General features: G+C 35.5%; 3 protein-coding genes and 1 pseudogene across 6 annotated transcripts; 2 read left to right on the forward strand and 2 right to left on the reverse strand.

Annotated features, from left to right (window-relative positions):
• The first annotated feature begins 16,114 nt into the window (after positions 1 to 16,114).
• LOC129904377 (trimethyltridecatetraene synthase-like) lies at positions 16,115 to 18,068 on the forward strand. Its single transcript, XM_055979944.1, has 2 exons — positions 16,115 to 17,167; positions 17,241 to 18,068. The coding sequence occupies exons 1-2, from the start codon at positions 16,289 to 16,291 to the stop codon at positions 17,874 to 17,876; spliced, it is 1,515 nt and encodes a 504-aa protein (XP_055835919.1). The 5' UTR covers positions 16,115 to 16,288; the 3' UTR covers positions 17,877 to 18,068.
• A 342-nt stretch (positions 18,069 to 18,410) lies between these two features.
• Positions 18,411 to 29,615, reverse strand: LOC129904378 (2-alkenal reductase (NADP(+)-dependent)-like). The gene is made up of 5 exons (XM_055979945.1): positions 29,291 to 29,615; positions 28,840 to 29,017; positions 28,389 to 28,555; positions 28,238 to 28,320; positions 18,411 to 19,030 (listed from the first exon to the last, which is right to left on the reverse strand). Exons 1-5 carry the CDS (start codon positions 29,549 to 29,551, stop codon positions 18,652 to 18,654), a joined length of 1,068 nt encoding a protein of 355 aa, XP_055835920.1. The 5' UTR covers positions 29,552 to 29,615; the 3' UTR covers positions 18,411 to 18,651.
• Positions 29,616 to 33,909: 4,294 nt separating this feature from the next.
• On the reverse strand, positions 33,910 to 43,213 carry LOC129902193 (uncharacterized). 4 transcript variants are annotated; one of them, XM_055977278.1, is made up of 3 exons: positions 42,582 to 43,213; positions 35,772 to 35,914; positions 33,910 to 34,818 (listed from the first exon to the last, which is right to left on the reverse strand). In XM_055977278.1, the coding sequence occupies exons 1-3, from the start codon at positions 42,811 to 42,813 to the stop codon at positions 34,141 to 34,143; spliced, it is 1,053 nt and encodes a 350-aa protein (XP_055833253.1). In that variant the 5' UTR covers positions 42,814 to 43,213; the 3' UTR covers positions 33,910 to 34,140. The 4 variants fall into 4 exon arrangements, with proteins under 4 accessions (XP_055833253.1, XP_055833255.1, XP_055833252.1 ...); XM_055977280.1 differs by having other exon boundaries at positions 35,778 to 35,914; positions 42,582 to 43,212; XM_055977277.1 differs by having other exon boundaries at positions 33,910 to 34,821; positions 42,582 to 43,212.
• A 24,819-nt stretch (positions 43,214 to 68,032) lies between these two features.
• Positions 68,033 to 68,154, forward strand: LOC129904793 (5S ribosomal RNA; annotated as a pseudogene).
• The last annotated feature ends 3,935 nt before the right edge of the window (positions 68,155 to 72,089 follow it).

Below are 72,089 nucleotides of genomic sequence, written 5' to 3' on the forward strand. Positions count from 1 at the left end.
GGATCCTCACCTCAACCTTCCTCCCACTGGTTATACCTCATGTTCGCCATATCTTTGATTGATAGTAAACCAACTCAACCCCCTCAACTTTAGTAGCATTCATTGCCTTCAGTATCTTCCATATCTCGTCAATAAAATTTCAGGGTCCTCCTCAGCCTTAGAACCCGTGAAAATTGGTGGGTTCATCCTCAAGAAGTCTCAGGTCCTCATCGAAGTTGATGGCTCTTGGGAGATAGAGCTGGGAGCTGATGTACTCTAGTTTTCTCTCGGGACAGCTACTACCTAAGTGAGCAGGGCGATAGCACCTCTGAATTCAGCTTCCGGAGTAAGAGATGGATGAGTACTAGGATATTAGGGTGCCTCAGTAGACCTTGAAGGTCGGCCCCTAGTTCTCACTCTAGATAGTGAGGGCATCTTAGTCTATAAGACCTCGGTATTAGCAGCGTTCCTCTAGATATTAGTGTATTTAGGAGGTATTATCTTCAACATGTAAACGCACAAATTAGTAAGGAACTTTTAGAGTTGAACTTTTTAGTACAAACTCAGAGTGTGAAGAACTAAACCAATTTCCTAATATCCTTATCACGACCCAAGCCTAGGGCCTAGTCATAACACACGATAGAAACCCCGAAGGGCTCCGATCAAGCCTCTTAACATATTATAAGCATACAAAAGGTAAAATAAAGAGGAACATAGCATAAGAAAGAGTCTAACATTAATCATAAAAGAGATCATAAACTTGAGTACAAAATAGACTCTATGTGGTTTGTCCAACAATTGCCTATACTAATGAAAACGGGCGGGGGCTAAGACATGTCGCTAGCTCACCCTCAAATTGGAACATAACAAAGTCTTTTAAAGTAAGAAACAACAACTCATAACTAGCTCTCGATATATGAGGACTCACCACAACTCCATCGATGAGACAACTCAATTAGCCACGTGTATGAATATGATCCTCAACCCTTATATTATGAGATAATGTAGGCAAAATGTGCATTAGTACATTTGAATGTACTAAGTATGTGGGTATGACATGCAATATAAATCATAGATAAAATGATCAAATAACGTTCATAATAAAAGGATAAGTAAAGTCATGAGAAGACCATAGTAATCAAAGCATCTTGGAGTCATAGTTGAAAACGAAAAACACATAAGAATAGTATACATATATGGGATAGGAACCATAACCGTCAATAAGACCATGTGAGCTATAATATGGAATCCCGTTGTCTCTCCATACAATAAAGAAAAGGGGGAATCTACTTGCCAAGGTAGACTCTACCCTGCTAGGCAGGTCATGTATATACGTTATATGTGGATCCACTAGCTAAGCCATGAAGGCAACCTATGGTGGTACATAGTTTAAGGGACTAGAGGCTGCTACTAAGGCTTTTGGTAGGGCCCCCACCTCAAGTCCACTCAGTGTTAAGTCAAATCATACAGAATACATAACATAGTAATCATACTTAACATATATCATAAACTTCATAATTAATAGAATAGCTCATTTTCCATAACATAATTACAATGTGAGTACTGGTCTTTCAACATTACAATATCATACTTGCATAATTCATATCATTAGGTTCCTAGGTGATGACATAGGGCCCTAAGTCACCTTTCTTCATAACTTGCATGAAAATTATAACTTGAACATACTTGTAATCCATGATCATAATTCATACTTGAATTTAGAGTGAAAATCATATACATAATCGATTTAGATAAAAATCATGAGAATACTTGAAATCATTGAAATTCATGATCATACTTTATAATATCATCATTAAAAATAGCTTCATGCATGGGCAATCGTAATTCAACTTGAAATCATGTAATTTATGTAGAAACATACTCATAATGATAATTTATAATGATTAAAACATAATTGAAACAGCCTAATACAATTAATCAAACTAGGTTACAAACCCAATTGAAATTCATAAGATTTTAACTTGAAACCTTGGGACTCCATGGGTGAAAGGAACCCATGGGATCAATTCCCACAAGCCTTGATTGAAATTGAACTTTGAAATTGAGAAACAAGGCTTGATCTTGAAGAAAACCTAACCAAAGCTTGATGAAGATGATGATGAAATCTTGAGGAACCTTAGGAGAGAAGTCTTAAACTTGTTTGGGAATAATGAGGAAATAAAAAGGGCTTAGGAGTATTGAAAACCAATTATGTAATCAATCTAGTCCTAAAAATGTCCACATACATTAATAGATTATAGGAAAAGGATGAAACTACCCCTCATTAAAACCTGAGTCGGACAGCCCTACGAGGGAACTCTATGATTTGTAGAAGAAGTGCGGAGTTGTAGGAACGACTCATCCTGCAGGCCCTACAAAAGACCTAAAAATTGAGTCTCTGAACTTTCTATGTGATTTGTGTCTACGACTCGTTCTTAAGGCTATAAGTCGTAGACTTCATTCGTCCTGCAGGGTGTGAAATCCTGCAAAATACTAGCCTCTAAAGTTTGTGTATGACTCATTTTGATGAGTCGTCAACTCCTCTAGGACTCGTCCTGCTGAGTCGTAGAGTGGGTTCTAAGGTTGGGCACCTGCAGGTCATCAGACCTTGCAATGATGACTCGTTTCTATGAGTCGTTATTTTCTCTATGAGTCATCATTGGACTTGTTAAGTTCCTTCCTGCCTTGGCCAATTTCCCACCTTAACCCAACTTCTACAAGTCATCTTTATGACTTGCAATTGTCTCTATGAGTCACAGACTAACTCGTAGTCCTGTGGTCAGTCCAATTCATCTAAAATTTTCCCTTCATTCGACTTTTAATCTTAAGGGGTCTTACGTTCCTATACCCTCCTGATTATAAGTGTGGGGTATGATACATCCATAAATAAGACTCTACTAGACACGACTTTATAGACACTTTAGGACTCTTGAACTCTATGCTCTGATACCAAGTTTGTTACGCCCCTAGGAGTGGACGACACCTAGAGACTACTACTAGTACCTGAGAGAAAACCTTGGCTCATTCACACATTCATTCAATCAATATTCTGTCAGCGGAAGACTTTAACAATCTAGCAAAATCAAATCAACAACACAAGTATGAATAAAACTAACCAAAAGACAGTATCGATCAACATCAACAATCTAGTCTATGAAGCCTCTAACAACTGTATAATTGGTGCCAATGACAAGTTCATGGCTACCTCAAATCAAAATAGAAGGACTAGTCTCAAAGCAAGAATAAAACATATGGATCCTCCAAATGTTGGGGAGGACTAGTCTCAAAGCAAGAATAAAACATATGGATCCTCCAAATACTGGGGAGGACTCACCAATTAGCTGGAAAGCAAACAAATCTTCAACGGTGTGCTTGTTGATCTCTAGAACCTGTCTTTGCATCATAAAATAATGTAGATATAAATAGACGATAGCACATGAAATGTACGAGTATGTAATATAGCAGAATGAAACATACATCAAGGTAGAATTATATCAATTCAGAGATCTCAAATTGGGAAGGTGAACAACTCAAACAAGATGTCCTAAGTCTAAATAAGAATAAGATTTAGACAGAGTCCAATCATATACAATCTAATCCAATCCAATTCGACTACTCTCAAGACCTATATGGGAGTTTCTCTTATCCGACAACCATCAATTATAAGCCAGTGATAGTACAACAAGCTGACGTTGTTGTCACATACGTTCAATACCTTACCAGGGTAAGAATGAATCAAACAATCATAGATCCCAAACTAATCGATTGTTAAACAATCATGGATCCCTAGCTTCTTTCTCTTCTCCAATCCTTGCTCTCAAATAAACTAAGTGTTAATGAGAGTCTAGGCGTTCAGGTACTGATAAGGGACTCAAAATAGTCCAAAAATAATAGAGTTTTAGTTTGGGAAGAATAGGAAAAGACCAATCTACCCTTTATTAAATATTGAGTCTGGCCATCTACAAGTCGTTCTACGACTTATAGAAACTTCTACAGGTGGTAGAATTGGGTTGGTAAAGGTTTGGGGTATACAACTTAGGTCTATGAGTCAAAAACTTCTTGATGATTCATATAAATGACTCATCCTGCAGGTCATTGAAACCATGAGATTTTGGGGTTTCTAAAGTTTCTCTACGAGTCGTGTTGATGAGTTTTCATTTCATCTACGACTCATCTTATTGAGTCATAGAGAGGGTTCTGAGACTTGTGATCTACAAGATATCAGACCCTACAGTGACGATTTAAACACTAGAGGATATGTTAAGGGCTTATGTGTTGGAGTTTAAAGGAAATTGGGATGATCATCTACCGCTCATCGAGTTTACCTGTAATAATAGTTACCACTCAAGTATTGAGATGGCGTCGTTTGAGGCTTTGTATAAGAGACAATGTAGATCACCGGTTAGTTAGTCTGAAGAAGGCGAGATGACCTTATTGGTCCCTGATTTGGTACTTGATTCTTTACAGAAGGTGAAGATAATTAGAGAAAGGTTGAAGATGGCTCAAAGTCGTCAAAAGTCCTATTCTGACACTAGAAGAAGGAATCTTAAGTTTAATGTGGACGATTGGGTGTATCTGAAGGTTTCACCCATGAAAGGTGTGGTTCGATTTGGTAAGAAGGGGAAATTGAGCCCTAGGTATGTAGAGCCTTATAGAATTGTGAGACGTGTTGGTAAGATTGCATATGAGTTGGAATTACCATTAGAACTGGCCATGGTTCATCTGGTGTTTCACGTGTCTATGTTGAAAAAAGGTGTGGGTGATCCTAGTTCCATTGTACCTATGGGAGTAGTGAATATTGAAGAAAACTTGACCTATGAAGAAGTTCCTGTGGAAATTTTAGACCGGCAAGTTAAGAGATTGAGGAACAAAGAAGTTGCATCTCTTAAAGTCCTTTGGAGGAATCAACAAATAGAAAGTGCAACATGGGAAGCGGAAGCGGATATGATTAAGAGATACCCTCATCTTTTCCCCTTTACCCAAACCTAAGATATTAAGTTGTCCTTGCTCAATTACTTGAAATCTTTGCATCTCAACTTTTCTTGTCATATGCTTGCAAAATTATAAAATATGTTTAAAACGATGTTTTAAATTACACTATTGCATTAATGATGGGTTGTTGGTTTACACACTACTCTACTCAAGCTAAGTCTTTCCTCATTCGAGGATGAATGTTCCCAAGGGGAGATAATGTAACATCCCCTAAAAACGTTGTATACGATGTTTCAATTCTCGCCTAAAAATGATACAGCCTCTGTATTTTGGGCATAACGTTTCATAGGATTGTCCAAATTGGGTGATTAACATTTCTGAATAACTACAAGATTATTACCTACAACTTTTGAGAGACCATATTCTAAGTTTCGGAGGTTAAGTAGGTCAAATAAATTAATTATTATAAGACAAGATGTTGTGACGGAATGGAGTATTTATAGAAGTAAAATTAGATCTCACTATAGGTTTATCCAAATTGGTTGATTCTTGAACGATATGAAACTAGAATTCCATATCTATAATTTTTATGAAGACACCAAATCCTAATAAGGAATTTATCTTATTCAAATGCAACTCTGAAAAAGAGTATTCTGTTAAAAAGAACGCATCTCACCTACCATGAAAATATCTAGATACATTTGACATCACTCATGACATCAATTGTCCTACATTTAACATCACCCATGACATCACAATTTTCCATTAAATTTTCAGATTTTTTCTTTATAATTATTTTATTTATTGTTAGGTCCCTCCTCCACACCTATAAATACTTATCTTATTTCCTCATTTTATTCATCAAGCTTTCTCAAGCAACTCTTCTCTCTATACACTTCTTTACTCATTCTCAAATATAGTTTTAGTTCTTAGTAGTGAAAAAATACTATTCCGGTGATTCATATACTCTGGGTAGTACACAAAACGTTCAGGCGAGGAGAAAAGCTAGGACTCAAGAGTGTTCATTAAGTCCTTCGGTTCTGACTAAAGCTTCGGATTCCAGGTATATAAGGCTTCAATGAGAGTATTCCTTCCACTCTCATGCCTAAATTATTTTGATTATATGATAAATTATATTTATTTTCTTTAAGATTTACTCTAAGTTATGTGGATGTTTATCAATGGGTTCTTCCACTCATGTAGTCCAAAAACCCTTTCAATTAAGTCTCTTGATTTCAAGTAATATTTTCTTATGGTAATTCTTATTTTTACTTAATAGTATGAATTATTTTTAAACTAATGATTATTGGTCTATTTAGATGCAACATAATTTCATATGTATGAATTGATGGTTTGCAAGTAATTCCTCTATTTATCTATTTAAAGGTTCTTGAAATTCATGATGGGTTGTTTAAAGCATAATTTTTAATTAATGGATTTTAAAGTATTTATGTATATTTATTTACATGCATGTTTGCAAGTTGAAGTGATTTGAACCCACCTAGTTTTACTATGTTTTCAATAAAGTTTGACTTGAAAGTCTTGACTCCAAATGAATGTTTATGAAAGCAATATTTATGATCAAAAGAGAGTCTTATGAAATGAAAGAATGATGAAATGATATGAATGATGGATTCTTTATGCAATAAGGACAATTCTTGCATATTTGAATTACCAAATGTTTTAATGAGCTATTCTACCGAATATGATATTTTGAATTCTCAAGCTATATGTTATGACTATTTTGAAGTATTAAACTATTCCATAGGATTGACTTACAACCAAATGGGTCATTGAGGTGGGATTCGATAAGGGAATCCTAGTAGCAACCCCTTGTCTCATTAACTATGTGTCAACATAAGAGCCCTTGTAGGCCTAGGCTAATGGATCCATAAATAACCCTTAAAGTTAAAGTTAAAGAAATGAATGAAGTTGACGGAGTTCTACCTGGCAAGTAGTCTCCCCGGCCAATGTAGGGGGTTATGTTGGATTCCATTTAATAGCTCGCATGGTCTTAAATGTCGGTTATGGTTATTTTCCCATAAAATGAATGTTTTAAAGGATATCTATATCATTTATTATGCATGCATTATATTATGTTCCATATTACATAAATGTTTTAATGTTTCCTCAATGTTCATGCATCCTTACATACTTAGTACATTCAAAGTACTAACATATACTATTTTGCCTACATGATATCACCATGTAGGGACCAGTGCTCCTCCTCGTTCTCCTCCACGTGGCTAGTTGAGATTCCGTTAAAGACTATTTTTGGTGAGTTCCCATGTTCCAGGAACAATAATCCTTTATCTTTCTAGCTTATGATATGTTGAGATATTTTACTATGGCATTTCTTCTATTATGATTGAGGGTGAGCTAGGGACTTGTCTTAACCCCGTTAAATCTAAAAGTTAGAGGTATTATTGGATCTATGTAAGATAAAGATTTACTATTATGATTTCCGCTAGTTTATTTATCATCATTACCTATGAAAGGCTGAAAGAATGTTAAGAGGCTTGTTTGAGGTATTTTTGGGTTCCTCATTCGTCATGTCACGTCTAGGCCCTAGGCTTGGATCGTGACAAACTTGGTATCAGAGCGCGAGGTTTTGAATGGTCCTTGGAGTCCAATATACCGCATCGAATAGGGTCTTGTTCATAGTTGTGAAGCGCACCACAATTATGAAGAGGAGACTATGAGGCATTTAGGAAAATTTTCACTTCTTTCAAATTCATGTCATGCCTTAGAGTGTCCTAAGCTTTCCTTTAACTAATGACCCGTTTCGTGTTCTCTAGATAATGACTTGTGGAAGAGCACCTCGAAGAACAAGGGTTGACGATGAGGACCAAAATCCTCTGGTTCCCAATGCCCAACATCATGAGAACGGGGTAACCCATGCTGAGTTTCGCAGTGTTATTACTTTGTTAGCTCAAGTCGTAGCCAACCAAGGGAATCTAGGTGTTCCTCCTCCCCAAATGCAAAATCCAGCCTTTAGGATTCGAGATTTCCAAAGGATGAATCCGCCCGAGTTTGATGGTTCTAAACTAGATGAGGACCCTATGTAGTTCATTAATGAGGTGTATTGGATTGTGGTTATCATGGGGTTCCACCAAATGAGAAGGCTGAGCTAGTGGCCTATCAACTCAAAGGTGTGGATCGAGTGTGGTACGAATATTGGCTTGTTGATAGGGATGATGAAATAGGGCTGATAGGATGGGAAGAGCTCAAAGGTGCCTTCCTGCACCGCTTATTCCCATTAAAGCTAAGGGAGGCCAAAATCCAAGAGTTCATCAACCTCCGTCAAGGGAGTATGAGCGTGAGGGAGTATGCTCTCAAATTCACTAAGTTGTCAAAGTATGCTCCCTTCATAGTCTCCGACCCAAGAGCTAGGATGAGCAAGTTTATTTTCGGTGTTTCAAGCTTGGTGTACAAGGAGTGCAAAATGGCCATGTTGGTCAAGGAGATGGACATCTCTCGGTTAATGACTTACGCTGAACAAATTGAAGAAGAGAAGCTTAGAGAGAGATCAAGGGGGTTCAAAAAGGCTAGAGTAGATGGTGGAGGGTTTAACCTTCAAAGGTCCAATTATGGAAACAATGGCAAAGGCCAAGGTGGGCAAAGATTTGTGGGACAAGGTTCCACCAATACTCCCCATCCAAGGTTCAACAAGGACAAGGGTGGTAAACCAACGGTACCAAGAGAGAATGTTGCTACTCAAACGTTTCCCGCTTGCAAGAAGTGTGGAAGGACTCACAAAGGAGAATGCTTAGCCAGTTCCAATGCATGCTTTAAGTGTGGCAAGCTGGGCCACCATGCTAAGGATTGTAGAGATGGTGGTGGTAGGCCTCAAGGCCAAATTGCTCATGGTCAACAAGTCCAAGGATGTGTCCAACGTACCAACCATTTTTACTCCTTGCATGGGAAACAAGAGGTTGAGGATGCACCCTATGTCATTACCGGTATGTTAAAGGTCTTTTCTTTTGATTTGTATGCACTATTAGATCCGGGTGCAAATTTATCTTTTGTTACTCCATTCCTTGCTAATAGATTTGATGTTTTACCTGAAATGTTATTAGAGCCTTATTTGGTGTCTACCCCTATTGGTGAGTCAGTTATTGTTAGAAAGGTATATAGGGGTTGCCTTGTGTTTATCTTGCATAAAGTTATTCCTTGTGATCTCATTGAGCTTGACATGATAGATTTCGATGTCATTCTTGGGATAGATTGGTTACACGCATCTTATGCTTCCATAGATTGTAGGAATCTTCGAGTCAAGTTCCAATTTCAAAATGAGCCTATTATTGAATGGCAGGGTCGTGATTCGGTGGTAAAGGGTCAGTTTATTTCTTATCTTAAGGCCCGTAAAATAATTTCTAAGGGATGTATTTACCATATTGTGAGGGTTAGGGATGGCAACTCCAAAAGTCCTCCTCTTGAGTCGGTTCCTGTAGTCAATGAATTCCTCGATGTCTTTCTCGATGACCTTATCGGTGTCCCTCCCAAAAGGGAAGTTGATTTTGATATCGATCTCCTCCCTAATACCCAACCTATCTCTATTCCTCCTTACCGTATGGCTCTGACAGAATTGAAAGAGTTGAAGGAATAATTAAAGAACTTATTAGAGAAGGGGTTCATAAGACCAAGTATTTCGTCATGGGGTGCTCCCGTTCTATTTGTAAGAAAGAAGGATGGGTCACTTCGGATGTTCATAGACTACCGACAATTAAATAACATGACCATTAAGAACAAGTACCCACTCTCTAGAATAGATGACTTGTTTGATCAATTGCCAGGGGAAAGTCATTTCTCCAAGATCGGCCTTCAGTCCGGCTATCACCAACTACGGGTGAGGGAGTGTCACATTCCCAAAACGGCCTACCAAACAAGGTATGGTCACTTTGAGTTTTTGGTGATGAGTTTTGGGTTGACGAATGCATCGGCGGTGACGTGATGAATAGGGTGTTCAAACCTTACCTTGATACCTTTATGGTGGTCTTCATTGATGATATTTAGATTTACTCTCGGGGTGAGGAAGAACATAAAAATCACTTGAGAGTTGTGCTTTAAACGTTGAGGGATAGACAATTGTTTATAAAATTTAGTAAGTGTGAATTTTGGTTAAATGAGGTGGCATTTCTTGGTCACATAGTGTCCGGTGATGGGATCAAGGTTGATTCTAAGAAAACAGAGGCAGTCAAAAATTTGCTTAGACCATTATCTCCTTTAGACATTAAGAGCTTATTGGGTCTAGCCAAGTACTATAGAAGGTTCGTCAAAGGTTTTTCTTCTATCTCATCTCCTATGACAAAATTGACCCAAAAGAAATCCAAACTCATATGGACAGATGAGTGTGAGAAGAGTTTCCAGACTTTAAAAGATCGACTTACCTCCGCTCCTATTTTGACTCTCCCAAAAGGAGTGGAAGGGTTTGTAGTTTATTGTGATGCTTCAAAAATTGGTTTAGGTTGTGTCTTAATGCAAAACGGCAAGGTCATAGCCTATGCTTCTAAGCAATTAAAGGTGCATGAGCGTAACTACCCTACCCATGACCTTGAATTAGCGGCCGTTGTTTTTGCTCTAAAGATTTGGAGGCATTACCTCTATGGGGTGCATGTGGATGTGTATACTGATCATAAAAGTCTTCAATATGTGTTCACTCAAAAGGACCTTAATCTAAGGTAAAGGAGGTGGCTAGAACTCCTTAAGGACTATGACATGAGTGTGCACTATCATCCAGGTAAAGCCAATTTGGTTGCTGATGCACTTAGTAGAGTGACTATGGGGAGTGTGGCCCATGTGGATGAAAGGAAGAGGGAGTTGGTGAAAGATGTTCATCGGTTGGCTAGATTAGGGGTGAAGTTGTGTGGTACTAATGATGGTGGTATGGTTGTTCAAAATAGGTCTGAATCCTCTTTGTGGTGGATGTTAAATCAAAGCAAGATCTTGACCCAACGTTTATCGAGTTAAAGAAGTTGGTAAAGGAAAAAAAGGATAGAGGTCTTTTTTCCAAGGGGGAGATGGGGTGCTATACTATCAAGGACGGATATGTGTTCCAGATGTTGATGGCCTAAGGAGTTTGATCTTGATGGAGGCTCATAATTCTACATACTCCATTCATCCCAGTTCAATAAAAATCTACCGAGACTTAAAGGAGTTGTATTGGTGGGGTGGCATGAAAAAGGACATAGCAAGGTTTGTGTCCGAATGTACGAATTGCCAACAAGTGAAGGCCGAACATCAAAGGCCAGGTGGCCTAACACAAGACATTGAAATCCCTACTTGGAAGTGGGAAGATGTGAATATGGATTTTGTAGTGGGTTTGCCTAATACCTGGAAGCGTCATGACTCGATTTGGGTAATTATTGATAGAATGACTAAGTCAGCTCACTTTCTACCGGTTAAGACTTCCTATAGTACTGAAGACTATGCCAAGTTGTATATTCGAGAGTTGGTAAGGTTGCATGGTGTTCCATTATCCATTATTTTAGATTGTGGTACCCAATTCACTTTTCACTTCTGGAGATCATTTCAGAAAGGCCTCGGTACTAAGGTAAAGTTGAGCACAGCATTCCATCCTCAAACGGATGGGCAATCCAAAAGGACGATTCAAATACTAGAGGATATGTTAAGGGCTTTTGTGTTGGAATTTAAAGGAAATTGAGATGATCATCTATCGCTCATCGAGTTTGCCTATAATAATAGTTACTACTCAAGTATTGAGATGGCGCCGTTTGAGGCTTTGTATGGGAGACGATGTAGATCACCAGTTGGTTGGTTCGAAGTAGGCGAGATAACCTTGTTAGGCCCTGATTTGGTACTTGATGCTTTAGAGAAGGTGAAGATAATTAGAGAAAGGTTGAAGATGGCTCAAAGTCGTCAAAAGTCCTATTCTGACACTAGAAGAAGGGATCCTGAGTTTAATGTGGACGATTGGTGTATTTGAAGGTTTCACCCATGAAAGGTGTGGTTCGATTTGGTAAGAAAGGGAAATTGAGCCCTAGGTATGTAGGGCCTTATAGAATCGTGATACGTGTTGGTAAGGTTGCATATGAGTTGGAATTACCATTAGAAATGGCCATGGTTCATCCGGTGTAAGTGTGGGTGATCCTAGTTCCATTGTACCTATGGGAGTAGTGAATATTGAAGAAAACTTGACCTATGAAGAAGTTCCTGTGGAAATTTTAGAACGGCAAGTTAAGAGATTGAGGAACAAACAAGTTGCATCTGTTAAAGTCTTTTGGAGGAATCAACAAATAGAAAGTGCAACATGGGAAGCGGAAGCGGATATGATTAAGAGATACCCTCATCTTTTCCCCTCTACCCAAACCTAAGGTATTAAGTTGTCCTTGCTCAATAACTTGAAATCTTTGCATCTCAACTTTTCTTGTCATATGCTTGCAAAATTATAAAATATGTTTAAAACGATGTTTTAAATTACACTATTTCATTAATGATGGGTTGTTGGTTTACACTACTCTACTCAAGCTAAGTCTTTCCTCATTCGAGGACGAATGTTCCCAAGGGGGAGATAATGTAACATCCCCTAAAAACATTGTATACGATGTTTCAATTCTCGCCTAAAAATGATACAGCCTCTGTATTTTGGGCATAACGTTTCATAGGATTGTCCAAATTGAGTGATTCAAATTTCTGAATAACCACAAGATTATTACCTACAACTTTTGAGCGACCATATTTTAAATTTCGGAGGTTAAGTAGGTCAAATAAATTAATTATTATAAGACAAAATGCTGTGACGGAATGGAGTATTTATAGAAGTAAAATTATATCTCACTGTAGGTTTATCCAAATTGGTTGATTCTTGAACGATATGAAACTAGAATTCCATATCTATAATTTTTATGAAGACACCAAATCCTAATAAGGAATTTATCTTATTCAAATGCAGCTCTAAAAAAGAGTATTCTGTTAAAAAGAACGCATCTCACCTACCATGAAAATATCTAGATACATTTGACATCACTCATGACATCAATTGTCCTACATTTAACATCACCCATGACATCACAATTTTCCATTAAATTTTCAGATTTTTTCTTTATAATTATTTTATTTATTGTTAGGTCCCTCCTCCACACCTATAAATACTTATCTTATTTCCTCATTTTATTCATCAAGCTTTCTCAAGCAACTCTTCTCTCTATACACTTCTTTACTCATTCTCAAATATAGTTTTAGTTCTTAGTAGTGAAAAAATACTATTCCGGTGATTCATATACTCTGGGTAGTACACAAAACGTTCAGGCGAGGAGAAAAGCTAGGACTCAAGAGTGTTCATTAAGTCCTTCGGTTCTGACTAAAGCTTCGGATTCCAGGTATATAAGGCTTCAATGAGAGTATTCCTTCTACTCTCATGCCTAAATTATTTTGATTATATGATAAATTATATTTATTTTCTTTAAGATTTACTCTAAGTTATGTGGATGTTTATCAATGGGTTCTTCCACTCATGTAGTCCAAAAACCCTTTCAATTAAGTCTCTTGATTTCAAGTAATATTTTCTTATGGTAATTCTTATTTTTACTTAATAGTATGAATCATTTTTAAACTAATGATTATTGGTCTATTTAGATGCAACATAATTTCATATGTATGAATTGATGGTTTGCAAGTAATTCCTCTATTTATCTATTTAAAGGTTCTTGAAATTCATGATGGGTTGTTTAAAGCATAATTTTTAATTAATGGATTTTAAAGTATTTATGTATATTTATTTACATGCATGTTTGCAAGTTGAAGTGATTTGAACCCACCTAGTTTTACTATGTTTTCAATAAAGTTTGACTTGAAAGTCTTGACTCCAAATGAATGTTTATGAAAGCAATATTTATGATCAAAAGAGAGTCTTATGAAATGAAAGAATGATGAAATGATATGAATGATGGATTCTTTATGCAATAAGGACAATTCTTGCATATTTGAATTACCAAATGTTTTAATGAGCTATTCTACCGAATATGATATTTTGAATTCTCAAGCTATATGTTATGACTATTTTGAAGTATTAAACTATTCCATAGGATTGACTTACAACCAAATGGGTCATTGAGGTGGGATTCGATAAGGGAATCCTAGTAGCAACCCCTTGTCTCATTAACTATGTGTCAACATAAGAGCCCTTGTAGGCCTAGGCTAATGGATCCATAAATAACCCTTAAAGTTAAAGTTAAAGAAATGAATGAAGTTGACGGAGTTCTACCTGGCAAGTAGTCTCCCCGGCCAATGTAGGGGGTTATGTTGGATTCCATTTAATAGCTCGCATGGTCTTAAATGTCGGTTATGGTTATTTTCCCATAAAATGAATGTTTTAAAGGATATCTATATCATTTATTATGCATGCATTATATTATGTTCCATATTACATAAATGTTTTAATGTTTCCTCAATGTTCATGCATCCTTACATACTTAGTACATTCAAAGTACTAACATATACTATTTTGCCTACATGATATCACCATGTAGGGACCAGTGCTCCTCCTCGTTCTCCTCCACGTGGCTAGTTGAGATTCCGTTAAAGACTATTTTTGGTGAGTTCCCATGTTCCAGGAACAATAATCCTTTATCTTTCTAGCTTATGATATGTTGAGATATTTTACTATGGCATTTCTTCTATTATGATTGAGGGTGAGCTAGGGACTTGTCTTAACCCCGTTAAATCTAAAAGTTAGAGGTATTGTTAGATCTATGTAAGTTGAAGATTTACTATTATGATTTCCGCTTGTTTATTTAATCATCATTACCTATGAAAGGCTGAAAGAATGTTAAGAGGCTTGTTTGAGGTATTTTCGGGTTCCTCGTTCGACATGTCACGTCTAGGCCCTAGACTTGGATCGTGAAACATATACACTCAGGGGGAATTGTACTCTCTCAAGGGGAGTCTAACTCAAAGTTCAACCAGAACTTCACTATCAGGGAAGTTGACTACATTAATTATCATTATTAACGGGGGGGGGGGGGGGTTGTTAGGTTTTGATCTTAATGATAAAATTAATATGCATTATGCACTTGGGATTTTTCCAGCAGAAGTCCAACAAGCCACACCATTCCAGAAAGCAATCAATCAAGAGGCGAGATTGACCAAGGAGAGATTGCATTCAATAATGATGAAGACTTCAAGGCCTAAATTAAGGAATAGTCAAATGACCAATGTGGTAACAAGTACCGAAGTCGCGTGACTACAATGAAAGCAAGTACCAAGCTAAGGGATTTCGAAGGAAACTAAGAAGATTGAGTCACACACTTTCCGAGGATTTCGAAGGAAACTAAGAAGATTGAGCACAAGTACAAAAGTTGTCTCCTTATTCTTATTCTTGGAAAGAGATCAATTCTTCTTTCCGAGGATAAATTCCTTTGGGTTGCCTTCTAAGTCAAATATCTCAATGGCTAGCTCTAAAGAAGCCTATATAAGAAGCCATCGAAGAATGAAGAAAGCATACAGTTTTCTAAACCTTCTCGAACACCTTTGTTCTATTCTTAACAAGAATAGCAATTTCTATGTAAGTTACTGTATAATCAAAAGAGAGAAGAGAGCAAAATTATTATTGGTGAAGCTTTGTATCAAGAGAGAAAAGATTGTGTGTAGAAGTATGAACTGCACCTTACAACTTCTATGCAATATAAACTTCAAGAGCTACCTTGCAATTCAAACAGGGACTGGACTAAGATTCACACTAGCTCTCAACCAGTATAAAAACATTTATGTCATTTACTTTCTGGCTTACTTTATTATTCTCTTCTTTGCTAGGAACTGTTTTATAAAGTGAAAATATTAAAAGAATTCAATTCAACCCTCCCCCCCAGCACTTTCAGAATTGATGTCAAAAAATATAAAAGGTATTTCTCATACTATAAAAACATTTTTAGCTGAAAAGGATGAATTTTACGTTAGATAAAAATAAACTTTGTTGAAATATCATTTTAGTGATGAAAAGCACTGTAAATTTTATATGCTTGAAAAGGCAAAATAATAATTTTAAGACCTAAACTATAAGTGAAAAGGAGATATAAAATACAAGGTCCTATACGTGCAATTCCTTACAATGTACTGCGGTCTAATTCACTAATTTCCTTGATACCAATTGCTCTCGACTTTCGAGGAAACTACAAACTAATTATAATACAAAATGTTGGTGCTCACATTTCAAATCTTCTGCTCTGAGTGGTCCATAGTTGTATGATTTAAAAGAAGTTTACAAGGCAGTGTCATTTTCACTCTGTAGAAATTGGCTACACATAGTCAAAAGTCTCAATTTCAGTGCAACTCCAAATCCCCACCTACTTCTATATAAATATTTGCCACTCTTTACAAGCTAAACTAAATAATCTTCTCATCATCCATCACCAAATTAAATATGGATAATTCTTGGGTGTTTCTAGCCCTGGCTGTATTAGCTTTTCTATGTAAAATTACCACTTTTCGACGCCCAGTTAACCGGAAGCTACCACCCGGTCCAAAACCATGGCCCATCATTGGCAATTTGAACCTACTTGGTCCTATCCCACATCAATCTTTTGACTTGCTTTCTAAAAAATATGGAGAGCTGATGCTGCTGAAATTTGGCTCCAGGCCAATTCTTGTGGCATCATCTGCTGAAATGGCAAAACAGTTCCTAAAAATACATGATGCAAATTTCGCCTCCCGTCCTCTGCTAGCTGGTGGAAAGTATACAAGTTATAACTATTGTGACATGACATGGGCACCCTATGGTCCCTATTGGCGCCAAGCACGACGAATTTACCTGAACGAGATATTTACACCAAAAAGGCTAGACTCGTTTGAGTACATTCGTGTTGAAGAAAGGCAGACCTTGATTTCCCAGTTAAATTCCCTTGCTGGAAAGCCATTTTTTCTGAAAGACCATTTGTCACGATTTAGCCTCTGCAGCATGACAAGGATGGTTTTGAGCAACAAGTACTTTGGTGAATCAACAGTAAGGGTGGAAGATTTGCAGCAGCTAGTAGACCAATGGTTTTCACTTAATGGTGCTTTTAACATTGGAGACTGGATTCCATGGCTCAGTTTCTTGGACCTGCAGGGCTATGTGAAACAAATGAAGGCTTTGAAAAGAACTTTTGACAAGTTCCACAACATTGTGCTAGATGACCACAGGGCTAAGAAGAATGCAGAGAACTTTGTCCCAAAGGACATGGTGGATGTCCTGTTGCAGATGGCTCAAGACCCTACTCTGGAAGTCAAACTCACAAATGATTGTGTCAAAGGATTAATGCAGGTTAATTCCTTTAAGTCATGTCCTCAAGATTTCTCTTGTTTTAGACAAACTTCTAACCTTGCTACACATGCAGGATCTACTAACTGGAGGAACAGATAGCTTGACAGCAGCAGTGCAATGGGCTTTTCAAGAACTTCTTAGACAGCCAAGGGTTATTGAGAAGGCAACCGAAGAGCTTGACCAGGTCGTCGGGAAGGAGAGATGGGTAGAAGAGAAAGATTGCTCACAGCTATCGTACATTGAAGCAATCCTCAAGGAAACACTAAGGTTACATCCTCTTGGAACTATGCTAGCACCACATTGTGCTATTGAAGATTGTAATGTGGCTGGTTATGATGTAGAGAGAGGAACGACCGTTCTAGTGAATGTTTGGACCATTGGAAGGGACCCCAGGTACTGGGATAGAGCAGAAGAGTTTCTTCCAGAGAGGTTCCTAGAAAAGGACGTTGACATGGATGGACATAACTTTTCCTTCTTGCCATTTGGCTCGGGGAGAAGGAGGTGCCCTGGCTATAGCCTGGGACTTAAGGTTATCCGAGCAACTTTAGCCAACATGTTGCATGGATTCAACTGGAAATTACCTGAAGGTATGAAGCCAGAAAGCATAAGTGTAGAAGAACATTATGGGCTCACCACACATCCAAAGTTTCCTGTTCCTGTGATCTTGGAACCTAGACTCTCTTCAGATCTCTATTCCCCTATCACTTGATCCTAAGTGCTTCATATTATAGCATATCCTTATTTGTCCAAGAAATAGAAGATTGTTCTCATAGGGAGGAATATTTGGATTACTATTCAACGTGAAGAACTTTTAGGTTTTTGTCTTTTCTGTTTTTTGGATTTGTTTATACAAGAACAAAAGAAGACATATGAATAAACATAGTTGTTATATCTATTACGCTTTAATATTCTATTGGACAAGCACTTTCAATAATCCCACAACCAACGATGCACTTTCTCACAACAAATAGAAGCAAAATTATACTACTACTTTTCAGTTTTCAACAAAGGTACTGTCAACTGTGCAAAGACAACCGCAGGACTATTATTATCTTATAGAAGTCATGTCAGTTTCAAAATGGTCACTTTAACCTTCAGACTCCAAGCTGAGTTATCTTCTATTTTACAAGCATACAGCATACAATTTTAGACCAAGACTGTATACTTTGACTAAAAGGTTTCGTGCCATGTGATCTTTCAATCAATTATTACATGGTAGAGAAACCTAAATCCTAGTCAACCAAGCCTTTTAAGCACTTATTTTCATAGCTAAAAAAATTATCACTTTTGTGCTTCTCAAATACAACATATTACTTCGTATTTTGGAACACCGCAATGTTTTCACCAGAAAAAAAATCAATATAACAGTTTACTCAATAAGAGGACTACCTCAATATCCTCAGCATATTGCTTTGACAACGTTTGATGGGAAGAATAAATGAAATACAGAATTTTTTTTGTTTTCACCCAAATTCTTCAAGTTCTCAGTCAGTTGAAACCTGAATAATCTGCTTTCCGACATTTCGCCCATGATAAATACCAACGAAAGCAGATGCGGCATGTTCTAAACCCGCAGCAATGTCTTCTACAAAAAGCAGTTTTTTCTTTCTTATAAGCTGAATAGCAAACTCGAGGTACTCTGGAACTTTGTGCCGGAAGTCAAGCTCAGAAAAACCTTCCATTTGTAATCTCTTTGAGATAAGACAAAACAAATTGTGGATACCATCTGGGTTCTTTAAGTTGTACTGAGATATCATCCCACAAACTGCAATCCTACCATAGAGATTCATGTGCAAAAGCACCTCATCCAGCATATTTCCTCCAACGTTCTCAAAGTAAACATCAATACCCATAGGGAAGTGCCTTCATTTTGCAAAGACAGAGTTAAAGAAGTACATCATTCCACAGAGTAATAAAATACATGTTTCAGACTCATTAATTTGAAAATTAATTTAAACATTTATCAATGTGCTCTCAAGACTGGAAAGTCCTTCATTTTGCAGTGAGAGAGAGATGAAGAAACGTGTCACTCCACGGAAAAATATTTTTTTCTCAACCTAACCAAATTTAACATAGAAAAGTACTTGCTTCTGACTCATAAAATTCAATAATTAATTTCAGCATTTGTCATTACCCTCTGGAAAGTGCCTTTTTGCAAACGGAAAAAAGAATTCATTACACAGATGCGTAATGTTGTGAAGAGTTTTTGTTACAGAAATATCATGGGTTAACTAACACAATCACACACAAAGCAAATAAAAAAGAAAAATAACACAAGAATTTAACGAGGTTCAGCTAAGTCTAAGCCTAATCCTCGGGACAGAAGTAGATGTTTTCCCCTATGAAAGAAAAAAGTGTACAATCATATGAATCCCCAACAACAACCCCTATATATGCATCCCAAACCTATCAGAGAAAGGTTTTCTCAACCCTAACAATATGTTTTTCTTTTCCAAATCTATTAGGACAATGCGTTTCCTGAACCAATAGCGACTATGGATTTCCTAAATATACAAGGGAAAAATTCAAAATATAATTAACAAATCTTTCCCTTGACTTGAATTCTCTTCATCAACGGGAACATCTCTCTACCTTGCCATCATCTCTCGAAAGGGCTCTATTGAGTACTACACACACCAATTAAGTAGGCAGTGCCTAAACTTGTTAGTCGTGACTACCTTGGTCATCAAATCAGTCAAATTATCATGGTACACACTTTCTTCGCACACAAACCCCTTTGTAACCTCCTACCTTTTGTACCTTTGGCAATGAATCAAACTTCCATGTTTGATTCTTGTGAAGAGACTCAATCTCTTCGCCCATAGCACCAACCCACTACCCATTGATCTGCTTATGAACTAGATATAGATTCTTTATAGCTATTAGACTCAAACATGGCAATGGTCTGTGCAACTGACAAAGCAAATTCCACAAGATTTGCATATCCAAAAAAACCTTTTTAGTCAGTTGATCATTCTCTTCTCTCTACATGTTGCAATGTTCTACGGTGGTTATTGCATAGTTGCATCAACATTATCATCTTGATTCAGATTTCGCACCACTTCCGTTTCCTCTAATCCTGAACTTCTGCGTTTAGCTAGTTGGTTACTAACACCCAACTTAATGAATCTTTAAGCTTAGATTATTCCCTTGATCCACACTATTTTTGAGTGATTTTTATGTCTAAATGCTCATTTGTGCAGGTATGATAAACATAAAAAGATGAACAAGTTTTGAACCAACGATACCAAGAAAATGGTGCAATAATAGATTAAAGAAGAATAAAGACGAAAATCCTCAAGTGCAAAAGGCACTTCAAACAAATTGAATAGCACTCCGAAACAGAAGGCTGGAAGTAAGTGCCCTTCGAAGTGCAAATAGCACTTGGCCAAGTGCTAAACACACTCTGAAGAAACAAATGGCACTTGCAAATCAATGAACTGAATGAATTGAAAGTCAAGTGCGAGACCAAGTGCGATTAGCACTTGCAAGGGCACAATCTGACGCGAGGGTATTTTTGTCCAAATTTCTTAGCCGTTTTGGGGGATTGAAAAATAGGTATTTTGGGATGAAAAAGTTGTCACAACTCAGAGAAGAACATTCTATTCTTAGCTTTCTTGAGAAGAAATTACTCCATTGTTGAAGCTTGAGGATTCCTTTGTGATTGATTTTGAAGATTTCTAACTATTGATTATGGCTGGTATTGAAGACAATTTTGGTATATTTTTACTTCCTTTAGCATAAGTAGCTAAAATCCCCAATCTAGGGTATGTGATGTTGGGTCACACTTTGTAGTTGGGTATTATGGATTTGCTTCAATTAATGAAGATTTTTTTTTGAAACTGGTAACTTCAATTAATGAAGATTAATTGTGGGTCTATTGAGTGCGTCATGTTTTATTATGAATTAAAGGTTGCAAACTTTGATTATGCTTTCGATTCTTGTCTTGCTTGAGAAAGGAGGTAAGAATTGTGAAAAGAACTCATTAGCAAGGAGTTGGGTGAATACCCATTTAATGATTGCCGCTAAAAATAGAGTGTTTTACTTGAGCTAAATTGATTGTTTGATTTAATACTCTTTGGGGTTTGAGAAAACCCAAAGTGAAATGAGTTGTGGGTTGAGAAACAACAAATTCAGCTTAATTGCATATCATTGACCCCAACTAGCACATCCCTAGGTTCTCTTAATGGATCGATAATTCAAATTTCGCAATAGAGTTCTATTGAATTTAGTTGATAATTTAGTTGATAAATCCGCCCATTTAAATTCTCGTAACTTGCAAACAAATAGTGAATTACACACGAAATGGAAGTCGCACTTATTCCCATGGGTTCTACCCCGACTCCTAAGTTGGGATAAAAATATTGCAAACCATCGCTTATACTTCAATTATTTGAGGTATACTTGAGTGTTACCAACACCACAATCTGTCTCTGCTATTGCCTTTTCCCTCTGACTTTTCAATGAGATAGATTCATTGAATGTCACATCCCTCCAGATAATTAACCTTGGAGTCTTCTAATTTGTGCACCACAACGGGTAACCTTTCACTCCAGTTGCATACCCCAGAAATATACATTTCTTTGCCCTCAGCTCAAGTTTTGTCATCCATCACATGAGCATGAGCAAGACAGCCAAATATGCTCAAATTTGGATAATTAGCCAGCAAATCAGACCACTCAATTGTTGTCGATGGAGATCAGGTGACCAAATGACAAGTTGTATTGATTGCTTTAGCCCAAAAATCCTTGCTAACACAGTGTGAAAGAATGCTTCATGCCCTATCACAAGGTGATTTGTTCATATGTTCTGGAACACCATTTTGTTGTGGTGTACCAACACAAGTATGGTGTCTCATTGCGCCTCTCTACTACATAAATCATTGAACTCTGAGTTGTAAAATTCCAACTCATTGCTGGTCCGAAGACACTTAACTTTTCTCTTTTTGTGTCTCTCAACCATCGTCTTCCATTTAACAAATATCCGGAATGCCTCATCTTTTGTTTTCGGAAAATATACTCATACAATTCTTGAGTAATCGTCAATCAAAGTCATAAAATATGTGGCACCACTCTTGGAAGAAACTTTGTTTGGACCCCATAAGTCTGAATGTATATGGTCTAACTTGTCTTTGCTCTTGTGTTTTGCTTCTTCAACTTCACCCTTGTTTTCTTACCAAACATACAATGCTCAAAAAAATTCAAAACTTGATTTTTGTACTCATCCAGCAAATTTTGCTTACTCAACAAAGAAAATCCCTTGTCACTCATATGACCATGTCGCAAGTGCCACAACTGAGACTGATTCAGATCACTTTATTGAGAAGCTACAATTGCATCCCTTTCAACTACATTGGCTTGAAGATAATACAGTGTAGAAGATAGCTTACTCTTAATGAGTACCATGGACCCTTTACACACATTAAGTGTCCTGTTATCTCAATGAAACTTATACCCTTGATCATCCAAAGTTGAAAATTGAAATCAAACTATTCTTCATTCGAGGACCATGTCAGCACTCAATGTTTCTGATAGTGCCATCGAACATTCTCAATCAGATGTTATCAATCTCCTCTACCGCTAATGGATTATCATCACCTAGGTAGACAGTCTCACTCGTCTGCCTGTAAGTTGCAAACCAGTTCTTGTGTTGACACATAATAAGTTGCACCAGAATCAAGAACCAAGAAATTATACCTATGACTAAAACTCACGACACAAACTTCCCTCATATAGTCACTATCATTAGAATTGGTTCTAGTGTCAACAATATTTGTAGAATTATCAACTTTCTACTTCCCTATCCTTCAACTTAGGAAAATCTCATCTATAGTGACTCTACTCCCTGCACTCGCAGCAGTTCTACTTTCTTTACTCTAAACTTCAATCTAGCGTTAAGACTTTTTTCTACTAAAGTCTTTTTGTTATATTCTTCCCCTACTCACAAGACCCTCACCTTCGGTCGAATGATTTGGGTCTTAGTTTAGAGATTTTTGAGGTGTTACAACATCTCCCCCTCTCAAATGATGGTCAGGACTAAATGAGCTACTTCTATCGCATTCAACAAACCTCAAGTTCTAATCAAGAATCACTTAATGCATCATGCATTCATCCACATGTTATCAACACCACATTCAAGCCTAGTACTATAACCACTCCATGGATTTCTAGGTAGTCAATTCTTCTAAGAAGTTAGAAAGCTCTTCTTAAAACTCTTTAGATTTTAGTGCATTACTGACTTCATCCCGTTACATACTGTCTTTCTCTATAGCAATGTATCAGCAAATGTATCGTAAGACGGTGGTGAAAAACATAACATGATTACTTCCACTAAAATTGACGAACTTCAATAGAAAATCAAGAATATGTTTATGATGAATGAAGTGTCCAAATTCAAGCTCAAAAGGAAGAAGATTGGGTCACATGAAGCCCCAAAGTGAGCCCAAAAAGATGGACGTTCAAAGTCAAAGTTTCCTAGTTTAAAGTTCCTTATTTGAAAGTTTCCTAGTTTAAAAGTATCCTAGTTATTATTCCCATAAAAGTAGAATTTGAATCACATTCTATTTGGGATAGGTTTTTCCTATATATAAGGGTAGGTTGTATTATTTTGAGAAGACAACATGATGAATAATATTATTTGAGAGGTTTCTCTTCTCTACACCTTTGTGCGTGGTGACTGTGGATTTATCTTACAACCTTACAAGAACGATTCTTTAAGAGGTAAGATTAATTCTTTAACTTGATATCTTTGGTTCTTATTTGTAAATTAGAGAAGGTGATTAGTTTTATACTAATTGTTGCCTCTAATTTCTTTGAAATAGGGGTCTAGATCACTTTTGATCTAAGTTCTTGAATTGACTCTATTAGTATCATAATTAGTTTTAATCCGCTAATTTTGAATACTAAGATCAATTAGGGTTCTTAGCACTTTTCTTGAAATTTGGGGATTTTATTCTCGAATTTCACATGTCTTTCAATTTCTTGTCTTTAATCTTTAATTTCGCTAATTTTCTTGTTTATTCAAGTAACCCGATTCTTATCAAGTCCTCACTCTCTATTTTGATATCTACGTTATTCAGGTCCACAATAATTAAATTAAACTCATCAAGGCGAGTTTTAACCAGTGTACATTTGTTCATATGGGGATTGTACAACCTCCTTGTTAGGTAGAGGCAATTTGTCAATAATTTCTTAGAATATAGATCTTCCAACTTCTTCCATGTCATTGCTGCAGATTTTTCTTCAGCAACTTTCCAAAGAAGGCTATCTACAATGCCCATGAAGATCGCACTCAAAGTCCTCTTTCAAAGTTTGTCTTCTCTGGCTCTTTCATCTCTTTAGAAAAACCTTTTTAATTGCCTTCCATAACCCTTGTAACACTAGAGACGATCTCATTGTAATCCTTCATAGATTGAAACTAGATTCATCATTGAATTTCTCTACTTCATACTTTGTTGAAGATGATAAAGTCATCTTAACCCTTGCTTATGTGTAGAAACCTAGCCTTACTCTAATACCAATTGTTAAGGAAATATTGTGGGTTAAGTAGCGCACAATCACACACAACAAATTAAAAAAAAATAACACAAAAATTTAACGAGTTTTGACTAAGCCTAATCCCCGAGGAAAAAGTAGAAAGAGTTTTTCATTATGAAAAAAAAGGGGTACAATCATATGAATCCCCAACTACAATCCTTATATATAGGCAGGATAGACCGGAACCCCCTTAAACTTGTCAAGTTTTATTTGGTCCATACCTACACTTTACGTTGGCCTAGTTATTCCCTTCAACTTGATAATCTGATAGTCTCGACCTTCCTAGACGTTGATGTGGAAAAGAGCGTGAATCCACTCTCTTTTAGGTGCGTGAAAGGGAATAAAAATCAAAAAAATTAGCTTTCAAGTGGGTATTTTCAACTATTAATTGTCACATAATCAAAATAATAATTTATTTGTTTCAATTGTATTTCTCTATATATTTTTTTAATATACAATGCATATTTTATTCTAAATGCGTTTTTAATTCATTTTCTGATGCAATAATTATTTGTTTCAACTATATATTTCTTTTGTTTTTATGGACCCAAATTTACAAAACTTAATTGGAACTTTAATTATTTTAGCCAAATTAAGAGAATGTTTAGCCAAAATAACGAAGTTAATAGGTATTTTCTACAGAAAGGAAAAAAATGCATATTTTTTCATGCAACTACTATTTATTACAATTTTGCATTGTTCCTCTTTTGTCGTGTCAAATACATAAAATATTTTGGTTGAAATTTTATTTATTTCTTCTTTAGATGCAATGGTTATCCTTTCTAATTGTGTATTTCTTCTTTTCCTGGCCTTGATTAGAATATCATTATCTTTAGCCAAATAAAAATATTATAGTCAAAATATTGTTGTTCTATTTTTTTTTCTAGAGAATTGGCCCTAAAAGGATGATTTGAATAATTAGTGAACTTAAAAAGGTAAAAAAATATTTTATTCTAAAAGCAAAAGGCACATGGACAAAGAAATCCATGTGGCAATGAGTGTGTCACACATCCATGGGTTGTTAGTATTTAGGGGGTTGTGACTATCAAATTACCAAGTTGAGGGGATAATTAAGCTAACGCAAAGTTTAGATGGGTCACGGTCTATTCTCCCTTATATATTGATTTCAAGTAGTCCCAAATGTATAAGAGAAAGTGTAACCTTCCTCAAAATGCTCACAAGTGCCTTAAGAATGCCTTGCGAATAGGCTGCTCACGTAATGCATTATCCTTAATCTTTTTGGCAAATTCGAATCCGGAATATCAATCAGAGGGTCAAAACCTGCGGGAAAATGGTCTCGGTGGATTTTTAGGACCCGTATATCGAAAGATAGATGTTTCAAAGAAACTGTGCAAAATAGTAAAGTGCGGACTTGCTCCCGTTCAGTGCAATTTTTCTCAAGTCAAAATCAGGCCAAAATCTTATTCGCTCAAAATTTGCCTATCAGGGAACATCTCTGCGTTGCGGACCTAGGCGATGGTTTTTGTCCGAGTTTAGTTTTTAAGTAAGGACACTTTAGACTTTTTTCTAATTGTTAGTTAATGAACCTAGACGTTTTTAGGACCTAATTCAGCTCTATAAATTGACCTAAACCTCTAATTTTATTCATTCTTCTACAATTCACCTACTCAAATATTTTTCTCTCTACAAAAGACTCTCAAGGACTCCATCGAAGACTTCAAGTAAATTCACTCAAAACTCTCGAGTTCTTCCAAATTATTTGATTTTCTCACTTAAGGTATATGGGTATTGATTCATGGATTCTTTCATCCATGAAGTCCAATCAAATTCTCAAGTTTTCTATCAAATTAAAGTATGGTACTTTATGGATTTTATGATCTCTATTCTAATTGCATGAATTATGATTCAAATTATGATTATGAGTTTATTTTGATACAAATTGATGGTCATTCTATTGAATTGAAGAGTTTTTCCATGAATTCTCCTATATTGATCTCTAGGGTTCATGATGTAAATTATGGGTATTTTCAATTATACTTCCTAATGATATCATCTTTATGAATTATGTATAGGATGATAGAAAGTATATGATCATGCATGTTTCCAAGTAAATTTCATAATTTTCAAGTCAATTGATTATGCATTTGAGTTTTACTCTAAGTTCAAGGTATGAATTTCATGCAAGATATAAAGTAAGGTGACTTAGAACCCTATGTGGTGACCTAGGACCTAGCTATATGAATCATACAAATATGATTGTAATGATGAAAGGACAATTCTCACATTACATGTATGTAATGAAAATGAGTCACTCTATGATTTCAAACCTATGATCATGACTATGATATATGTAATTATGATTTCTATGCTATGTATGTATTCCGTGGAATTTGACTTAGCACCGAGTGGACTTGAGGTGGGGGCCCTAACAAAAGCCTTAGTAGCAACCTCATGTCTCTTAAACTACATGCCATCGTAGGTTGCCTTCATGGCCTAGCTATTGGATAAACATATAGCGTATGTATGACCCGCATAGCGCGGTAAAGTCTATCTTGGTAAGTAGATTTCCTTTTTTCTTCGTTGTATGGGGAGACAACGGGATTCCATGTTATAGCTCGCATGGTCTTATTGTCAGTTATGGTTCTCATCCTACATATGTATGATCTCTTATGCATGTCATGATTTAAATTATGCTTTTCTAATGCTTTGGTCATTATGATTTTCTCATGACTTTACTTATATCATCTTATCATGTATTTTACTTGATCATTGCATTCCATGATTTACGCTGCATGCCATGCCCTCATACTTAGTACATTCCAACGTACTAATGCATAATCTTTGCCTACATTGTCTCATAATGTAGGGGTTGAGGTTGAAGATCATATTCACCTACGTGGCTAGTTAAGCTTTTCTATCCGACAGTGTATGTGGTGAGTCCTCATCTATCGGGGACTAGTCATCGAGTTGGTTATTGTTTTTAAAGACTTTTGCAATGTTTCATATTGAGGGTGAGCTAGGAACATGTCTTAGCCCCGCCCACGCTTAGAGGCATCTAGTTGGACAAATGTTTCAAGTCTATGTTTTCATGTGGCATTCTTCATTTACTATTCATGGTTTAGACTCTCTTATGATGTTTTCTCTTTTATTTTACCTTATGTATGCTTATGATATGTACAAGAGGCTTGGTTGGAGCCCTTTCGGGGTTTCGAACGCCGTGTTACGACTAGGACCTAGGTCGGGTCGTGACAGAAAGATTTTCTCAATCCTACAAAGACACTATATTTTTCTTTCCCAAATCTATTGGGACAATGGATTTTCTATATCAATAGGGATAATGGGTTTCCTAAATATACGAAGGAAAAATTCAAGACACAAGTAACAATATTTCTACCCTTGATGCAAATTTGACATAGAAACCTACTACCTCAGACTCATAAAATTCGATAATTAATTTCAACATTTGTCTATACATGAGAACTTATCTAAGCTTATCGTAAGAGTCTTTGTGTAAAAAAGAAAAAGTAATTTAGATATGCTTGGGCCATAAAAGAATATCATAGCAGTACCAAACCTTTTCAAGGCCCCAGCAAGATCATTTCCTTCTTTGTAATTAAAAGCCTCATCGAAGCCAAGTTCTGATTTTAAAAGATTTACCTGTAAAACAGGTGCAACACATCTTTAATAACACCCACTTGCATATAAAAGCAAAAGTGGAATATTACCTTTTCATCAGTACCAGCGCTGCCTACAACATAGCAACCTTTCATTTTCGCAAATTGTCCCACAAGCTGACCAACTCCTCCTGCTGCAGATGAGACATAAACTACATCCCCTTCCTTAGCAGAGCATACATTATTAAAACCAATATAGGCTGCAAGTCCTGGCATACCTGTAAGTTCACTGTTATGGTGAAACCACATGTTTATATCAGAAAGAACAATCTGCAATTTGTCCATTCTATTTTGGCAAAACCCAATCTGGAATCCAAGTTTATGGAATTTTCAATTGGGCTAATAAACCATAGATTTTCAAGAAGTTGTTGACTAAGTAAGAATGTGAAATTTGAAGTAATTGCTTGAATGAGCAACGATAACCAGGAAGCAAGCGACTATATATAAGGGGAACGGAGGAGTTGGGGCATATAACTAGGAAATGTATAATAGAAATTGATACCTAGAATTCCAGCATAGTATGAGAGAGGCACATCTGTATATTTGATCTTGAAAAGTCCATTGGTATTAAGAATCAAGCTATAGTTTTCCCAACCAGTCATTCCCCAGATATAATCTCCCTCCTCAAAATCTGCATCTTCTGATTTAATAACTTTTGCCACACCAAGTCCAATAATGACCTAAAAGTTACCCAATTTCAAAAAGAAAGATCACTATCAAGAAATCAAAAGTCTACTCCCTTATTTCTTTCCCGGATATCACTGTCAAGAATTCAATATGTTGTATGCTTGTGAAATAGAAGTTAGCAGCATTTAAAAGAGAAATTTTAATTAGGAATCAACCAATAGAGTTTTTGCATAAGTTACTACAAATGCAAATTAAAAGGAATCCAAACAAAATCAGCATATATTAATGGTTAATAGCGCAACCGAGTCAAACAAGTATTCACTTACAGAACCAGGTTTGAATGAGACAAGTAAAGAAACATCCTTGGAGTTATGATGAGACATCCTGTGGCGCATGTAAGGGTCACAACCTAAGTAAAGATTCTTGACAAACAAACCCTTTGATCCTTGTGGAATCTGGCAACTTATCGTCGAAATTCTTAGCTCGAAATCACTCTCTTTTGGATACCCTTCAACATAATTCTTCAGTACAACTTGCTTGTTTGGTAACATAATGCTTGAATCCTCACCTTCCATTATTTTTTCCATTCCTCTCTGTTTTATGGATATGGAACTCTGCACCTGCACCTACACTTCTTTAATCGCCAGGTGGGCACCGAGTCAAACCACAATTATGGCCTGCCACGTTATTTGACATTTTTTTTAATTAATTAAAAGTGAAACAATAAGAAAATAATGAAAGAGGGTGAAAAAAAACAAGAAGGAAAATAAATATTTTACAAAAGGAAGAAAAGAAAATAATTAAATATATAAAAGTTTTAATGTAAGAATAATGTGTAAATGTCCAATTAAAAAGGACATGTATTTAATATTTATCAGGTTTTTCTTATATTTTTCGTTTCTCACTTGCTTTCAAGAGAGAACGCACATTCTCTATGTCACCTCAACACTCTAAGAGCCGTTTGGATGGGCTTAAAAAAAGTAACTTTTAGGTATGAAGTGCTTTTAGAACTTTGAAGTGCTGAAAGTTATTTTTATAAATAAGCAGTTGAGTGTTTGGATAAAAGTGTTTATGTTGAAAATAAGTGTTTGAATTTTAGGGTTAAAAGAATAAAAAGGGTAGTTTGGGAATTTAGTTAAAATATAAGGGATATAAAAGTAATTTCCATGGTCAAACAAAATGGCTTTAAGCACTAGGAAAAAAAAAGTTAGAAATCCTAACTTTTCAGTTTTGACTGACTTTAAGAACTTTATGGCTTAAAGTTAGCATTAGGCAAACACGTCCAAAAGCTAAAAAGGAGCTTTAAGTTGGTTTTGACCAACTTAAAGCCAATCCAAACGGGCTCTAAGTGTATTTATTACAATTTAAAATAATGCAAGAGTAATAGGATCTTCGTAAGAAAAAGATGTGTTCTTGAAATTTTGATTATAGTTCAAAGGAGTACTTACGCCTTTTTTCTTTTTTTATTAATGGAGAAGGGCCTAAAATGTCTCTCAACTATTTGAATTGGTACAAAATTATTTTTCATCCATCTTTCGGCCTCCAAATATCCTTGACATCAACCTTTTGGCTAAAAAATACCCTTGATATTAATCATTTGATTCATATTTGCCCTTGTTTTTAACAGCTCCCCTAAAATATAATTATTAAATATCTATTTATTATGTTGCCTAATTTGATTGGTCCAAATTTAAATTCTTCTCAAATAAATAATAAAAATTACATATGATCCATATTTTGACACGATACGCTTGAAAAAATATTCAAAAATTTATGAATTTCATTATATCTTTCTATTTGGCTGATTTTAAATCAACTCCCGATTTATTATAACTCAACTAAAATCAATACTTCCTCCATCTGATTGTCCTTTTAAATTTTTATTATTATTTTTGTTAATAAAAAATCTTCTATCAATTATCCAAACATATTGTTCATTCCTTCTTTTTATTCTAATTATAACATTAGGGATTCAAACTTGAAATCAACTTATATGTTCATATTCATTTAATTATTTTCATTCTTTTATTTTGAATATTGGTACACACAAAAGAAAAATATAGTATATGTACATAACTGCTTAATTAAATCATCTTTTATTGAACTAATTATTTCTATATGAATGTCATTACTATTTTCCTCCTTTTTTTCTCCCTTATTTTGTCATAAATTAAAAAAAAAAATTAAAATGATGGACAAGATCCAAGAAGAAAAAAATGGCGTAGAGAGAAGAGGACTAAGCTTTTTATATTTTTAATTTATTATGGAATCCAAAATTAGGTCAATCATATGAGCTCATATATTAAGTAATTCTAAATTATTTTAACGGAAAGGGGCCTAAAATGCCCTTAAACTATGAGATTTGGTACAATATTACCCTTCATTCACTTTATGAGTGTGGTCGTTAGAAATAAAAGTATTTTTGAGCCAAAATATTGACATCAGGGGTATTTGGGAGTCAAAAGGTGAATGACTCATAAATACCCCTCATCTATGGGAAAAAGCTCATAAATACCCTTCTTCCACCTTTTGGTCTAAAAATACCCTCAACCTATTTTTTGGCTCAAAAATACCTCAACCTACTTTTTTGCTCAAAAATACCTCTAACATATTGGAAATGGCTCAAAAATACCCTCCCTCCACCTTTTGGTCTAAAACTACCCTCAACCTTTGTTTTTGGTTCAAGAACACCCCTCCTTTCATATTTTAGTCTAAAAATACCATCAACCCAAATTTAATTTAATTGAATTTTTTTACTCATTAATTAATTATTTTATTTTTTCTAAAAGATAATTTTTTATTTATTCAAATTTTTAATACTATCTCATCCCAAAATATTTAAGTCTAACTATATTTGAAATGAAAAATAAATTCTTTATGTTATCAAACTTTATAGTAACAGAGATTAAAGGAAAAAGGATAAAATTTGGCTAATTAATATATTTATAAACTTCACGATTTATCCTCAACACTAAAGAAAATAATTATTTATTGATTCAAATTATAAGTAGAAGATTTTCTAATAAGATGTCTATTTACTAATTGTTTTAGTCGAGTAAAAATTATATTGGAGATTACACATTCTAATCGATATTTCATAAACTTAACAATTTATCCTCAATACTAAAAATAAATATGTAACTATTTATTGATTCAAATTTTAAGTAGAAGTTCTCTAATCGATTTTAATCTTTTAGTCGAATAAAAATCTACTATTTACAAAAAATTAATTTAGTTCAAATAATAAAATTAAAAATTTTTATATGGTAAAAATTTAAATGATATTAAATCATAAATATTAAATATGCAAATATAAAGAGATAACAAAGGTTGATGGTATTTTTAGACTACAAGATAGAAGAAGGGGTATTCATGAACCAATAACAAAAATTGAGGGTATTTTTAAATCAAAAGGTGGAAGAAGGATATTTTTGAGCCATTTTCAATATGTTAGGGGTATTCTTGAGCCAAGAAAATAGGTTTGGAATATTTTTAGACCAAAAGGTAGAAGAAGGTTATTTATGAGTTTTTTCTCATAAATGAGGCGTATTTATGAACCTTTTCTCTTTCAATTGTAAAAATGATTCAACACTTAGAAGCCATTTGATAGTTGATTTGAAGGAGAGTTGTGCATAAAGCTGTTAGAATGAGCTTGGCTCGTGAGGCCGACCCAACTCAACTCAATCCTTGAATTAAGTGGGGTTGGACTAAATTTTTTCAGCCCATTTAGAAACGAGGCTTTTTAGTCCAACCTCATTTGGCCCGCCAGCCTCATGGGCTCAATCCGCGAGCCTCAGAAGCCGGCCAATGAGTCATGAATTTTAAAATATTTATTATATATATTTTAAGTAGTGTTTTATTTTGCCAAATTTTCAGTAACTAGGCAATTGAGGTTATTATAACTATGAAGCTTTGACCTCTTTTACTTTTGTGTTTATGCCTAATTTTTCGTTTCTCCTTTTTTATCTAGTTTATAAAAAATGATCATTTAATGTATGTTGTTATGATGAATCTTATGATTGTTGACTGTTGTATCTTGCATGTTCTATAGTTTTGTAAGTATTCCACTAAAGTGTATGAAACTCATGGACAAGTGAATTTTTGATGTATTAGTGTTGTTTTGATCAATGTTCGATAGTCTTTCTAAGAAGCCAATATTGTTCACCTTTTGATTGAAGGGTCAACCCATCCCAACCCGTCGCCCGCTTACAACTGAGTTGGGCTGCTATTTTATAAGTCCTTTAGTTGAAAGGGTCAGTCCGTCCCAACCTATTTAACTTGCTAGCCTTTTAGGGTTCGATTGGGTTGCGTTGGGCCAACCCATTTTAACAGCTCTAGTTGTGCATGTATTAAATTCTCCACAAGTAATATTACCTTGTTTGGTAGCTACTTAGTGGGTAAACTATTCATATATAAAATTAAAATGAAATTTGGTTTGCAATTTAGAAACTCACATAACTAATACAAGTATAAATAAGAATTTATATATTATTTTATGCATGATAGAAGATCGAATAACTAATGCATGTATAACTAATTAATATATAACTAATACCTGCATAAAATAATACTTACATAAGTATTCTCATAACTAATCCTTATTTAACGTTACTAATATTTGCATAAGTCTAATCAACTATCAAACGATTCCTTATAGTTGACGACTTGAAAAAATTTAGCACTTATAACTTATCAACTATTTATAATTAGATAATTTAAATTGCCTCTAAGACTTAAAAAATTACTAAATAACTTATATAAATATAATATACAAATCTAATCAACAAAAATGGCCATCGTAATTATCCCTTGATTATAAACTTGGGCCAAGTAATATAAGATGATAAAAATCTCTATTCTTTGTGGAGAGGAGGTTGTTAGGGGGGATGGAGGCCTACAACATGAATCAAAACAAGTTTGCAGAAAATTTTACCAAAACAAGAAATAGAGAAGCAATGCCAGGTTAAATTAATCATACTAGGATCCTCCAAAGAGTATCTTTTACATACATTTATCATAGCTTATTTATTACCAAGGTCTAGGAGAGATGCAGAAATGGAAAACGAAAACTCTACTAGATTAGGGACCAGTGCCACCATTATGTACATTTGACACACAAACTTCTCTTTTTATCAACCTGAATCCTCAGTTTGACAGTAAAGTGACCATTGAGAAGCTATATGTCTTGCTTAGGCTTCCGACTTACTTCCAAATACTGACCACCCATCAACTGTAATATTTCTCCCCACATACTCTTTGATGACGAAGTTTGCGAACCTGCAAAAATCAGATTCGCACTACAAGAGGCAACGTACCAATAGCCAGATTCAATCTCTTCCCTCAACTGGTCAAGCTGCCACCCCGCATAGCCAACAAAGAATCTGAAATCATCAGGTTTAAGCACCCCTTTGTTTACCAATGCAGATGCTTCTTCCAAACTGTTTCGAGCTCCATAACACACGCCAGGAATGACCTCTTCAAACCTAGGTAGCTCTGAACCAGCCCCTGATCTTAGTAAAAACATACTTGCCTCAAGGGGCCCACCAAAGTGCAAGGAACAATCAGCAAAGGTTGTTGCCAGGTCAAGATTTGTGGGTTTCATGTCTTCGATCTTTTTGCCTAGTGGGTGGTTTATGACTACACCAAATGGACCCTCTTGTGGGTGCCTGGTTCCAGATCTGAGGAGGAACACTACTGTTCTTTCAAAAGTACGAACTCCATCAAGCTTTTCAGTGGCAACAAGAACACAGCCATTCTCAGGTGCTGAAATTGGATGCGCCCACTTCAAGGGAAGAGCTTTGGGACCAAAACTTGTTCCCTCTTGCTTGGGAGTGTCAGAAACTGCATTTGCCACCTGCTGTAAGAATTTTAGAAGAAACCCAATTCTTTAAGCGCAAGTTTTAGTATATTTAAATTATGATTTGACAAGCTCCAAGAGAGAAGATTTCGATATAGAAAACAAAAAGAAAAAATAGATAAATGCCTAAATGATATGCTCAGAAGAATGCAATCACATAGAAACTCTTTAAAAGAATGATATCATGTGAGTCCTAGCCCCTAGTGAATAAAATCACAGGAACAAAGAAGTTTATCCTGAATAGGACCTACAACTCATTACCACATGTTTACTTTGTGGAACCTATCACAAACAGCAAAAGTGGCGAAGGCAAATATACTAGGTGATTTCCTACTATATGTCCAAGCCTTGGTGGACAAAGTCACTACACCAAAAATAATCTTTAGCTGCAATTAGTTAACGGCAATAGCTTAATTGTCATTTCATGTCTTTTTAGAGGCAATTAACACTCTTTGTTAATGTCGCTAAAGCCTATAATGACAATTAACTAATGTCGCTATAGGTTTTAGCCCTCTTGTTAATGTTCATATTTATTGTCGCTAAAAGCTGTTTTTGTTGTAGTGAGTTATCCTTTACCTGCACTGATGGAGGTAGCAAGTACCACATAAAATTAGTCTAGTTGGTCTGGACACCACAGTTATCCCATAAAAAAAAACTGTGCAGTCTTAGTAGAATGTTATGCCATTTGTACAAGGAAGACAATTTTAGGAACTTGGAAATACCTTCCCCAGACCCCATGTGTGGGATTACACCGGGTATATTGTTGTTGTGGAAGTATCCTAGAGTAGATCAACAATGCCTCAAATAGGAGTACGTGGTGAATCATGTCATTGACACACATTAAGAAATGTTTATCAACATGCAATATCATCATGCTAAAAGGAAAGTGAGGTGACTTCTTAGTTTATAAGATGATTTACACACTTGTGAAAGTGATCCATAAACCATACCAGCACCTGAATGTAGAGAGATGCTCGGAATTCCCTCCAGTCCAAGGGCTTCTGATGAGATTTCTGAGCACCAGTATTTTTTGAGCTATCGTTTCCAGAAGATGGGTTGCTCCCTTTTAAGTTATCTTCTTCTGGGCCCTTCCCTTCAGTATAATCCACATTAGAGAAAGGACCAAGTTATGCCTAATCAAGATGCTATTAAATATATGTAATCATAAAACACTATGAGAAGCATCAATTAGGGAAAAATTTACAATCTAATAACCCATCACTGTGGGAGAAGGAAGAAATATCAGTTATACCTTGACATGTAGACACTTGCTCAAGTGCAAGGTGTGTCATGGTGTCCACAACTGATCAAGTTATCATAAATCATTATGAGAGAATTATTATAGCATATGGAAGTGCATTGCGAAAAATGGACACTATTAATCACTCCTTCCCTCCCACCCCCTTCCCCTTGTATCTCTTCTTCCCTCCCTCCCCCTTCTCTACATTTGATAAGAAAGGTAGTTTCAGGTCATAGGAGAGATTGATGTATTGTGAACATCATTTTGCCAAAACCAGAAAAGTAACATACAATATTCTAGCAAATGTTACATCAATCTACCAAACTGACAATAGACATAATTGAAAAACACCAAGTCATTGAACTATTTTCCTAGCAAACCTTTTCACCTCTCAAGCTGAAATTAGATCCCATTAAGGAAAATGGCCACTAGTGTAGTCATATTTTTATAACCAATTAAGTGTTAATAAGGTTTCTTTTTATATTAGAACATTTACTTTAACCTTTATTATGATTATCCTAAAAAATGAAATTCTTATTTTTTTATTGTTAGATTTGGAAAAATGAAGTGAGAAGTTTTATTGTTTATCCAAAATCCATTTTTGAGAAAAGGGTAAGCATTTGTTTATCAAAAATCAATTCTGTGGAAGTATAACACCACCATCAATAAATTGGTGCATTGGCACTTACTACAACCACTCAAAAAATAGTCCTAGAATGATGTTTATTGGTTAACCCAAATAAATTATTTGCAAGTACAACACCATCATCATTACATCTGTTGTACCAACCACTGATCATCTAAGCATGAATGAAAATTGTATCATGAAAAGTATAATTGAGTACAACAGATTATCTTAATTAATCTGCCAGTATTTCACTCAAACAATATGTTGGTATTATTCATGCCTACTGCACAAGCCTGAAACCTTTATTTTGTGATAACTGATAGGTCCCCAGTATGTCGTCGTTATACTTTCATTCAAGAAGATTTTATGTATCCTAGCATTCACTGAGTCAGGTGATTTAGTGTTGAAGTTTGAGAACAAGCTAGTGCTTGCTAGCTGAGAAAAGGCAACCCCTCATGAGGCAAAAACTCATAATACGGGATAAAATTATTCCTGTTGTTTAAGATTCTATGCTGCTCCATAACAGAATACCCTATCTAGAAAAAGTTATATAACTAAGAGAAACTATATGAAATTATCTTTGACTAAATAGAGTAATCAATTCTTTAATGGAAAACGGTATTGTGGTCTAAAAATTTATTTTCCCTGTTTACATCAATAGGTTTTGGGCAGAAAAGTTGTTTAAAGTTTAACCAGAACTTGTAGCCAAGTCATCATAAAGGTTAGCTGAGGAATAAATTAGACAGCAACATGGCACAAGCCAAGTGAATCATTAAAATGACTCTTAATGTTGCATGACTCAGTAATTTCACCTTAAAGATTGCTTTGACGGTGGCTAGAAGGAGAATCAGTGTTCACTAGGTTAACTCTCAGAGCTTGTAGCCAAGTCTCATAAAGGTTAGCTGAGGAATAAATTAGACAGCAACATGGCACAAGCCAAGTGAATCATTAAAATGACTCTTAATGTTGCATGACTTAGTAATTTCACCTTAAATATTACTTTGACGGTGGCTAGAAGGAGAATCAGTGTTCACTAGGTTCACGCTTGGTCTTATAAGCAAGTTATGTCTAGAAACTAAATGGGACTCGCAAAGTAAAAGGAGAAGAAAATTCTGTTAAGCAACATAAACAATTACAAACAAGACAGTGCATCCATCAAAACTTTTAAATAGGTGGCTCTATAATCAACACATGAAGACTTTTGGAATAAAAACTACAATGTTCTATCATAAATTTGCTTAGTCTAACCCATGACCGACGCATAAACCCTAACCAACCAACCCAATATTTTAATAGATCGTAACATTGAAGGGTACAAGTCAAGACCAAGTGACCAATCAGAAAGCCAAGTCAGGTAATTCAAGATTCCTAGCAATGGATGCCATTAGGGGTTATAAAGGCACCTTCCCATCAACACCTAAGACCAATAAGACAACATGGATATGTTCTAGTTTGGCACCCAAGCCAGCAGGGTAGAGCAACATTGGCAGAGGGAGTGAAACCTTCTCCACATGCTTCCATTAATTTAGTAGTGGCACCTTTTGTACTGCTTTCTCCATATATAAATTTGATTAGTAAATGCTATTTTATTCACGAAAGATGGTAAAGCTATCGAAGACAAGACATGTACAAACAGTTTTCTCTGCAGTGCAATTAAACACGAAAACATCATCCTTGTGCCACAAGCAGCCTCGTAGTGGGTCTCTGGCAATCAGCTTAACAACTTTTACACAAGGCTCTAAGGAGAGACGCTTGCATGACTCATTACTTCTCAGATACTGTAAATGGTTTTGCAACCTAGGTTCAATGACAAGGTTCCCATTGTCTGTAGCCTCCTTTTGGCTTGCCTTAACCTATCATTGCTTAAGATTTGCTCTTCTCAGTTCTCAATACATTATCATAGACTTCAGTTTATCTACCTATTTATAGGAAACTGAAACATCCAGTTAGTCATCAGACAACAGATGTTTGATACTCATCCCACCGCACTCCAATACAAAATAGTCTCTCAATTATATCTAGCAGTTGAAGTCAACTCCTCACCCAGGCCTCCTATAAATCTAATAAGGGAAAAGGGTCAAGAATACCCCTAACCTATTGGAAATCGCTCAAAAATACCCTCTTCCACCTTCTGGTCCAAGAATACCCCTAATCTATTGGAAATGACTCAAAAATAACCTCCACCTCCACATTTTGGTCTAAAAATACCCTCCACCTTTGTTTTTGGTTCAAAGATACCCATCCTTCCATCTTTTGGTCTAAAAATACTCTCAAACCAAATTTAATTGAATTGAATTCTTTTACTAATTTGTTAATTTTTTTATTTGTTCTAAAAGACAATTTTTTATTTATTCAAATTTTTAATATTAGCTCACCCCAACATATTTAAGTCTAAAAAATAAAATAAATAATTTATTGTGTAAAAATGAAAAATAAAATTCTTATTCTTATTATTAAAATAACACAATAAAATTCTTAAAATTAAACTTTTAATATTGTAAGTTTTCCTTCAAAACTGATTTTCCTTCAATGTTTCCACATCTTTCAACACTTATTGCCGTTTGAAAATTTATTTTTTCTACTGCAATTTGACTCACCCTTCTCCAAACCCAATTTGGCGAACTAGGTTGTTTTCGAAATCTCTTTGAGTCTAACATTTGAATTGATTTGCGAGAGGGAAAGAGAGGTAAAGGTTTAATTTTGGGTTTTTAGGACGAAGGATGTTTACATTCAAAGTTGGGTTAAATACAAAAAAATAAAATGTCTTTTTCAATAATATTCGTGTTATCTATATCAATTCTTATCCCTTTTAATTTAATTTTCAAAACCCCCAAACTTCAAATTCTAGCTCCGCCTTAGGTCACGAGGCTCCAAAGGTTCGTCTTTTAGATGTACAACTCTTTTTTATGAAATTTTGCCTTTTGGAGATGAGAAAATAGCGTCTCGTCTTGTCTTTTTTTTCTTTTGCTTTTGTTTATTTATAAAATTTATTGTGTTATTTTAATAATATGAGTAAGAATTTTAAGAATTTTATTCTTTATTTTTCACAATAAATTTCTTATTTTATTTTACATTAGACTTAAATATTTAGGGATGAGCTAATATTAAGAATTTGAATGAATTAAAAATGATCTTTTAGAACAAATAAAAAAATTAACTAATTAATAAAAGAAATTAATTCAATTAAAATTCATTTGACAGTATTTTTAGACTAAAAGATGGAAGGAGGGGTATCTTTGAACCAAAAACAAAGGCGGAGGGTATTTTTAGACCAAAAGGTGGAGGGGGTATTTTTGAGTCATTTCCAATAAATTAGGGGTATTCTTGGACCAAAAGGTGGAAGAGGGATATTTTTGAGCCATTTCCAATAGGTTAGGGGTATTCTTGGCCCTTTTCCCTTATCTAATAATAATAACAGCAACTATGCCTAAATCCCAAACTAGTCAAGCCCACTTTCACACAATCACTAGAAGAAGAAGAAAAGTAGACCTGCTTGACTCAATCTGATTCACAAAAAGAGATGTTTCAAATCATAGTAGGTGTTTTGTGTGTGGATCAGAGGCAGAAGATGTCAACTGCATTCTGATCCACTGCAAGACAATAAGATAGATCTGGAATATGTTTCTAAGCATTTAGGGAATCTGCTGCTGATGCAGTGATGCCTAAGACAGTTAAAGAGCTGTTATTAAGCTGCCAAGGAAGAAAAATTAACAGAGTGATCAAAAGATTGTACGTACCATTCCAGCTGGCAATTTTGGGGTTATTTGGTGGAAGAGAAACCAGAGATGTTTTGAAGGGAAGGCAGAACCAGTTCATAGAATTAGCTACAAATGCTTGCATTTTGTTCGCTCTTTGTTGTAAAGAACTGAATGTATATGTCATAGACTATAAGATTTCCTAAGCTCCCTGCATTTTTATGGGATGCTGAGAGTTCTAAAATTGTACATATGCTGCATTTTCTTGGTGCAGGTTCTGATAAATAGAGCTACCTTCTTATTGATTTAAGAAATAAAATTTTGTTACAAACTAAAATCTGCATAGTCCTTATTAAGGTACCATGGCACAAAGAGAAATGTACCTAATTAAAATGTGTACCCATATTCTGGCTGTTAGCTGGAGAATGTCGAACAATAGTTTCCATTGAATGAATAATGGATCCGGATCCTAACAATAACAATGCTTTGGAATAAGCATGAGTAAATCAAATGAAAAGTGCCTAGTTAAGACCCCATACATAGAGTTAACATCATACTACACAATTGAGACATTATCAATCCACTACTAGGTCTTATCAACATAGGGCTTCAAATGAATTTACTTCCATGGCACTAGCTTTCATTAAAAAAAGGAAGAAACCAACTCATAACATTCAAGTGCAAGAGCACAACACCTGGAAAATAGAAGCCAAGCACTTCATCATATTTGCATACTCAAATGTCTCAAACAAATTACATAAAAGAGATACTCCATCTGATCCAAACTTACTCTAACAAGGTTATGATTTCTTTTTCCCTCGAGAAGGTGGGGAAGTTGAGATCTGTGGTCTATGTGGTGTTAGATATGCATTTGTGCTGATTAATGATAATATGCATTTGATAAGAAGGCAAATTCATAGCACGCAAGGATGTGGCCTAATGCCCCCAAAGGTGTGGCCTAGTAGTCAATGAAGTGGTTGAGACTTAAGAGCCATGAGGTCTCAAGTTCAAATCCCAACAGAGACAAAAACACTAGGTGATGCTTCTCATCTGTCCTAACCTTGGTAAACAGAGTTACCTTACCTGTTGCTGGTGGGAGGTGACAAGTATCCCGTGGAATTAGTTGAGGTGCGCGCAAGTTGACCCGGACACCATGGTCATCAATAAAAAAAGAAGGTGAATTCATAGCAGGAAGTTAACAACTGAACCAACAATGTTTCTTGTTATTGAAGTTCTCGGTCTTTGCCTCTTAGGCTCTTACAATGATAAAAGTAGTCCCATTTTTCTCAGCCATAGATATAAACTAACAGGCTCAGACCTCAAGACATTCATAAGGATTGTTTTCTTTTCCAGAGAGATTCGGAAACACTTCCGCTATGTTTCCTTTCACAATGTTTCCTCAGGACGAATCAAAAGCAAAAGGCTCATCCAATCTTTCACATCAAATTCTTGGCTTTTCATAAAAATTACGAAGAAAAGAAGAGTTCTTTTACATTTTTCACTTTTCTAATGAATTGTCCTGTTAAAGTTGTTGGTATCTGCCTCTTCTATGATAGAAGAAGTCTCATTTTTCTCCAGCCCCAGATACAAGCTAGCTGGCTCAAATTTGTGCTCAAGTAAAGTCCCTGAAGTCATTTTCCTTTTCCAGAGTATAAATTCGACACACTTCCTCCATGTTTCTTTTCACAGATTTTCCAATAAAGAGTTGAAAGCAAACATCATAATTCTCACATCAAATATTTAGCATATGATGTAACTTAAGGGGGAAAACAATTTGTTTCTAAAATTCTCATCATTCTTGTAAGTAAAACACAGTTTTTTGCTGAACCACCACAACAATTAGAAACCGATCATCACAGCAATCAACAAGTGCTTGAGTTAAAACAGGTGAGCCAACAATATAAGGAGGAAATCATTTATTAATCTAACCACAAAAGTCCAAGTCCAAAGCCATAAGTCTTGAACTACAAGAGAATCTGACAGTTTAACAGGTTAGAATGTGACAACTAGGTTTCCTCATCTACAAAGATGAAAAATAAAAATGGAATCTTTCAGTAACCCAAATGCACATCATATTTCTCATTACAAGTTCACCTAATTTTCAAGCATGGACAACATAATACAAAACTAAAAGGAATACCAAATAATGATGAAGCTCATAATTTAAGAAAAGACATGGAACTTTAAATAGAAATACCTGAAGAAGAGGAGGAATTGGAATTGTCGGAGTTCTTCTTACCCATAGCTTTAACCAGTAAAGAGTGATACCCAGAACCAGAAAAAGCCTGTCTTTTAGGTAATCTGATCTCAAACACCTTCCAATTTTCAACTCTGACACTTTTCAAATAGCCAGAAACAAAGGGCTTCTCAGAAATTGAATTTCTGAATAGCAGATTGGTGTTCTTTACATGTAAAGACCAAAGATCCATGATTTCAGAGCAAGAAAATGAAAACCCCCCAAAACAATTGACCTTTTTCTCTTCACTTTTTTGGTATATTTTCCAGTGGAACTGAAATGGGTTCTTGGAGATAAGTGTTAGTTTATGAGGACGTTACTAACAATGACGATAAAAACATGGAAAATGGGATATGTAGAGGGAGAGAGATAGGACAAGACGAAGAAATGCAAGAAAATGACAAAGCAAGCAAAAATTGTTAGGACTTGGAGAATATGCTTATTTTAACCGAATTGATAAATAGGAGATTTGGATTGATGATCAAGGAAAGGGTTTGAGGTGACAATTATAGTATGATCGTCATGATTTTGGGATTTTCTGGGGTGGGTGGATCGGATCATCCGTGAATTGGGGCCCAAATCCCGATATTTTTATTCAATTTACAACACAAAGTAATGTGCAGCTTTTTTTCTTCTCAAACAAATCCCCGAAATATTTCATAATAAAACATGAAAGAGAATAATAAGGGAGAAAAAGAGAGTAGTTCTTATTTCTTTTATTTATTTCAATTTCAACAAGGGAAAATCTCGAAAATTAATTTGATTCAAAGTTAGGGCTCCTAACTTTCTTCCTTCAAGAAAATACAAAAAAATAGACAGTTATTATATTATAAAAATATTTTTATTTGATAGATAATGTGTCTTGTTAATATTCAATTAAAAAAATTCTAGTAAAGAAAAAAGAGTGCACATATTCAATAATATACATTTTGGCTGCCTCATTAAAAACTTTAAGGGTATGTTTGGAAAGCCATTCAAGTAATTGAATTTGGTGTAATTGGATATAATTACATTGTCTGACATGTTTGGTTGACCATGTAATTACTTGATCAGCAGGTAATTGAGAATAATTGACAAAGGGTAATTACACTCTACAAGCTGATTACTTTTTAATTTCTTCCTTTTATTTCTATTTTTAGTTTTTTCATTTTAATTTATTTTTTATTAATATTTTTAAAAATTCTTATTATTTTTATTATTCTAATATTTTCTAAAAATATATTTTTTTATTATTTAAATTTCATTTCCTTCTCATTCTCAACCTTTACTTCATGTGATTCCATCAAATTTTTCGTATTAATTTTTTTTAATTCTATGTTTGTTATTTTCATTAGCATAATTTTGCTAGTATTCAAATTTTTAAATTAAAGTAGAAGTCATTATTGAATAAAGTTGCAGATTTACGTTTTTCTTTTCTTTTAAATCATATTTATGTACGTTGTGTTGAAATTTGACACAAGAGTAGTATTGTGTTTAACATTTTATTTTGAATTTAAAACTTATGTTATATTTTCAGTTTCCTTTATTTTAGTAATATTGACTTGATATTTCACATTTCAAGCCATTTATTTTTTAATTAGATTTGATAGATCATCTTTTGTCAAATATTTTAATAATATTATAAAATTATATTTATAATATTAATATTTTTGTCAAACATGCATTTCATGTTGTTCAATGAAATCTTGTATTTTTAGTTTCTATGATTAATTAATTAAAATATACTAATTTTAAAAAATATAAATCAATTTTTAAATAATATTAGTAAGAACATATGTTTATTAATTAATATATTTTTAAAAGACAATATATATCTAAAATATTTAATTTAATATCATTTAGGCCATTATTTGTCTAATATAAATTTTAAGTTTAGATAATTAATTTTTATTTTTAAAATTTAATATAGTAATTACACTTGTACAACCAAACAGTACAATTGTAATTACACTGTAATTATATTGTGGAAAATAAATAGGTCACCATAATTACTAGGTTGTGTAATATTAGGCTGATAATTACTATTCTAATAATTACACCAATTTTAATTACCAGGTGGCTTTCCAAACAGAGCCTAAAAGAAAACTTAGTGAGACAAAACCTTGTAAGAGATGATTTTTCATAACTCAATCTAGTGCACCATCTTCTCAAAAATTATAATTGGTAGATACTTTGTGAATAAATCAGTCATACAATTACTCAAATGAATTCGTTGCACATTGATATCATCATTCTTTAGAGCTCATGTGTGTAGAAACAAATTGATGAAATATATTTCATTCTATCTCCTTTTATGAATTCTCCTTTCAAATGTGCTATGCACGCTGTATTATCTTCATATAAAATTATGGGTATTATGTCATATTTTAAATCACATTTTGCTCGAATGAAATGTATCATTGATCTAATTGAAACACATTTTTGACTTTCTTCATGAATAACTATTATCTCAATATGATTTAACGAAATAGCTATCACGATCCAACTCTGTAGGCCGTGACTGGTGATAAGCTGAACACTCACGTGTACCCCTGTGAATTATAAGTAAATCACGCTTAATTTATAACTTAAGGAGATAGAACGTTATCTCAAACGGTCACATATTCACATACTGGCACAACCCACCTCCTAAGGGGTCACAACTTATCAATAGGTAACATAGTACACAAGTTGATGAGGCTGTCATAGCATGTGGGGTCACCCCATTATATATATATATATACGCGAGCCGACAAGGCTGCCACTATGAAAGGGAACGTCCTAAAACATAAGTCATAAGGACACAACTGAACACATATACACACAACCTACACATATGTTTACAGACCTCTAAGAGTGTCAACGGTATCATATGGTGGGATAGGTCCCCCGTCGTACCCCTGAATAAACGAATATATATTATAAGATCAGTACCAAAAATCTAGGCATCAACACAATGGAGCTCTTCCCAAAATTGCTGAGTGAAAATCCTAAGCTGGCGAATCTCTAAAATGCGTGTCTGTACCTGCGGACATGAAATGCAGCCCCCCAAAAAGAGGGGGTCATCACGGAATAGTACTGAGTATATAAATCATATAATACCATAAGGAGATTACAGCTGAAATAGGAATGCAGGAGACAAGTATGACAATTAACAAATCACTATACTTGCATCTTATGAAATGAAGTCATGTATATCATCATCATATACCGTACCCGGCCGTTGTGAGGCTTGGTATTACAAATATATCATTATATCATCATATGAATATATATACCATACCTGGCCCATTATGGGACTCGGTGAAGATGTAGTGTACACTTATACTGTACCTGGCTTATTATGTGACTCAGTGCCATAACCATGCCAGTGCATTATCATATTATCATATACATATATCATACCTTACTCGGCCCATTATGGGACTTGGTGAAGATATAGTGAAGCTTTGCACAATAACATACCCGGCCTATGACTCGGTGAAAGATGTATTAATAGTATGCACGAGCAGAGTAGTGAGTAACCATATGCAATTAAATCATCATTTGAGACTCAATAGAATAGTCAAGTGAACCATCACTTGAAGATCAGGGTAGTAATCGTCTCAAGTACCCTCTAAATGTCATTAGGGATCATATCAAATGGAGCCTCCAGAATCATAGAAATGTATCAAGACAATACTAAACAGCTTATGAAATTAGAGACATTTGTCATCGTAGAGTCCTTAGAAATAGGAGCTTATATCTCCAATTACTATTCAACATATAGAAGGCTCGAGGGCAATAGGTCAACTACTTTAAGAGTTTTAAGATCTAGAAGTGAATAAGAGTCATGAGTCATACTCGGAGCTTATGAATGGAATTATCTCCAAAGCTCATATCACTTATCACTTATATCTAAGACATGCCAAAAGAAAAGAGGGATAGGCTTTACATACCTTTTATGGATCAATTGTAACCAAGCTTGCTTCGTTACCCGTTGAACCTATTTAACACGAAAGTAATACTATTATTAATAACCTTCGACTTTCCAGCTTCTAAATCTACAACTAATTATCCATAGGAATTATTTCCTCGTTCACACTTCTCGACTAGTATATTGCTTACCTAAGAAGTTAACGGAAATCGTGCAACATTTCCCCTATAACTCGCCCTATCCGAACTTTCAATTACCCTCCAATTAACACAACCATACCAACAACAACAACCACCATCCATATACAATGAAACTACTTCAACATTATTCAATACAAGTTCCAAACAGCCCAGCAAAAACCACGACATCAAAATATGGTTTTTGATCTTTATTTCATAAAATCACAACCTCACAGAAGGGAGCATAACGTAGCTGTGAACAACAGCACTTACACTCATTTATAAAAACATTTCCATCCCTTCAACATATACAAATTACCTTCAAATACAATACCATAGTAATGACAACACTAACCAAACTTTAATCCAACTAGAACGGCCTTAATTCTATCTATTTACAACATCAACAATAACTATGTAATTTTCTTACCTCCAACCTTATTTAATACAACTAATCTTTCCATTACAATATCGTTAACTCCAAATTGAAAGAAAGAAACCCTACCTTAGCAACTTGACTCTGCAACTCGACTGAAAATTGATGGACTTCTTATTGAACTTTCTTGTTGCCCCAATAATTAATTTACGTTGTTAAAAACCTTCATTTGATCGAAGTATACCTTATATAATTAATTCACGGATCAAAATTCGAGCCTTACCTTGCTTCTAGCTCTTGCCGTGGCTCTTTCTCTCTATTTTTCTCCAATTTTTTCTAAGTGTAGAAGACAAGAATGGACTCCTTGGTCATTAAGTAGCTATATATATTCCTCCTTTGAGAGTGGCACATGTCCATCTCCTAGGCGTCCACCTTAGCCCATGCACCCACCGAGGTGCTGCCACGTGGTGGGGTGGGGTCCACCTTAGTAGGTGCATCACCTACTCACTCCAAGTAGGTGCATCACCTACTCACTCCAAGTAGGTGTATCACCTCCTTATTCTAAGTAGGTGCATCACCTACTTACTCCTTTTTCATGGGTTCATAATCTCGTCTCACTTTAATAACCTATGTAATCCTTGCTACTTAAGCTCGACATGTACTCAAGTAGCTTAATTATGTAAGACATCCAAGTCGGTAGCTTATGCAAGTAGGTCGATTACCATAACTCATTATTTGGCCCCCAACTCCTTCCAAATTCCTCTAAACCTATTTCCAACCATCACTACTCACACAGAACTTTATGGATAACATGGATCACATGGCAACCTTTTATAAAAAAAATGTTCCAATGTAAAAGAGTATGGGGTATAACATCCTTCCCCCCTTTAGAACATTCATCCTCGAATGTTAACTAGTCTCATAAGGTCTTACAAGGATTTTTAAGAAATCTCTATAATAGTTGCCATATGTAAGCCTCTTATTAACCAATACAATCAATTTAAGAGTTTAGATTACCTGTGGGTATAGGAAACAAGTACGAATATTTATTCTTCATCTCTTCCCCGACTTTCCAGGTTATCTCTTCTCTATTCTTATTTCGCCACAATACTTTGACGGAAGCCACGTCCTTGGTGCGCAACCTTATGACTTGGCGATCAAGTATGGCTATAGGGTGTTCCTCATACGAGAGTTCCTCTGTCACTTAGACATCATCCACAGGGAATACTCTAGAAGGATTACCAATACATTTGCGAAGCATCGATACATGAGAGACTAGTTGTACTGCTTCTAAATCTGATGGTAGGTCCAGCTCATAGGCAACTTTGCCTATCCTACGAATGATCTGATAAGGACTAATGTATCTCGGGCTAAGCTTCCCTCTCTTGCCGAATCTCTTACCCCCTTCATGGGTGACACCTTTAAAAATACCCAATCATACACCTAAAACTCCAAAGATCGACGTCGATTATCTGTATATGATTTTTGTCAACTCTGGGCTGCTAATAAACTCTCCCGAATGAGCTTCACTTTATCCACAGCTTGCTGAACCATGTCTGGGCCTATTAGTCATGTTTCACTAATATCAAACCAACCAATAGGTGACCTACACTTCCTGCCATACAAAGCCTCATACAGTGCCATCTGGATGTTATAATGATAGCTATTATTATAGATAAACTTGATAAGTGGTAAATGATCATCCCAGCTGCTTCTGAAGTCAATAATACAGGCTTGCAACATATCCTCCAGCATCTGAATAGTACGTTCAGCCTGCTCATCAGTCTGAGGGTGAAATGTTGTGCTAAGATTTACTTGTGTCCCTAATCCTTCTTGGAATGATTTCCTGAAGTTAGCGATAAACTGAGCTTCTCTATCCGATATAATAGATGTGGGGACCCCGTGAAGTCATACTATTTCTTTAATATATAACCTCGCATAGTCCTCGACTGAATATGTGGTCCTAACTGGAAGGAAGTGGGCTGATTTTGTCAGCCTATCTACAATAACCCATATGGAATCATACTTCTGTAGAGTGCGAGGTAGGCTTGTAATGAAGTCCATATTCTGGAATCTTCAGCCTCATGTATTACCTTTCGATTTCTTTAAAAGACTTTAATTGTCACTCTACTTTTTATGTCTTAATCTCAATCCTTAGGGTTGGCTATCAAGTAACGCTGGAGTTTCCCCCATATAATAACTTTACATAGCTGCTCTGTGCTCTGTCTATCACCAACTGGTATAATTCTGAAGAAATTTGACACATAAGTTCACCATCTCTTAGTAACTAGCTAGTTTTGATCGTCTTGCTTAAACCATTTTATAATTCCCTTAACCCAACTTGTAACGCTCTAGACATATTATCTCGTGTCTTTTCTTTATCTTTAATTCAGACTCATCTATTGCCCCTTTTCTCCGATTTTGCTCTTAATTTTCTGTCAGGCGTTATATTGCAATCTTTATAAGAATATGCGAAGGTGCTCAACTTAGACCAAGAATTACCTTAGCGTCATCTCGCTAATCTTCATGCTTTACCTTACCTTCTCCACTCTTATCGTACAGTCAGTATTGGGATAGATCTTTTGTCCAACCACGACCATGTTCTATTTTCCCTTGGTACTAATTCTATTTTGGTAATTTGGCTTAACCTATCTTGCATCTCTTTGTAACGTACCCAAAATATCATAATTGCATTGCCATTATTGAACCCTTACTCCTCTGATCATGTACTAACTCATTTGGTCATACGCTTAACATACAAATGTTTGTAGGTTGCATAACTATTCTTGAACAATTTGTATAAGGTATATTCAATTTTAGACATAGTCTTTCCGTCTCCTGGTTCATTCTGCTTTACCTATCTCATTCATAATAAAATTCGCTCTTTCTATTTTGTCATACTTCTTTCTCTTCCTTTATTCACTTTTTGATCTTCTCATCTCTTACCATAGGAGATTTTTTATTCCTTCTCCTTGGTTACTTATAAATCACAATATCATTAGCGAACAACACTATAGCCAACATCTTAGCCTTTAACCCAGCATAACATTGCTATCCCTCATAATACCTCTTGATTATTCGATATCATTCTCTTTTCATACTCTTTCTTTTTATACACATCCACCTTCTAACGTCATGTCATTCAAGGCCTCTACGAAAACTTCTTAACGCTGCCTCAAATACCATCCTAGCTTCTTTCCATTTATTGTTGGCTTTTAAATCTTACTAACTTGTTTCAGCAAGGGATCTTATTTGGAGTTTAAGCATCCATATCAAATATATTGCAGTGTCAATTGCCTCCACCTCACCCTTGCATTTCTCTCACCTGTTTCCCTCTTAAGGGGGTACTTATACCATTATCCATTTATACTTTGCTCTATGTCCCTATTTTAAATCTCAAATTCATCCAATCCACTTGGTACTGTACCATATCCATATCTTTCTTTATAATCTATAACTTGATTATCCACGTATGAAATCTTGACTAAATCACGAAGCGACGAGAACCTTGCCATATATAGTGCAAAATTTCATCTGATAATCTGTACTTAAGTAATGCAACCAATGTAACAACTCATCCAATGTCACATTCCACTCATTCCCATCAATAGTTAATTAGTACGTGTAGTTGTTCCAATCCCACTTAGGCAACACTTATATTCCGACGATAAGTGTCCAAAGTTCTCTTGAAATAGTATCTTTACCCCAGCCTATATCATCTGTTTCTTTCTGATGAATTTAAACTGCACTATTTGTTCCTCAAGCCTACCGTCTTTGTCCCTTATCATTTCTCCCCATATATGTCCATCTTTTATTCTGCACACGAGGAATCTTATGCTACCTATGTATCATTCGGAACACTTTACTTCTGCATAATTCCTTTTTTTCTCCAAAACATATTTTGTTCATCCATCTTTATTCGTATCATACCAGTCATTTCCTAGCACTCATTCTACCTCGTTGCTCATCTTTTTATAACTTGGTGTTTCGCAGTTCCGTCACTTTTAACATTCGTACCCTCGGCTACACATGTTATGACTTATTGCTACACTGTTATCTCACTTTCTTCTTGTTTCCTCCTTTCAGTTACTCTTTCTTTCCTTGTGCTCACTATTATTTCCATTATCATATAACCTTTATTTGAAACTTTCCCTATAGAATTTGATAAGTCTTTCTTATTTATTCTATAGCTCACTTTTCCGTTTCACACTTACCTATATATTCTAGTCACACGGATCATGTCATATCTCTGGCTACTTTCTCACTAGGCTTTACTTATTTCCACAATGATCCTCATTATATTCCCATTATATCCTATTCGTATTCAATCCCATAGTATAACACTTCTTAATCTTTTTCACTATTCTTACTATGGGTTAGTTACACTCGCTGGAGTAAGCGGACTTAACCTTTTACCCTTCCTAGTCAGTCTTATCCTTCATATCTCACAAGCTGTCTTATTAATATATTCATGTCCGTCACAGTTCTTTTTCCCCTATACTCATGTCTTACTCACACTATTACTTTTTTTTAAATATAACTTGTCACAGTTTATCCCTGCTTATCAATTCAATCAGTACCTTAATACAACACTTTATCAAGATTTGCCAGCCTTATCTAAATCATCTCTTAGTATTACAAACTCTTTCCAAATTTCTTTTTACCCTATCGATATCGACTTACTATTACCATTTATTCGGCAGTCAACTTATTTCTCGAGGTCAGCCATACTCGCAGCTTAGTCAAATCTTATCATTACTGTTGGCATGGCCTTGCAAGACTTATTACAACCCTATGTCCCGTTCTCCTTCATTTCTAGGAAAATTTTGACAGAGTTTCTTCCGTATTTCTTACTATCTCAAAATCTGCACGCAGAAAATAGAAACATCGCCTCATAGAGACGTCATATATATATATATATATATATATATATATATATATATATATATATACCATATCATATCACAGCCACACAGGGCTTCCAATATCAATAAGGGTACGGAAATGATGAACTTACCTCGTATATTGAACTCAAACTGCACCTATTATATTGTCCTATTTACTTCCCTTTCGATCTTCAATCTTACATTTCAACTGTACTTTAATACCTTACCCGACATATATCTTTCGTACGGTTGCTTACTTACGTACTTAGAACTTCCAACATCATCAATCACTTTCTTCTATTGGTGTCATTCTTCTGCTGCAATCAAAGGTTAGTATAAGGAATATCATTTTATATAGCCCGGCTCTATCTCACGATCTTAAATATGGAAGAAAGGTAACATCCTAAATGTCTTGTAGCCTCTTATTTATAGATGTGTTGCACAACACATCGATAAATAAGACTCTACTAGACACGGTCTGTAGACATTCTATGGATGAACTGCTCTAATACCACTTTTATCACGATCCAACTCCATAGGCCGTGACTGGTGTCCAAGCTGGACACTCACATATACCCCTAATAACTATAAGTAAACCATACTTAGTTTATAACTTAAGGAGATAGAACGTTATCTCAAACGGTCACATATTCACATACTGGCACAACCTACCTTCTGAGGGGTCACAACTTATCAATAGGTAACATAGTACATAAGCTGATGAGGCTGTCATAGCATGTGGGGTCGCCCCATTATATATATATACGCGAGCCAACAAGGCTTTCACTACGAAAGGAAACGTCCCAAAATATAAGTCATATGGACACAACTGAATACATATACACACAATCCACACACATGTTTACAGACCTCTAAGAGTGTCAACGGTATCATATGATGGGACAGAGCCCCCGTCGTACCCTTGAATAAACGGATATATATATTATAAGATCAGTACCAAAAAGCTAGGCTCCGACACAATGGAGCTCTTCCCAAAATCGCTGAGTGAAAATCCTAAGCTGGCGAATCTCTAAAACGCGTGTCTGTACCTGTGGGCATGAAACAGAGCCCCCTAAAAAGAGGGGGTCAGCACGAAATACGTATTGAGTATATAAAGCATATAATACCATAAGGAGATTACAACTGAAATAGGGATATAGGAGACAAGTACGATAATTAACAAATCACTATACCTGCATCTTATGAAATAAAGTCATGTATATCATCATCACATACCGTACCCAGCCCGTTATGAGGCTCGGTATTACAAATATATCATTATATCATCATATGCATATATATACCATACCCAGCCCATTATGGGACTCGGTGAAGATATAGTGAAGCTTTGCACAATAACATACCCGGCCTATGACTCGGTGAAAGATGTATTAATAGTATGCACGAGCACAGTAGTGAGTAACCATATGCAATTAAATCATCATTTGAGACTCAATAGAATAGTCAAGTGAACCATCACTTAAAGATCAGGGTAGTAATCGTCTCAAGTACCCTCTAAATGTCATTAGGGATCATATCAAATGGAGCCTCCAGAATCATAGAAATGTATCAAGACAATACTAAATAGCTTATGAAATTAGAGACATTTGTCATCGTAGAGTCCTTAGAAATAGGAGCTTATATCTCCAATTACTATTCAACATATAGAAGGCTCGAGGGCAATAGGTCAACTACTTTAAGAGTTTTAAGATCTAGAAGTGAATAAGAGTCATGAGTCATACTCGGAGCTTATGAATGGAATTATCTCCAAAGCTCATATCACTTATCACTTATATCTAAGACATGCCAAAAGAAAAGAAGGATAGGCTTTACATACCTTTTATGGATCAATTGTAACCAAGCTTGCTTCGTTACCCGTTGAACCTATTTAACACGAAAGTAATACTATTATTAATAACCTTCGACTTTCCAGCTTCTAAATCTACAACTAATTATCCATAGGAATTATTTCCTCGTTCACACTTCTCGACTAGTATATTGCTTACCTAAGAAGTTAACGGAAATCGTGCAGCATTTCTCCTATAACTCGCCCTATCCGAACTTTCAATTACCCTCCAATTAACACAACCATACCAACAACAACAACCACCATCCATATACAATGAAACTACTTCAACATTATTCAATACAAGTTCCAAACAGCCCAGCAAAAACCACGACATCAAAATATGGTTTTTGATCTTTATTTCATAAAATCACAACCTCACAGAAGGGAGCATAACGTAGCTGTGAACAACAGCACTTACACTCATTTATAAAAACATTTCCATCCCTTCAACATATACAAATTACCTTCAAATACAATACCATAGTAATGACAACACTAACCAAACTTTAATCCAACTAGAACGGCCTAAATTCTATTTATTTACAACCGCAACAATAACTATGTAATTTTCTTACCTCCAACCTTATTTAATACAACTAATATTTCCATTACAATATCATTAACTCCAAATTGAAAGAAAGAAACTCTATCTTAGCAACTTGGCTTTACAACTCAACTAAAAATTGATGGACTTCTCGTTGAACTTTCTTGCTTCCCCAATAATTAATTTACGTTATTAAACACCTTCATTTGATCGAAGTATACCTTAAATAATTAATTTACGGATCAAAATTCGAGCCTTACCTTGCTTCTAGCTCTTGCTGTGGCTCTTTCTCTCTATTTTTCTCCAATTTTTTCTAAGTGTAGAAGACAAGAATGGACTCCTTAGTCATTAAGTAGCTAAATATATTCCTCCTTTGAGAGTGACACATGTCATCCCCTAAGGGTGACACATGTCCATCTCCTAGGTGTCCACCTCAGCCCATGTACCCACCGAGGTACTGCCATGTGGTGGGGTGGAGTCCACCTTAGTAGGTGCATCACCTACTCACTCCAAGTAGGTGCTTCACCTTCTTATTCCAAGTAGGTGCATCACCTAATTACTCCTTTTTTGTCTCGTCTCACTCTAATAACCTATGTAATCCTTGCTACTTAAGCTCGACATGTAGCTTAATTATGTAAGACATCCAAGTCGGTAGCTTACGCAAGTAGGTCGATTACTACGACTTATTATTTATCCCCCAACTCCTTCTAAATCCCTCTAAACCTATTTCCAACCATCACTACTCACACCGAACTTCATGGATAATATGGATCACATGGCAACCTTTTATAAAAAAAAAGTTCCAATGTATAAGAGTGCGGGGTATAACAATAGCCACAATAAATTCATTTGTAGATAGTCAATATATGACAGTATCTCCATATATAAATACATAGCCTATTTGAGATCGAGACTTTTGTTGATTAGGTGAATGATTTGTATATTCACAAACTTGACAATATTCATTATGATAAACACATTCATATCAAGACTTGCAATTGATCACATTTCAATCTCTTTATATAGTAGTAAAATTATATCATGCTCATAGTTATAGCATAGTAAATAAATGTATCAATTGAATAAGAATATGATACTTCCGGATCAAAGAATTTTGCATGTTGCTCATTTCAACTTCTTTAAGCAGATAATTTATTACTTTAGGAAACTCTTTAAAAGTTTTAAAAATATTCAAATTGTCAACTTGCATAACAATACGAAAAAATCTTGATTGATTCAAATAATTTTCTCAAATAATTCTCAAATCTTGTATATGCTTCAACCATTTTGAATTCTCAAATAATTTTCATATCAGTTTTTTCAAAGGAAAATATTCATTGATATTTAAATGTTGATATTTTCTGATTTTTAGATGACATATCTAATAAGCTTTACGCTTATCAAGATGCATCATTTCACTTATTAATTATTTCTACGAGTGCTTTATAGACCGTAGAATTCAAATCCTCATAATCTTTTATAATATTATGTTATATTACATCAAAGATATCTTTGATGAGATATCATTTGAATCAATTCGCAATGGGTCATAACATATTGAGATCTCATCACTTCCAATAATATTCTCAGGTATTCAAACCTATCATGAGTTTTCATGAAGTGTTATATTGTTTCTATTCAAGAGCATATTACCTTATTTTTATGATCATTTGCTCCTCTTCTAGAATCGATTGGTATAGCACACTCCATGCATATTGTAGACTTTGTCCTTAGGATACCCAATAGGAGTTGTAACACCCCAATTTTCTTTTTATGGTTTTTTTTAAAAGATTGTCAGGTGATCCACGTTATCTATAGAGTTCTACGTGAGTAGGACGGTTGGAAATAGGTCTAGAGAGATTTGGAAGGAGTTTGAGGCCAAATAATGGGTCATGGTAATCAACCTACTTGCGTAAGATACCGACTTGGATGTCTTACATAATAAAGCTACTTGTGTACATGTCGAGCTTAAGTAGCAAGGATTTCATAGGTTCTTAAAGTGAGACGAGATTTCGAACCCACGAAAGAGGAATAAGGAGACGACGCACCTACTTGGAACGAGTAGGTGATGCACCTACTTGGACTAAGTAGGTGATGCACCTACTTGGACTAAGTAGGTGACGCACCTGCTTAGGTGGACCCCACCCCGCCATGTGGCAGCCATGGGGTGGATGCATGGAATGAGGTGGTGACCTAAGAGTTGGACACGTGTCACCCTTAGGGGCTGACACATGTCACTCTCAAAGAAGAAGTATATAAGGCAACTAATGACTAAGGGTTCTCATTTTGTTCATCTTTTACACTTAGAAACTTAGAGAAAATTTGAGAGAAAGCAATAATAAGAGGAGATTAACATGCACACCATATATTTTAGCGAACTTGAGAGACCCACTTGTTAAGGTAAGATTGAGGTTCTTTTTCTTGTTAGCAAACCCGTTTTTGGATGGAACTACCGTTAGTAATATTAGTATAACTCCTTTTGTAAAGCTTCGTTTAGAGTCATTCAAGATATTTTGAAAAGCTATTTCATAGGGATATAACATTTATTTAGGCTCTAAAATCCAGTTTTGCTTTCATCTACTTGAAAAAGGGTGATGAAGTATAGGGGAGGTGCTGCCCAAATTTTGTTTTGAAAATCCTACATGGACTGTTGTTGGTATTTTGGGCATATCCTTTTTTAAAGAATTGCTGTAGGGGTGATTCAAAATTGAATGAGACTCTACGACACATGTCTACAACTTTTATTGAGGCCACAAATCCTACTTCCCCCATTTACCCCTTCGAAAATGAGCAACAATACAAAATAGTAGGCTGTGTAGAATTTATGTTTTGATAGTTTGGGCTGATTTTTATTGATTTCATGTTTAGTTTCAATATGATAAGACTCTTAAACTTAAGTAGATATTTGATTGTGTATTTAAGGTGTATATTCAATTATACAAGCTAATGGGATTTGTTTGATGAAGTGGACTTTGGTTGGTCTATGGCGTAGATGAATTGAACTCCCCGAGTTTTGGTAGAACTTGTTATGTGCTAAAACACCAAGGTTTGTGTATAAACTTGAACTTTGAATATTTTATTTTTCTAAAATTTGAAGTATTTTGATGGGTTGTTTTCTTAATCCTTGTCTTGTATTATGGTATGACTATTATCTCAAGTATTGCAAAACTTTCGCTAAATTGCCCACTTGTACGAATTTCTTGATCATTTTGCATTTTTGTTGGGACTTTATCCTTCTTGTTACGGTTATTTGTCATCGATATTAGCATGCCTCTCGATTCGGATCTTGCCCATCTTGACTTTGAATTTATATTTCATCTTGATGATAGATTTTCGTCCATTTTTGAGTACGAGTGGAAAGCAACTTTCAACATGGTTCTTGATTCTCTTAATATTGGGTGACGACCCTTCTTGATATGGGTTTTGGTCCTTTTTGATTTTGGGGATTCGGTCCGTCTCGGTATTGATTGTGCTTAGTATGAAGGTATGACATATATATTGGGCGAAATGGATCATTTGACAACTCTTTTGAATTTAATTGTAAGCTTTCTTGATACTTGAATCTTCGAATATTAATATTGATATTTTAAAACTCTTCAAGGTTTGTATTCGATACTTTAATATAATTGTTCACTCTGGCTTACATTTACCTTATTGAGCCACCTGCGACGAACAAGAGAATTGAAGAGTTTAATGGCTCCAAGCCCAAAGTTTATACACCACTAAGCTTTATGCTTAGCGATAGTTGTTTTCTATCATAGGTAATGTGCAGGATGAGTTATGAAGATGGATATTTGGAGTATACTTTTGGATCCCATGTGAAGATCACATCTGCATATGCATTTAGTTTTGTAAATATTTTGGGGACTTGTTCATGATATGATACTTATGTATGAAATTTTGAAGGCTTGTGAAAACAAAACCAGATGCTTGTAACTTGAACAGGGTGACTAGTTTTGCTATTTTTGGTGCGTGCTTTTAACTCAAGTCATGCCTTGTGCTGGATTTATATTTTGACTTGTCATTATGTATAGAGGAAGATAATAGTTTTGTGATAATTACTAGTTTGAGTTTTGTGTATTTTATTGACCTGCAATGGTGTTGAATTGGAAATAAAATTTCAAAATAAGTTTTCTAAATGTGTAGACTGTTTGAGATTATAAAAAAAATTATCTTTTGCTTCGTAAGTGACATCCTCCCAAAGGGGACAGGAGTATTTGTAGCTAAATATGAAATTAATTTTAGGTCAACAAATATTTTCAGTATTTGACTTTAAATATTTTTTTAAATAAGGATCGTACTAATGATGATTCAAAATATAATTCTTAACTGATTATTACTTCCCTCTTATGTTAGACAAATTAATATATATTCGAATCTACTTTAGAAAATTCTTCGTTGTGCATGATGATATATCCATAAATTATATAGCACACATCAAAAGCTATTAGATGAAAAATATTTGGTTCCTGACGTTGAACCAATTGAGAGAAAAATTAATTCTATTTTAGGGATAATAATTTTTTCATCCCTGTGTTATCATTTTATTATGGTTTTGATCCATGTGATATTTGACTTCCCACATTTAATCTTTAATTAATTAGAGAGAATGGTTTTAGTTCTTTTACTAAGAGTAATTAGCAATGTAAACATACTTATAACTACGGTCAAAGATAATTATGGTATTACAATAAAGAACTCTTTTATACAAAAAAAAATTAAACATACGAACACATTTACAATCTTCCATAGCATCCTCCCACATTCATAATCAAATCCCACCTTTGTTCCTTCTTTCATTTGTACACAGATTAATCATCAATTTCATGGATGAGTAACTTTTGTGTTTGTTGATTGACTTTTTTACTTGTCTGTTTTTGTGTGAGAAAATAATTTATCAGCTCTTTCTAGGACATATAAGCAATTCACTACACCCGTTGAAGAGAGAGAAAATTAGGAAACTACAGAAAATAAGCTAAAGTTCGTAGCTTTTTGGTTTTTACGGATACTAAGTACTGGTCGTAGATTGTTTTATGACTTGTACAAACCATTCGTGGTTGATACTTATGATTTTAGAATTTTGGTTAAGTGATTATGATTGAGTTTTACGGATTATGATTTGTTGTATGGATCATGGGTGGGCTCGTAGAAACAAGCCCTGAAACTTAAAAAATTCAGTACTTCAAGATGTCATGTGCGAGTCAATAGTACAACTCGTTAAAGAAGCTATGAGTCGTATATGGTCTTTGAATATTTAGAAGTTGGAAATTCAGTACTTTAACTTCTATGAGAGAATTGTACAAGTCGTACATTGGACTATGAGTCATAAATGAAGGATCATTGTTCATTCTTTAGAAAGTTTAATTTTCAGTAGTTGGTTTATACGATTGGACAGTATAGTCCATAATAGTTACTACGGGCCATAAAAAGGAGTTCGTAGTACAAAGTCCTAAACTCAGAATTTCCAGTGTATTTTCTACAGACAGACTATACAATCTGTAAAAAGGATGTATGGTCCGTAGATGGCTTCGTAATACCTATTTGGCAGTTATTTTTCAAGATTAATTGGGTCTTTTGGTACTCTTTTTATTCATATATTATGTCATTTTAGGCTTATTTTGAAGTATAACCGATTCTTAAAACCTCTAACCTCCCCATTTTCTCATAATTTCCCAACTCAAATTTCTTCTCCCTCAAGTCTTTTTTCTCAAACAACCTAGGTCTTCAAGATTCCAAGTCTCCATTAAAGAATTCACCCAGAGTTTCTATCAAGATATATGGGAACTTCATCAATGGGATCTTCTTCACTCATTGATTCCCAAAGAAACCTCAATTTTTCAATCTATGATCTTCTATAATTCTAGGATTTCATGATTTCTTTTGGGTTCTTATTAATTTCAGTTTTTCCTCCATGATTGATCTTATTATGCATGAGTTAATTCTAGATGTCTTGCCGTGTGTTGATTTAGGGGGGTCATAGGTCTAGGCGTACCTTTATAGTTGCCTTGTTATTGACTTTGATTATCACATTACTTTTGCTATTATTATTGTTCTTGTCTTGTAAAATTTGCATTACTATTTTGACATTATGCTATATATATATTGTTTGTTTTTCTCTCTTACTTGAGACTGCGACTTTTGAGCCGAGGATCTTTCATAATTAGCCTCTCTAACTCTATGAGGTAGTGGTAGGTCTGCATATATCTTACCCTTCCCTGACCCCACTTATGGGATTTTACTAGGTATGTTGTTGTTGTTGATTGATTGATCTTATTATGCATAAGTTGATTATAATTTAATGATTTCAATGATATTTTCATGAACCTAGGACATGCAAGTATTTTGTTGATCAGAATTATGCTATTTTCACATGCAAGCTTTATGAACTCAGGTTTTCATGAATTAAGGATGTTTTTAGATAAAGTATCAATCAGTTTATATGGTTATCATAATTTATATGCTTTTAGATAAAGTGTCTCTCAAATTATGTTATGTTATCATGATTTTGAAGGAGCTACTTTTATGATTATCAGATTTTCTCATGAATGATTTGATAGTATCAAATTCTTGTTGTTTCTCACGATTTCCATTGGGAGTTTACTTAGAATCGAGTGGATCTAGGGATGAAGGCTCACCCGTTAGTAGATGCATGAGATCTTTAGTAGCAATTCATTTATCCCACAACTACGTGCCCTAATAGGACTTAGTCTTTATAAACTTTAGCTAGTAGATCCACCGTACCTCAGACTGATGGTCCTTACCTTGGAAAGTAGGACACTCTTTTCGGTGTGGGAGCAGAACATTAAACTCTATGATGTAGCTCACATGTTTTATGTTGGTTAACGATATCTCTCACATATGTTATGATTTTCAGAATATTGCATGATCTTGTACTATGTTTTCTAGAATCAGATCATCAATTTTATGGTATGTTTACTTGGTCATTATATTAGCATGTTTTTAGACTCAGTATCTCATTATATCATGTTTATGCATTTCCCCATATGTAGTACATTCCGAGTACTGAATGCATACTTTTCTGCCTGTATTATTTCATAATATAGGTTTTGACACATCTCATCAAGCGCGTGGTTAGTATGAATTCCTATCAACATTTCACTACTTTGGTGAGTCCTCATGGATTAGAGACACACCACTTATGATCTCTTAAGTATATTCATACTTTACTTCAGTTTTCAGTTTGTTCAAGTGAGCTAGGGTGTCACAACCCCAACTACCCCCCTATGAGTGACATGATGAATAGAATCCCAAAAGACCCTAAATAAGCCACTTGACATAAGTATGGCACTAAGTTAATGACATAATTGAAAATAAAGAGACAAGCAGGATATAATTCTCAAAGATAAATCGCATACGATATTAAAATCAAACTACAAAGACTTCATAAGTGGAATCATACTATGTCCAACAACAAACCTCTACTAATCATAGGTGTGATTAGGATAAGCCCTAGCTCACAAAATAGTCTAAAATTGAAAAGATTAAAAGTGACATAAATGAGTCATAATGTGGTCATGCCCTCAAACCATGAGGAATCACCAAAAGCTAAGCAATGCTGATCAATCCACTAGCCATGGTCGGATGAAGAAATTAGTTCCTATATTATAAAATAATATAGACACAAAAGAAATATGCGTCAGTACTATGAAATGTACTTTTTTTTTATTAAACGGACCTTACCCAAGGATCTCACCCCTCATGACGATCAAGGGTTGAGCCATACACCCCCAAGCCTTAACATAAATACAAAAAACAAAAGTACAAGGAGGGGGACATAAAACCTTTTCTTCGATCCTAGGTGGTTCATAAGTCGATCAACCTACTAAGGTCTGTCAACTCATCCCCGATACTGTTAAATTGTAAACCTAGATACTAAGCACCTAAAATATAGGACTCCTATTGATACAAATATCTAGGGAAACATAAAAAGGGAGACTCTCCCTTTACAAAAGTAAGAAAGAAAATCCTAACACTATGGCCTATTCAAAAGTAGCTATAACTAATGCTAAGAAATAGCTAAGTTGAAAAGAAAGAGAAGTCAAAGGTAATATAGAGACCTCTATACCAAAGATAAGAAATCAGCCTATCAAGGAGGATGTTTAATCCTTTTCAATTTTCTTCTTCTAAAGCTAGACATCCCAACCTTGTCCAACTTGAAGTATCCTTTGGTAGCTGCTGAGGGTTGTAGAAGTGCTAAATATTATCAACCATATGGCTATACTTTGAAAGAGAACTGTTGGGAAATTTGCTTCCCAGAAGACAAGTGTAAGTTTACATAGAAAATGATCCAATATATTACTTAAATCTCTGAGCTCTAGGACATAGTTGATGATGTTCCATTGGGATTAATTTCTTGTTTGATCCACTTTACCAATAGCTCTGAGTCTACTTCCAAGATCACCCTACTATAACCATGCTTTATGCACTATGTAATTCCCAAAACTGCAGCCATAGCTTCAGTTTGGTTATTAGAGCCAATGCTTAAAGGAGCAGCAAAAGCATAGATAAGTTTCCTCTATGATCTCTTAAGATTCCTCCAGCTCCAATCTTGCCCAGGTTATCAGTTGCACTCCCACCTGTATTTAACTTCACACTGAAAGTATAAGGGTTTGCACCATTTGAATTTAATGATTTTCATATCATGCTGGCAGTTTTCAACCATGTACAGCAGGTCATTCCATTTACTAGGCCAAGAGATATATGGAAATGCTGTAATAAGTAGCATGTAAAGATCTTTAGTATGGAAAATTTCACTCTAGTGCTACTAGATTTCTTCCCCCCATATTTGCTCGCACACCTATTCTTCCAAATATTCTAGCACACCAAAATAGAAGTAGTCTGAATCATAAGTCTATGCACCTCATTCTTGGTCTTGTAGGTCCACCAGTTTATCAGTAGGTTCCTAAGTGAACTGCTATAATGTAGTACTCCCAGCAACTAGAGAAATATCTCCATATGTAGTTAGCCAAATTTCCACTAACAAAAATGTGCTTAATGTTGTCCCACCCCGGTTGGTAGTAGCAAGAACATTGTGCAGGATCCTTACCAAATGAAATGATTTTTTCATTGGTTTAGAGCTTGTTTCTGATGGTTCTCCATAGCAAGAATGAGTCTTTGAAGGGGATGCTATTATGCCAAATGCATTTGTCTGTTAAGGTCCTATTCTTTTTCCTCCTTACAAGCTCCTAAGTGGAAGAACATGAGAATTTTCCATGAGGATTTAGTTTCCATATAGCTTGGTCCTACTGAGAATTTGATGAACAAGATGAGATGGAGCATGTTGTCTTACCATTTCCTCTTTCCAAACACCATTTTCGATGAACTTTGAGATTTCAGTGTTTTCTAATTTGGGAAGGTAGCTATTGTGGTTAGCTAATGGTCCAATTCCTAACCAATCATCCTACCAAAAACTACAACTTCCTTAATGAATATTCCACTGTATGTGAGGTTCAATATGATTCCTGTTGCCATCTTGTGCTTCTAGATAAGTGACTGGCTTCTTAAGTTTCTGGGAAGGCTCTTAAGTTTCTTAGAAGTCATCATGTGAGTTGGATAATCTATAACACTATCAAATAATCCTAAGGAAAGGAGAAGGAGATACTCCATAAGATAGAAGATTGGAAATAGGGTTATAAGAATTCAAAAGAAGTTGGAGGTTAAGTAGTGAGTCGTAGAACTCGACTTACTTGTGAAAGCTATTACTTGGGACATTTTACATACTAAGCTACTTGAGTACACGTCGAGCTTAAGTAGTAAGGAATACATAGGGTCTTGAAGTGAGATGAGATTACGAGCTCACAAAAGAGAAATAAGAAAAAAACGCGCCTACTCGAAGCAAGTAGGTGATGCACCTACTTGGACAAGCAGGTGATGCACTTACACACCTACTTGAGGTGGACCCCACTGCCATATGCCAGTATATGGAAGGCTGCATGGTATGAGGTGGCACCCCAGGGGGCTGCCACGTGTCACCCGTAGGGGCTGCCATGTGTCACCTCCTAATAAAGGGTATATATGTGTGTTAGGATGAGTAATCTCTCATTTCAGCATCTATTCCTTAGCCAAATTTTGAGAGAAAACTAGAGGAGCTAGAGAGACTAGCTATGGGTTCCCTCCAATTCAAGGTAAGGCCCCGATTTTTGCTCTATAAATTAATTATTTAAGGTATCCTATTGTGATATAGTGATGTTTAACAATATAAAATCTCATTTTGGGGTATCAAGGAAGAGATACAAACAATCCATTAATTTTCAGCATGTTGAGAGAACTTCCGACACAAATTTTAGCAAGGTATGGCTTGGTTCTCTCCTCCCACGTTTTGGTAAGGGTTTGGACATGATATGAAGGTGTTAATAATGTAAATTTATGGTTTTTAGCAGAACAAAATTGATAGAAAACAGCCACAACATTTCAACCACAATTAAGGAACTTCCGAGGCGAGTTTTGGCAAGCTTTGGCCGATTTCGGGTAAGGTAAGACCTTTCCATTCAATTTGGGGTTTATGGTGTTATTATGAAGTTTTTTACATGTTGTTTAAGTGGCTGGAAGTATGAAAATCCCATAAATATGCTTGACGTTCGAAACAGACTAAATTGGAGTCGCTATAGTTAAATTGTAGTCGAAGCAAGGTGTTGTGCTTGTGGTGTGCTACTGTAGGGGTGTGGTGGTGTGTTCTAGGGACTAAAAGTATTCAATAATAGGTGTGGGGGCTTCTGTTTTCAGCCAAACTATCCCTCGTTTCATACAATTAAAGGTTTTGTGAAATAAGGACTAGAAACCCTATTTTGGTATCGTAATTTTCAGCAAGTGGTTTGGAGCTTATGTTGTGTAATGTTGCCATGTTTTAGTTGTATATGATCTGAAGGTTGTTGTTGTTGGTTGGCTGTAGTGATTAGTGATCTAATTGTAAATTCGAATAGGGCATATTATAGGGGAGGTGCTACCCGATTTCCGTTAACTCCTTAACTAACTAAGGAACTAGTCGAGAAGGCAAGCGAGGAGATGAGTTCTATGAATACTCGTATGTAACTTAAGATGATGGAAAGTTGAGGGTTGTTGATGCTCGTATTTATTTCATGTTAAATAGGTTCAAGAGACGATGAGATGAACGTGTTAAGAGTAATCCGTAAGAGGTATGTAAAGCTAACGTTTCCTTCTTTTGGCATGTTTTTGACATAAGTATGTAAGGCTTAGACTTTCTTTTGGCATGTCTTCATCATAAGTGTATTAAGCTTATTCTATCTCTTGGCATGTTTTGGGAATAAATATGTAAAGCTAATCTTCCTTGTTAACATAGTTTTTATGAAACAAGTATATGACTTTTGTATGATTCCAAGGAAGTTCCTATTCGTAGAGCCGCTAGGATGGCCAACTTCTTGATTTTCCAAAAGATATTTGTTATTCCATGATATGTGTATATGATTCCCAAAAGTTCTATTTTGATATAACCCATAGTAACTTTCAAAAGGTACTTGATATGACTCTTGTCTTGATTTTAAATGCTAGCTCATTTTGATTATTCCATCGAGTCTCAAATATGATTTAAATTGCATATAGTTTCTCACTACTCCACTCGTGGATGCCTCAATGCTTCCTTCACTGAGCCCAAACCATGATTTTTTATCATGCGTACTTCTCTGCATTGTTCGCCATGCCCTGACATGATGGGGCAGGTACTACCTGTACATGGGATTTGTGGAGTTATGATGTGCCATGTACACATATGATATGATAGGATCTGATATGACCATCTGATATGATATGATCTATTATGGAGATATTCCCTACTCTGGAGTTATGATGTGCTGTGGCGCTAGTGATGGGGCGGCGACCACGATTTGTTCAACGAGTCCCATAATGGGCCCGGATATGGCATATGTTTTTCTGCATACATTATCTGTGGTTATGATAAGCATTTTGATATTTCTGGATACTTTGCTCATGTTTGGACATTCTGCTCTGGTAATGAGTTTACGTATTACAGTCCATGATTTACATACTCGGTACATTTTCTATACTGACCCCCTTTCTTCGGAGGGCTACATTATATGCCCGTAGGTACAGTCGCTCAGTTTGCTGATCCGCTCGCCTAGGACATCCACCCTGTTGGTGGGCAGTGCTCCTTTGTCTGGAGCCCTATTATGGCACTAACCTTTCTGTTGTATATTTATTAGTAATGGTTAAGGGTACGACGGGGCCCTGTCCCATCATATGATTATGCTTTCATTTTGTAGAGGTCTATAGACTTATGTTGTGGGTTCTGTATATGTGTTTTGGGCTTGTGTTCAGCGACGGCCTTAACGGCCTTCGTGTACCATATCTATTTTCGTGCGCTCTCTAGCGATCTATTTTGATTTCCTCATTTGTTTATTCTCCTAACATACTCAGTAGGGCTAAGGGTATGTATGGATGCCCAAATCGGGCACCAATGATGGCCTACGAAGTTAGGTCGTGACAGAAATTGTATCAAAGCAGTTTGTCCTTGGAGTGTCTAAAAACGGTGTCTAGTAGAGTCTTGTTTATCGGTGTGTTGTGCACCACATCTATAAATAAGAGGCTACAAGACATTTAGGATGTCACCTTTTGTTCATATCTAAGATCGTGCGATAGAGTCGAGTTATAGGGAATGAAATTCCTCATACTAACCTATGGTTTCAGCAGAAGGACAACAATGATAGAAGAAGCTTACTGACGTTATTGGAAGTTACAAAGCACGAAGGTAAGCAAAGGCACGAAAGATATATGTCAGGTGAGGTATTGAAGTAAGATTAACATGTAAAGTTAAAAATGGAAAGGAAAAGTAGACAGGGAAGGGTAACAGGTGCAGTTTGAGTTGGGCATATGAGGTAAGTCCATCATTTTTACTGTTGTTGATATTGGACGCCCTCTGTGGCTGCGGTATTATATGATATGAATATATATGTTGGCCCTATGAGGCATTGTTGGCATTTTCTGCATGCAGGTATTGAGATAGTAAGAAATACAGAGGAGACTCTACCCAAATTTTCCTAGAAATAAAAGGAGAAGGAGATACAAGGTTGTAGTATGCCTTATCCATAATAAGAATGAGATTTGACTAAACTACGAGTAAGGCTGACCTTGAGAAATAAGTTAATGACTAAAGTGATATGTAATAATAACGAGGAGGTCAATATGGGTATAGAAAAAAAATCTGGAAAAGACTGGTGAGACTAAGGGATGATTTAGAGATGACACCTAGATCTGGATAGAACGACATATTAAGGCACCAACTAAGTTGATACACCGGGATAAATGGTGACAAGCTATTACTGATTGGGATAAATGGAATGTGGCGTTAAATGCACTACTACATTAAGGATATTACTCGAGTACCAGTGTTCAAGACTGGAGTTGGTACTGTATATTGAGGATTCTAAGCACCTCATGATTGTATTAAGGTTTTGTATAGGGGTAACCTAAAGTATAGGTGATGTAAATGAAGATATGGAAATAGCGTAGTATACTAAATAGGTTGGAAAGGACTCATATACATTTGAAAAGTTAGAAATAAACAGACAATGACATGGATACACCCTAAATGGGGGAACTAGACAAGAGAAGTTCAAGCATAAGAGAAAATTAAACGACGCTATCATATGTAAATGGGAACTCTTAACCTTTAAATGAGATCCCATAAGGGATGGATGCGATCATATCAGCACTAACACACCAGATCCCATCAGAACTCCGAAGTTAAGTGTGCTTGGGCGAGAGTAGTACTAGGATGGGTGACCCCCTGGAAAGTGAAAGAGGAAATGAAACACAAGTATCCATACCTATTTCCTACATCTACAAGTAATCATAACCTTTGGAACTCTAAAATTGATTGCTCTATGAAAGTATATGTTATGGCAATGGGATAGAGGAACTCTCCATATAGTCGGTATAAGATCCGGAGGAAGGTTTTGGTTCACATTCGAGGATGAATATTCTAAAGGGGGGAAGGATGTTACACCCCATACTTTAGTACCTTGGAACGCTTATTAAGCTTCGTAAGTTTCTGAGAAGGCTCTTAAGTTTCTTAGAAGTCGTCATGTGAGTTGGATAATCTATAACACTATCAAATAATCCTAAGGAAAAGAGAAGGAGATACTCCATAAGAGAGAAGATTGGAAATAGGGTTATAAGAATTCAAAAGAAGTTGGAGGTTAAGTAGTGAGTCGTAGAACTCGACTTACTTGTGAAATCTATTACTTGGGACATTTTACATACTAAGCTACTTGAGTACACGTCGAGCTTAAGTAGTAAGGAATACATAGGGTCTTGAAGTGAGATGAGATTACGAGCTCACAAAAGAGAAATAAGAAAAAAACGCGCCTACTCGAAGCAAGTAGGTGATGCACCTACTTGGACAAGCAGGTGATGCACTTACACACCTACTTGAGGTGGACCCCACTGCCATATGCCAGTATATGGAAGGCTGCATGGCATGAGGTGGCACCCCAGGGGGCTGCCACGTGTCACCCGTAGGGGCTGCCACGTGTCACCCGTAGGGGCTGCCATGTGTCACCTCCTAATAAAGGGTATATATGTGTGTTAGGATGAGTAATCTCTCATTTCAGCATCTATTCCTTAGCCAAATTTTGAGAGAAAACTAGAGGAGCTAGAGAGACTAGCTATGGGTTCCCTCCAATTCAAGGTAAGGCCCCGATTTTTGCTCTATAAATTAATTATATAAGGTATACTATTGTGATATAGTGGTTTTTAACAACATAAAATCTCATTTTGGGGCAGCAAGGAAGAGATACAAACAGTCCGTTAATTTTCAGCATGTTAAGAGAACTTCCGAGACAAGTTTTAGCAAGGTATGGCTTGGTTCTCTTCTCCCACATTTTTGTAAAGGTTTGTAAATGATATGAATGTGTTAATAATGTAAATGTATGGTTTGGAACAGAACAAAATGGATAGCAAACAACCACAACATTTCAGCCGCAATTAAGGAACTTCTGAGGCGAGTTTTGGCAAGCTTTGGCCAATTTTAGGTAAAGTAAGACCTTTACCTTCAATTTGAGGCTTATGGTGTTGTTATAAAGTGTGTTGAATGTTGTGTAAGTTTCTAGAAATATGAAAATCCCATAAATATTCTTGACGTTCGAAACAAATTAAATTGGAGTCGCTATAGTTAAATTGTAGTCGAAGCAAGGTGTTGTGCTTGTGGTGTGCTGCTGCAGGTGTTTGGTGGTGTGTTCAAGGGACTAAAATTATTCTAAAAGAGGTGTGGGGGATTTTGTTTCAGCCACACAAACCCTCATTTCATATAATTAAAGGTTTTGCGAAATAAGGACTAGATTTTGGTATCGTAATTTTCAGCAAGTGGTTTGGAGCTTATGTTGTGTAATGTTGCCATGTTTTAGTTGTATATGAGATGCAGGTTGTTGTTGTTGGTTGGATTTATTGATTATGGATATAATTGTAAATTCTGATAGGGCATGTTATAGGGGAGGTGCTGCCCGATTTCCGTTAACTCCTTAACTAACTAAGGAACTAGTCGAGAAGGCGAGTGAGGAGATGAGTTTTATGAATACTCGTATGTAACTTAAGACACTGGAAAGTCAAGGGTTGTTGATTCCCTTATTTCTTTCATGTTAAATAGGTTCAAGAGACGACGAGGCGAATGTGTTAAGAGTAATCCTTAAGAGGTATGTAAAGCTAAGGTTTCCTTATTTTGGCATATTTTTGGCATAAGTATGTAAGGATTAGACTTTCTTTTGGCATGTCTTCGGCATACATGTATTAAGCTTATTCTATCTCTTGGCATGTTTTGGGCACAAATATGTAAAGCTTATCTTCCTTGTTGACATGGTTTTTATGAAGTAAGTATATGACTTTTATATGATTCCAAGGAAGTTCCTATTCGTAGAGCCGCTAGGATGGCCAACTTCTTGATTTTCCAAAAACTATTTGTTATGCCTTGATATGTGTATATGATTCCCAAAAGTTCTATTTTGATATAACCCATAGTAACTTTCAAAAGATACTTGATATGATTCTTGTCTTGATTTTGAATGATAGCTCATTTTGATTATTTCATCGAGTCTCAAATATGATTTAAATTGCATATAGTTTCTCACTACTCCACTCGTGGATGCCTCAATGCTTTCTTCACTGAGCCCGGGCCAGGATTTGTTATCGTGCATACTTCTCTGCATTGTTCGCCGTGCCCCAATATGAGGGGGAAGGTATGACCTGTACATGGGATTTGTGGAGTTATGATGTGCCATGTACACATATGATATGATATAATCTGATATGACTATCTGATATGATATGATCTGTTATAGAGATATTCCCTACTCTGGAGTTATGATGTGCTGTTGCGCCAGTGACGGGGCGACGACCACGATTTGTTCTACGAGTCTCATAATAGGGTCGGATATGACATATGTTTTTCTGCATACATTATTTGTGGTTATGATAAGCATTTTGATATTTTTGGATACTTTTCTCATTTTTGCACATTCTGCTCTGGTAATGAGTTTACTTATTACAGTCAATGATTTACATACTCGGTACATTTTCCGTACTGACCCCCTTTCTTCGGGGGGCTATATTACATGCCCGCAGGTACAGATGCTCGGTTTGCTGATTCGTTCGCCTAGGACATCCACCCTGTTGGTTGGCAGTGCTCCTTTGTCCGTAGCCCTATTTTTGCACTAATCTTCCTGTTGTATATTTATTCGTAATGGTTAAGGGTATGATGGGGCCCTGTACCATCATATGATTATGCTATCATTTTGTAGAGGTTTGTAGACTTGTGTTGTGGGTTCTATAGATGTGTTTTGGGCTTATGTTCAGTGAAGGCCTTAATGACGTTCGTGTGCCACATCTATTTTCGTGCGCTCTCTAGCGATCTATTTTGATTTCCTCATTTGTTTATTCACCTAACATATTCAGTAGGGATAAGGGTATGTATAGGTTCCCAAATCGGGCACCAGTCACGACCTACGGAGTTGGATCGTAACAAAGGCATTTGATTTGCTTGAGTTAGTTTTTTTAGGTGTAATAGCAGTCAATAAGTGAATAAAAAGTTACTGGAGAATTGATTTCACCAATGTAGCCCTTCCCCCATAACTAAGCATCTTTGTTTGCCAACCCTTGATCTTGGAGATTACCTTGACCACCATACTTGTAAAATATATGATCCTTTGACCTCCAATATATAATGGACAATCCAAATAAGTGATAGGGTCATTAGTACACTTAAAACCAGAGATAGTGGTAACCCTCTCAATATTATCAGAAGTAGTGTTAACAGGTATCATAAGCTGGATCTTATCCTTATTAATGAGTTGTCCAGAAGTTCTTTCATAATTCTGCAAAGTTCTAATAATCAGCTTCAAGGAGTACTTGCATGTTGAAGTAAAGATGATTACATAATCTACAAAACTCAAATGGTTAACCTGAGGGCCCTTTGTCTCCAAATGGAAACCTTTATATAGATAGTGGTGATGCAGGTTGTTCAACATCTTGGAGAGTAATTCTGCTCCAATAATAAATAATTCAGGAGACAAGGGATCTCCTTGTTTGAGATCCCTTGTAGAGTGAAAAAATCCATGTCTTTCCCCATTAATGATGAATGAGTACCAATTATTGGACATAATTCTCCAGATCGTGTCTATGAATATCTCTCCAAAACCTATCTTTCTCATTACTAAGCATATATAGGACCAAGGTACCCTATCATATTGTCACGACCTAA

The sequence above is a fragment of the Solanum dulcamara genome, chromosome 9, assembly GCF_947179165.1.
Source record: "Solanum dulcamara chromosome 9, daSolDulc1.2, whole genome shotgun sequence".
NCBI lineage: Eukaryota > Viridiplantae > Streptophyta > Magnoliopsida > Solanales > Solanaceae > Solanum > Solanum dulcamara.

Excerpts from the sequence above, each read along its gene's own strand:
- LOC129902193 (XM_055977277.1), bottom strand. The coding sequence starts at position 42,813 with ATGGATCTTTGGTCTTTACATGTAAAGAACACCAATCTGCTATTCAGA. Across the intron at positions 35,915-42,581 it reads CAATTCCTCCTCTTCTTCAG|GGAAGGGCCCAGAAGAAGAT; the intron begins GTATTTCTATTT and ends ATTATACTGAAG. Across the intron at positions 34,822-35,771 it reads CTCTCTACATTCAGGTGCTG|CAGGTGGCAAATGCAGTTTC; the intron begins GTATGGTTTATG and ends AAATTCTTACAG.
- LOC129904378 (XM_055979945.1), bottom strand. The coding sequence starts at position 29,551 with ATGGAAAAAATAATGGAAGGTGAGGATTCAAGCATTATGTTACCAAAC. Across the intron at positions 29,018-29,290 it reads TCTCATTCAAACCTGGTTCT|GTCATTATTGGACTTGGTGT; the intron begins GTAAGTGAATAC and ends GGTAACTTTTAG. Across the intron at positions 28,321-28,388 it reads GCGCTGGTACTGATGAAAAG|GTAAATCTTTTAAAATCAGA; the intron begins GTAATATTCCAC and ends CCTGTTTTACAG.
- LOC129904377 (XM_055979944.1), top strand. The coding sequence starts at position 16,289 with ATGGATAATTCTTGGGTGTTTCTAGCCCTGGCTGTATTAGCTTTTCTA. Across the intron at positions 17,168-17,240 it reads GTGTCAAAGGATTAATGCAG|GATCTACTAACTGGAGGAAC; the intron begins GTTAATTCCTTT and ends CTACACATGCAG.